The 62928-nt window shown below is 54.1% G+C and overlaps 1 protein-coding gene and 1 long non-coding RNA gene across 2 annotated transcripts; both read right to left on the reverse strand.

Annotated features, from left to right (window-relative positions):
• Positions 1-12510: 12510 nt before the first annotated feature.
• Positions 12511-21244, reverse strand: LOC120386956. Its single transcript, XR_005589986.1, has 9 exons — positions 21192-21244; positions 17467-17627; positions 16292-16773; positions 15782-15885; positions 15301-15423; positions 14621-14983; positions 14079-14174; positions 13345-13449; positions 12511-12909 (listed from the first exon to the last, which is right to left on the reverse strand). It is a non-coding gene; the product is annotated as an uncharacterized LOC120386956 (long non-coding RNA).
• Positions 21245-33377: 12133 nt separating this feature from the next.
• On the reverse strand, positions 33378-57658 carry SAPCD2 (suppressor APC domain containing 2). Its single transcript, XM_039505961.1, has 6 exons — positions 57059-57658; positions 46555-46688; positions 39314-39460; positions 38043-38144; positions 36819-36932; positions 33378-36206 (listed from the first exon to the last, which is right to left on the reverse strand). Exons 1-6 carry the CDS (start codon positions 57549-57551, stop codon positions 36078-36080), a joined length of 1119 nt encoding a protein of 372 aa, XP_039361895.1. The 5' UTR covers positions 57552-57658; the 3' UTR covers positions 33378-36077.
• Positions 57659-62928: the final 5270 nt, after the last annotated feature.

Raw genomic sequence — 62928 nt, forward strand, 5'->3', positions numbered from 1 at the left:
TGGGTTAAGACTTCGCTGGTCGCACCATAGTGCAAAGCGTTTCCACTTCGCGAGGTAGGTAGATCGCGTCGAGGGCTTCCTGCTTTCCAGCAGAACTTGCTGCACCGCCGCCGAACATCCTCTCTCTGCGTCGGTCAACCACTCAGGAACCAAGCTGTAAGATGCAGCGACTGCAGGTTCGGGTGACAAAGCCTGCCGAGGTCCTGAGTGATGAGGTCCGGCCATAGCGGGAGGGGAATGGGTTCCCGAACCGACAGTTCGAGCAGCATGGTATACCAATGCTGTCTCGGCCAGGCCGGAGCGACGAGAATTACGCGGGCCCTGTCCCTCCGAAGCTTGAGTAACACTCGGTGGACGAGCGGAAACGGGGGGAACGCGTAGAGGGGGGACTCCGTCCATGGCAGGAGAAACGCATCTGAGAGGGAGCCTGGAATTTGGCCCTGGAAGGAGCAAAACCTGTGGCACTTCCTGTTGGCCCGGGAGGCGAAGAGGTCTATCTGGGGAAACCCCCACCTCTGGAAGATTGTGTAAGCCACATCTGGGCGAAGGGACCACTCGTGGGAGGCAAAGGACCTGCTCAGACGGTCGGCCAACGTGTTCTGCACTCCTGGTAGAAAAAACGCTTCGAGGCGAATCGAGTGGGTTACGCAAAGATCCCAGAGGAGCATCGCCTCCTTGCAAAGCGGGGAGGAACGAGCTCCGCCCTGCTTGTTGACATAGAACATGGCTGTGGTGTTGTCCGTGTACACCACTACACAGCGGTCCTGAAGGTGGTTCCGAAAGGCGAGACACGCCAGACGGATCGCTCTCAGCTCCCAGACGTTGATATGGAGGGAGAGTTCCTGGGCTGACCAAAGACCTTGGGTGTGCAGGTCTCCTCTGTGAGCCCCCCAACCCAGTGCCGACGCGTCTGTGGTCAGGGTGATCGACGGGCGAGGAGGGCGGAACGGAACCCCTGCACAGACTGTCTCCGGATCCAGCCACCATGTGAGCGACTGGAGAGCGGGACTCGGCACCACCACCACCATATCCAGTGGGTCGCGCTGAGGGCGGTACACCGATGCCAGCCACATTTGGAACGGGCGAAGCCGCAGCCTTGCGTGCGCGGTCACAAACGTACACGCTGCCATGTGACCTAGGAGACGTAGGCAGCACCGCACTGTTGTCGTTGGAAAGGCCTGCAGTGTCCGTATCAGGGAGGCCAACGTCTCGTGCCGAGCTCGAGGGAGGCAGGCTCTGGCCAGATTGGAGTCGAGGACGGCTCCTATGAATTCCACTCTTTGTGTCGGAACTAAGTGGGACTTGTCGGCGTTGACAAGGAGGCCGAGAGACCGGAACAGATGCAGTATCTCGGACACCTGAGCCGCTACCAGCTCTTGGGTACGGCCACGAATCAGCCAGTCGTCGAGGTATGGATACACGTGAATTCGACGACGACGGAGGGCCGCGGCCACGACCGCCATGCATTTGGTGAATACCCGCGGTGCGGTGGAGAGGCCGAAGGGTAACACCGCAAACTGGTAGTGGGCCTCGTTGACCATGAAGCGCAGGTAGCGTCTGTGGGGGGGGGGGTAAATTGCCACATGAAAGTAAGCATCCTTCATGTCGAGGGCGGCAAACCAGTCTCCCGGATCCAAGGAAGGGATGATGGTCCCCAAGGTTACCATCCGAAACTTGAGCTTGCAGAGGTACTTGTTCAGCTCCTGGAGGTCTAAGATGGGACAAAGACCTCCTTTCGCCTTGGGTATGAGAAAGTATCTGGAGTAGAATCCCCTGCCCCGCCTGCAGGGAGGCACCTCCTCGATGGCACCCACGCTCAACAGAGACCGGACCTCCTGTAAGAGGACTTGCTCGTGAGAGGGGTCCCTGAAGAGGGACGGGGAAGGTGGGTGGGAGGGAGGGGGCGAAATAAACTGTAGGCAGTAGCCGTGCTGGATGGTGTTGAGCACCCAGCTGTCCGATGTTACAGAACACCACGCCTGGAGGAAGCGGGAAAGGCGGTTTGAAAACAAAGGGAATGGATCCTGGGGGGAGAGTGGTGCGCCGTCCCCGGGCGTCCCATCAAAAGGTCGACTTGGGACCTTGAGGAGCCTTGGACGAGCCTTGGGACTGGTTACGCCGCCCGCCCGATGGTCTGCGGCGGAATGGGGCCCTGCGATTATTAAATGGCCGAGACCTGGCCTGCGGCTGATAGGGCTGTTGCCGGAACGGGCGCCTCTGAGTGGCCGGTGTATGCATTCCCAAAGTGCGGATTGCCACTCGTCCGTCCTTCAGGGTCTGAATTCTCGTGTCAGTTTTCTCCGAGAACAGGCCCTGCATTTCAAAGGGGAGGTCCTGGAGGGTGTATTGGACCTCCGGCGGCAAAGTGGACGACTGCAGCCACGCAATGCGTCGCATGGTTACACCAGACGCCACAGTTCTGGCCCCCGAGTCCGCTGAGTCGACCGCTGCTTTAATTAAGGTCCTGGAGGCCAGCTTGCCCTCTTCTAGGAGCGCCGAGAATTCTCGGCGGGAGTCCTGCGGGGTCAGCTCCGCGAATTTTCCCAGGCATCCCAAGATGTTAAATGTATACCGGGATAGCAGGGCCATTTGATTTGCGATGCGGAGTTGGAGGCCGCCCGCCGAGTAAATCTTGCGCCCCAACAAGTCCATGCGCCTGGACTCCTTCGACTTCGGCGCAGCGGCAGGCTGTCCGTTACGCTCCCGGTCGTTCACGGACTGGACTACCAAAGAGTCCGGAGTCGGGTGCACATAAAGGTATTCGTACCCTTTAGGTGGTACAGAATATTTCCTCTCCACGCCACGTGCCGTGGGAGGGACGGAGGAGGGCGACTGCCAGATGGTGGCATTGTTCCGCTGGATTGTGCGGATGAATGGCAGCGCTACTCTCACGGGGGCGTCTGCTCCCACGACATCCGTGATGGGGTCATCGACCTCTTGGACCTCTTTGATGGGCAGGTTGATGGCTTTTGCTACCCGCCGGAGAAGGTCCTGGTGCGCTTTGAGATCTATAGGCGGGGGCTCTGATGTTGACGCCCCTGCCACCGCCTTGTCGGGAGAGGAGGACGAGGAGTGACCTGGCAGCACCTCTTCAGGAGCCGGCTCCGTGTCTGGGCGGTCCGGTGCCAGTGTCTCATGCCCCAACGGTGCACCGTGAGCAGCGGCCTGTGGCGTTGGAGACGGGAGTGGCCTGCTGACAGTGGCTTCTGGCACCGAACGCGCCGAGCCTGGCTGCCTCGGTGGAAGGGGAGGCCCCTGCTCATGTTGGGCCCAGGGCACCCAAAACCCCCAGTGCTGAGGTCCATGGTCCTGCGGGATAGACCCCGCTCGGAAGTCTACCGCACTGCCCTCAGGAGAAGCAACTGAGGGTTCCCTCGAAGGCCAGGGAGGGGCCGTGGCGGTTCCCGGGCAGACGTCCGGTGCCGGAGTAAACTGCCTGTCCGGTGCTGACGGACGGTGCCGATCGTCTGGCGGTCTGAGAGGCGAACGGGACCTGCGCGAAGCGCGGCGCCGGGAGCTCGACCGGCGGCGCCGGGAGTCGGACCTCGAGCGGCGGCGCCTTGAGCGGCTGCGTGAGTCCCAATATCGGCCGCGATGCCTTGAGCCGGACCTGGTGCGGTGCCGGCGACTCGGCGACCGGGACCTGGAGCGCCGCCGGGAGTGCGACCGGTACCGCGATTGCGAGCGGTACCGGGACTGCGACCGGCGACGAGACGGGGAGCGGCGTCTCGACGCTGACCGTCGTGCGGATCGGGCCCGGCGCGTTGGCGACCGTCGTCTTGAGGGAGAACGGGAGCGAGAGCGGATCATGGTGCTCCGATCACCTCGGCCGCCAGGAGAGGGAGGGCGCATCATCAGTGGCTTCCCAATAGATTTGACTGTCCGCACCGGCGGTGCCGGTAGCTGATGGCCCGTCTCAGCGGTGAGGTCAATCAGCTCCCTCGCCGTCGCGAACGCCTCCGGCGTGGACGGGAGCCTCAGCTCTTCCTCGGTCGGCACCGGGGAGCTGGGCGGTGCCGGACTCGACGGCCCTTGCGGCGCCGGAGTCGACGGCCCGGTGCACTTCTTGTGCACTGCCTCAGCCTGTACCGTTTTAGTCGGTGGTGGCTGGGCTAACGGCTTCTGCTGCTGTTTCGCAGTGGCCGTCTTCGGCACCTTTGGCTTCTTTCCCGGAGAGAGGGAGCGGTGCCGGGTCTTCGGTGCCGGGTGCCGGGGCGCGTCGGCACCGGAGCGGCTCGGTGCTGCCGGTGCGCTGCTCACGGAGGCTGGCTTCGGCGCCGACAGAGCTGGTGCCGGAGGTTGGAGAGCCGACTCCATAAGGAGTTGTTTTAAACGAGAGTCCCGCTCCTTCCTCGTACGAGGCTTGAAAGCCACACAAATGGGGCACTTATCTGACCTGTGCGACTCTCCGAGGCAGCGGAGGCAAGAGTCGTGCGGGTCACTCACCGGCATGGGCCGCTGGCAAGCCACGCAGGGCTTGAATCCCGGTGCTCCGGGCATAAGCCCGCACCGGGGCGGAAGAAGAGGGCTAACCCCTCTAATTCCCTAACTACTATATATACACAACTAACTATACAACTTTAACAAGAAACTGAACAAACTATTAACAACTATATACACTAAAACTATTGAGAACGCTAGGGCTGTGGAGGTAAGGGAGCACTCCACTGTTCCTACTAGCCGTCACGGGCGGAAAGAAGGAACTGAGGAGCGGACGGGCCGGCTGGGGTATATATCCAGCGCCATAGCGGCGCCACTCCAGGGGGCGCCCAGCCGGCCCGCCGGAGTTGCTAGGGTAAAAATGTTCCGAAGAACCGTGCACGCGCGGCGCGCACACCTAAATGGAATGCATAGGAGCAATCACTCGAAGAAGAACGTCTGTTAGTCTATAAGGTGCCACAGAATTCTTTGCTGCTTCTACAGAACCAGACTAACACGGCTACCCCTCTGATAGTAAAGGAAATGTGTCTGTTAGGGGTATAGACTTGCCTATGGAGGGAGTTACCCCAATCTCCAAGCTGTTGTCTGTGAACAGCCCTGTGTGCTGGGACAAGGGAAATAAGATCCCAAGCTATTAAAGGGGAATGTTTCTCCAGCTCTTCTTTGTCTGTGAAGCAGACAGAAAGTGCTTCCCAGTTTATGCTACTTGACAATTTATCAGTTGTCCCAGAATTGGTTCTGGATACAGCTAAAGCCCAGAAAGGGAATGATCCTAAGTTTGTGTCTGCTAGGGAGAATGGCACTGTAACAAGGTTGCATCCACTTAGTGTCCTAGCAAATTCTGGTGCTTGTATTTTGCCTGTGCTAATGTGTCGCTGGGAAAGGGTGTAGCAACTCTGTCTGTCTGATGAGTGTGATACCTTAGGTCGGGGCACGAGAAGAGCACAAAGGTGATTTGATTGTGTTACCTACTGACAGTTTGAAAACTTGTAGCAAGAAGGAAAAGATTCCTGAACTTGTGTGTGGCAAAGGGAAGGAGACTGAAATATAGCAGTTTGCCTGAAAGGGGATTGTGTAGGAATCCACTGGATGGGCCAAAGGTGATTCTGGATGTAAGTGAAACTCAGGAGCAATGCTTCTGTGGAGCAAGGTAAAGGTGAATTGGTGCTTAGAAAGATTCCTGAAGAGAGAAATTTTCAGGGTAGTCTTTGCAAGCAGTTTGTTGCAACTGAAGGGTGTGGAAGTGATTTGATCAAGGAAAAGACGGTTACTCACCGTAGTAACTGTTGTTCTTCGAGATGTGTTGCTCCTATCCATTCCAGTTAGGTGTGCGCACCGCGCGTGCACGGCTCTTCGGAAGACTTTTACCCTAGCAACACTCGGTGGGTCGGCTGGGCGCCCCCTGGAGTGGCGCCACTATAGCGCAGGATATATACCCCTGCCGACCCATCCGCTCCTCAGTTCCTTCTTGCCGGCTACTCCGACAGTGGGGAAGGAGGGCGGGTCTGGAATGGATAGGAGCAACACATCTCGAAGAACAACAGTTACTACGGTGAGTAACCGTCTTTTCTTCTTCGAGTGATTGCTCCTATGCATTCCAGTTAGGTGATTCCCAAGCCTTATGTAGGCGGTGGGGTCGGAGCTAGATGCTGCAGAATGCAAACTTCTGTGCCAAAGGCTGCATCATCTCTGGACACTTGGGCCAATGAGGCAAAGGTGTGTACTAGCTGCACGACACATCCCCTGAAAGGGTATGTGGGCCAAGAAGGCAGCAGGGAAGCCTGAGCCCTGGTGGAATGTGCAGTAAGGTGGCTCCATGGAACATGGGCTAAACACAGGAGGCGCAGATGCACCAGTCATTGAAGATGAAATCCTCTAGGAGGAGACAGGTATGTCCCTCGTCCGGTATGCCAGTACGATGAAGATTCGGGGGCGTTACGCAAGGGCTTTGTCCGCTCGATATAGATTGCGGACGCCCTACGGACGTCTAGGGAGGGCAATTGTTGCTCTCCTTGCGATGAGTGTGGCTTCGGAAAGAAGACCGGAAGGAAGCTATCCTGGATGATATGAGAGGCCGACACCACCTTTAGGGAGGAAGGCCGGACACGGTCACAACTGCGCTTGTCCTTGAGAGACACAGTATACCGTGGGTCCATCGCGAGCGCCTGAAGCTCGGAGACTCGTCTGGCCGATGGAAAGGCTACAAAGAAGACTGTCGTTCAGGACAGGTATGCCAGCGAGCATGTCGTAAGTGTCCCGAATGGGCAATCATAAAACTGGCGAGAACCAGGTTGAAGACCCAGGTTGTGGCGGGGGCCAACCGGGGGGGGGTATAACGCTCCTAGTCCTTGAGGAATCTAGAAACCACAAGGCGTAAGAATACGGAGCGGCCACTCCCCGCTGGGTGGAAGGGAGAGATGGCTGCCAAGAGTGCCCTTAATGAGGGCCGCGCCATGTGCTGCTGTTTGAGACCAGAGGTAGTCCAAGACGGAATGGATCGGGACCTCGGCGGGAGAAACATTGTGCGTTTCGTAGCAGCAGGAGAAACGCTTCCACTCTGCCAGATACGTTAACCGAGTGGAAGATCTCCTATTACCCAGGAGAATCCTGTAGAGCTGAGACAGAACAATGTAATTCGGATCAGTTTAGCCACACAGCAGCCCTGCTGTGAGGTGCAGGGATTACCAGTCTGGGTGGTGAAGCTTGCTGCGATCCCGCGAAACGGGGTCTGGGCCAAGAGGTAGGGAAATAGGGTTGGCTACCGACAGGGGTAGCGACCTGGTGTACCAGTGCTGCCTGGGATACGCTGGAGCGATCATGATCAGGTGCGCTCTGCCCCTGCGGAGTTTTAGCAGGGCCCTGCAAGCCAGCGGGAACGGTGGAAATTGGACAGCCGATGGCTCATCCACGGCATCAGAAACCTCTCCAAGACTGAGCCCGGGGACAGGTCTTGGAATGAGGAGGACTTCTCTCTGTTTTCGCTCTCGCGGGAGCGAAGAGGGCTATGCGGGGAAAGACCCACTTCCGAAAAACGGAATGGATACCGTCCGGAGGGAACGACCACTTGTGAGACCGGAAGGATCTGCTAAGGCGATCCGCCAGCTGAAAAGCCTGGCATACAAGGCAGACTGCTCCCAGCTCTCGGACACTGATGCGTAAGGCCAGCTCTTGGGCCGACCAAAGGCCGTGAGTGCGAAGCTGACCCAGGTGAGCACGCAGCCGAGAGATGGGGTGTCCGTCATGAGGGACCCCGAGGGGTGAATGGAACAGCATCCCTGGATACACCAGGGAGGGCACTGACTCTCGGTCGAGGGAGCCTAGGATGCTCAGGGGGAACAAGACGACCAGGGTGGTATCTCTGCCCGGGTGGTACATCAAGGTGAGCCACGATTGGAGTGGACCGAGGCGAAGCCTGGCATGTTTGGAAACAAACGTGCAGACAGCCATGTGACTCAGGAAACCTAGGCCTAGGCGAGCCAAAGTTGTCGGGAAGGTCCGTAGACCTTGTACAATTGTTACCACCGCATGAAACCAAGGCTGAGGTAAGCAGGCTCTGGTGAGAGTGGAGTCAAGGGTGGCTCCAATGAATTCTATTCCCTGTGTGGGAACCAGAGTGGATTTTACCATTGATGATCAGGCTTAGACACCGGAATAGGTCCGTGTCGATGCCCACAGGACTGGGACTTGGGCTCGGAGGTCCCTCGAACGAGCCAATGTGGAAGAGAAATGGGGACATGAAAATACGCGCCCGTCATATCGAGGGCGGCATACAGTCTCCGGGATCCAAGGGTGGGATGACGGTCCCCCTGGGAACCATGCGGAACCTATCCGCAGCGTGAACTTGTTGAGGACCCGCAGGTCTAGGATATGTCTGAGACCTCCCTTCGCCTAGGGGATTAGGTTTCGTCCCTAGGCACCTCCTGTATAGCTCCGATGAAGAGGAGCGTCCGCACCTGTTGCAAGAGGAATCGCTCATGAGAGGGGTCCCTAAGAGGGACGAGGATGGTTAGAAGGACCTTAACCTTGAGGGCCTGATTGACGCCCACGACCGCATAAGTGACGCCTGCTGGCAAAGTCTTGTCTTTGTCTAGGCGCAGGGTAAGAGCGGTGAGGCTGGGGATGGAAAGGTCGGCCCTAAGCACCGGCGTGTGCATGCTAATAGAGAGCGGAAAGTGACCCTGCTGCCCTTCAGGCTTTGCAGCCTAGGGCCAGCTTTCTCAGAGAACAGGCCTTTGCCAGTGCAGGGCAAGTCCTGTATAGTGGACAGCAGCTGCGAGGGAAGGCTCGATAACCGGAGCCAGGAAATGCGCCTCGTGGCCACACCCGAGGCCAGGGTCGTGGCAGCGAAGTCAGCTGCATGCAACTAGGCCTGGAGGGAAGCTCTATCCAGCTTCTTCCTTCGATCCAGGAGGGCATCGAACTCTTGACGTGAGTTCTGAAGAACCGACTCTGTAAAGTTGCCCACCACCACCCGTAGTAGCGGCTAAGCAAGGCTTGCTAGTTTGCTACACAAAGTGGCAGGGCCCCCGCCGAGTACATCGTACGGCCCCGTAAGACCAGTCGCCTAGCCCCTTAGGATTTAGGAGCTGGTGCCTGCGGGCTATGGCGTTCCATCCCATTGAGGGACTGGACGACAAGGGAGCGGGGGGGGGGGGGCGGTTAGATGTACCTAGGTACTCGTACCCCCTGGATGATGCTATGCACTTGCATTCCGATCAAAGGAGGGCCCGAGGAGTATGTTCCTGCCCCCGCCTCGGCTGGGGAGGAGGAAGAAGAAAGGCCAGGGACAAGCAGGTCCTGTGTGGGCTCGCACTCCTGGACGACCTCCTGATCCGGTGGGATCTGGGAGCCCGGTGGCTGAACCGGGGCTTGCTCCGTACTGGTCGCAGGGGGACGGCTAATTGCCGCCTCTGGCACCCAGAGCTCCGACGGAGCGAGATGGGAGGACCGGTATGCCTCTGGCGTGGCAGTACGCCCATGGTGACTAGAAGGACCTCTGATAGGTCTCCTGGAAGACTCTGGAGGGCACATCGGAAAAGAGAGTACTGCGCATATGAAGTGTCCGCACGTGGCAACACTGATGCGTGACTGGGTGGCCCTGAAGGAGCTGAAGAGCCTTTGGTAGAGTCTCCTTCTCTAACTGACGTCGCTCGACTCGGCACCGGGGATCGGTACCGGGAGACATACCGGTACCGAGAGCGAGACCTGCCACCAGAGCTGTGCTGGGCGGTCGACCGAGAGTGTGAGGCTCGATGTTCAGGAGTGGGTACGGGAGTCTCGGTGCCTGGGGCGGTGCCAGGAGCGGGATCGGTGCCGAATGTACCGGGCCAGCGAACGTGACGCTGGCCGATGCCGCGAGTACTAAAGGTACCGCAATGGAGAACGGTGCCGAGACCACGAGCGGCGTCGGGACCTCGATCGGTGACGGGACCGAGAACGTCTGCGGGACCGCGATCGGGGACGGTGCCGCTCTGCGGTGCCGACGCAGGGTGGCGTGAGCAAGACAGGCTCGCCAAAAGACCATATAACCCGCACCGGCGATGTCGGGGGTTAAGCAGCGCAGGTTCTGCCCTTGCCATCAACTCCCTCGCTGTGGAAATGTTCCCAGCGTGGAGGGAATAGTGAGCTCGACCACAGCTCACGCCGGGGAGCATTCAGGTGTTGGACTCGACGGCTCTTGCGAGGCCGTAGTCTACGGTGCTGATACTGTCGGTGCCGTAGCAGTCACCGGTGCCGGGCAGCCCGACGTAGTAGAGCGCTCGGGCTGCGGAGCGGGCCGCTCGGACGCCGCTGAAAAGCGAGCTCGACCACGGTTCGTACCGGGGAGCTTTCCAGCACCGGACTCGACGGCTCTTGCCTGGCCGGAGTTAATGGTGCGGATATTGTCGGTGCCGCGGCAGACATCGGTGCCGGGCGATCCGACTGAGCATAGCGCTCGGCTGCGGAGCAGGCGGCTCGGACGCAGCTTCATAACGAGCTCGACCACGGTCCGTACCGGGGAGCTCTCCAGCACCGGACTCGACGGCTCTTGCCTGGCCGGAGTTAACGGCGCGGATATTGTCGGTGCCGCGGCAGACATCGGTGCCGGGCGATCCGACTGAGCATAGCGCTTGGCTGCGGAGCAAGCGGCTCGGATGCAGCAAGTATATTGTGCCTCTTCATCCTCCAGGAGAGGGAACCATGCCGAGTGGACGTCGGAGTCAGCGAGGGCCAGTGCTGGGAGGCCTTGGCGGCACCGGGGAACCGGTGCCGAGGGAGCGCTCCTTGAAGACTAACCAGCGCTCGGCGCCGAGAGCGGAGGAGCAAGAGCTGCCTCCCTCAGGAGCTGTTTGAGACGAAAGTCCCGCTCCCCTTGGTTCTAGGATCAAAGGCCCCGCGAATGCGGCACTTATCTGTCAGTTGAGAATCCTCGAGGCACTTAGGAGAGGATCTCTTGTCGGCAATGGCTTGTGGCCGGCCGAGCATTGTAAAACCCTGTGGACCGGGCATCGGACCCGGCACCGGGTGAGGGGAAGGGGATAAACCCCGAACCCCTGAAAATAAATCCTATACTACAAACAAACAAAGTTAACTACAACTATAAACTATACACTAAACAAGAGAAACTACGAGTAGTTAGGGAGGTGGAGGTCAGCTAAGCTGTGCTCCACTGTTCTAACGGCCGTCACGGGCGGAAAGAAGGAACTGAGGAGCGGATGGGTCGGCAGGGGTATATATCCTGCGCTATAGCGGCGCCACTCCAGGGGGCGCCCAGCCGACCCACCGAGTGTTTCTAGGGTAAGTCTTCCGAAGAGCCATGCACGCGCGGCGCGCACATCTAACTGGAATGCATAGGAGCAATCACTCGAAGAAGAAAGGAGAATTCACTTGTCTTTCGTCACACAGCCAGTCAGTGGCAGAGTTGGGAACAGGACCCAAGAGCCCTGACTTTCAAACTAACCATCGGATCTTGAATTTCATACATTGAATGACCTGAAGAAAGTGCTCTCAAATGAGTTCCAGACCAGCAACAGTTCATAGCAATTATTCAGTGAGTATTTTAGGAGAACTGGAATGGTAGAGAGAATCCTGAACTGCTCAGAGACAATTAATGCAGAGAAGCAGCAAAATTTGTCAAACATATGACTAGTTATGACTTATTTACTTGGTCTTAAAAGAGAACAAGAGGGACCCGATTCTCCTCCCTGTCAATAACCCCTTGCTCAGCCAATCAGAGTAGAGACCAAGGGGCGGGAGGCTGAGGGTTCTCACCAGAGAGCCCAAAGGATGGCCCAGGTCAAAGGTGGGGATCACTGTCCGAGCACTATTTCAGCACCACATTTTTGGGTGGACCTCCTACAATGGGAGCTGCAGAGCACCCCCCACGACACACACACACACACACACACCCTTCATGGTGGTGGGAGTGGAACGGGGAAAGGACAAAAGTAGTAAGAGATTAAGAGAAAGGAGGGAAGGAGGGAGGGATGGAGGAAAAGGTAAAACAAAAAAGGACAAACCCTAATGTCCCCAGTAATTCTAAGGGACAAAATCCCAGGTGGGGAATAAAATTTAGCCACCTTAAGCTAGTGTTTTCTATGCCTAGAATTCAGCTGGCGCCAGTTGGATCAAACTGAACAGGTTCCAAACCTCTCGGAGGCTCTTACCTGCTAAACGGGGATGTCTGTTTTCTAGTAAAATCAGGAAAAAGAAAGGAGAAAACTCGAAAGAGGTTCCTCCTCACGCTCACGTACGTGAACCCTAATACTCTCTCAGTCCTCCAAGAGATACCTCGAGAAGGAGACTTGCTGAAGCAAAGCCACAGGGGTCCAAAAACCTAAAACCAACAGGACATGAGGCATTAGCAGATTGCCCAGAACCAAGCTCCACGTCCTGAGCTTAGAACGGTGTCTCCGTCTAGTGGCCCCAGGATGCAGTCACTGCAGGGGACCCAGCCACCCCCACGCCCTGAACTGTTTCATGCCCTGGCGAAGCGTCCTTACCTCCCCCACCCTGGCTGTGTTTCTGTAGCCCAGGAGCCTGCTGTCCTGGTGCCAGTCCCAGACCCACAGGTCTTCGGCTTCATGGATGGTCAGGGCTGTGAAAGAAACACACACACACACACATTTGTCATTCTGGTTGCAGTGCTTGTGTCCTTCCAATCCCATTGGTGGATGCACAGTGGGCAGAGTCCTCGCTGCGTGCCTGGCCCAACACAATGGCAGGGGGTGGTGTAGAACACAGAAAGAGATAAAGAGAGAATCGTCCTCCAGCCAGGCTTGGTCTGAGAGAAATTGGCTGGGGTCCCAGTCTCACTCTTCCAGCGGGTGCCATTTCCCAGCTGGGTTCCTTACCCCTCTGGTGCAGCAGCAGCTGGTACAGCCAGGAAACCCCCTCCCTGGCCTGCCGGCTGATGTCCTTGGCTGGGTCACTGATGGACAGAGCCAGCTGTGCCACGTGGTAACCCATCCCGGGGAATTCCGCTCAGTTCTAATGGATGGGAGAGGGAGAGAGGACTTCATCAGCATTTTCCTGTCAGCTCCCAGTACCCCCGGGCCAGGACTCTCCTTCCCCTCAGCCCCTCTGCAGGAGATGATAGAGGATGGGAGCTAGAGCCAGACTCTTAATTTCCACTGAACCCAAGGGAGCCTGGAGCACAGGGATGTGGGCAGGGCCCTCCATGAGGACTTGCTTCCTGAGCTGCTCCAGGATGACAGAAAGGCATGGTCCCCTTAAAAGCCCAGAGTCACCACTTAACTAGGACAAGAAGAACTTGACTCAAGCCATGCTCATTCTCTGCTCTCACTCTGCCACCCCAAGAGGAAAACTCCTAATGCACATCCCCTGCAGCAGCAGATCCTACAGCCCGTCAGAGCAAGCCCACCTGCATCTGGAGTCAGGAAGCTGGGGTCAGAGATCACTTACATCAAACTCAGGGAGGGTGATGGTGGATCTGAGCAGGGCTGTGCTGCTCCTAACAGCCCTGGCTCTCTCTTGCGACACCCTGGACACAATCCGGTAGTTAATGTGCTGTGGGGAAAGGAGGAAGATCAGGATCAATGGGCAGGTGCACCTATTGTGGAAATGAGACCCCCTCCCCCATACCCAGGGGAGAGACATTGTGCATTTGGTGGAATATCTGATTCATTGATCGCAGAGCTTTAGAAGGGGATTGTTCCCTACAGGATGATTCTTGAATCCTGCAGGTCACAACTTGTCATTGTCTCTCTAGATTGGAACAATGTTCAGTGTTGAGGCTGGTCCCATCCTCCCTGCACTCCTGATACCTGAACAATCCTCTCAGAAATCTCAGGGCCCTTCAGAGAGAAGGGCTGATTCTCTGGGGTCCTCCTGTTTCTCTAGGAAGGAGACTGTGACTCATCTCTGAAGACCATGTTCTGGATCTCACAGGAGGGGTTCAGACTCTCACTCTACAAGCCAGCCAGAGCCCTGTGGTTAGTGCTCAACAGAACCAGGCAGAGCTCTGGCTTGAAGTCCCAGCTCCTTCCTCTGTCCTTCAAGGAGGAAGGGCCTGACACTGCATTGCACTGACTGCCCTGACCAAAGACGGCCCACTGGGGGCCCGGCTGGGAGGACAGACTGCAAAATGGATCTAAGAGTGAAGGTAAAATTGCCCCCACCCCTCTCATCGGGCTCACCTCCAAGATGTAGTGGAGCCGGCCGGTGTCTGGAGACCCTGCCAGCAGGTTCCCCAGCATGGCGTCCAGGAGGTCTGGCAAGACCCTATGCAGATCCTGCAAAGCAAGGGAGAGCCATGGGTCAGAGTTAGGGAAACTGGGGCTACACGGCCACAGGATGGGAAGAGGGGTCTCTGGGAAGCACTGGTGAGGCCCCCCAAACACATATCCTGGCCTCTCTCATTCACATCCCACTGCAGGCAATTAACAAGTGTTACCCCAAATCTCTGTGTAGAATAATAAAGAGGTGACATATACAACAGCATCTATCAACCGGGAGAATAGGAAATCTGTGTGCCTCCCACCCGTTTGGCATTGAAATAAAGGATAGAAAGAATATAACCTTAAACAGAAAGGGATAGATTCAACTGGGGGAAGATTCACTACAAATACAACTACCCACGAACAGATTCCAGTAAGGGGGGGCATAAAGGCCAGGCCCTTAAACTCTCCCTTGGCTAAAGTAATAAACGCCCCAAAATAACGACTGTCTCTCTTCTCACTGCAGATGGAGGACACCGGCGACGGATGGTTCGTCTTAGGATCCCTGGAACATCAGAGGGTCTGGCTCTCTTATTGCCGAAGCAGGAGATCACAGATCTGAGCTGACGGCAAAGCCTTCACTGGCTCCTTTGGTGGATTACAGGAGTCAGGTAAGTATCAGAGTCCTTGACAGATGTTAGTAGCCACAGTCTTGATCCGATGCCGCGCAAAGACGCTGGGCGTGGCTGCCTCGATGGGGGATAGCCCCTGCGTCACCGCTGACCGTCCCGTCTCCGCTCTCTGTGGTGCGCCTTTCTGAGGCGCCCGCTGACAGGCCCTGCCCGCAACCGGTTCCAGCCAGTTCTCAGCCCCTCAAGTTCTGCCTGGAAACAGAGTTTTGGCGGGAAAATGCCATGAGCCAGGGCGCCAAGATGGAGTTCAAACTCTCCCTAACATATGCGCATATAATCACACAGCCAGCAGGATCCCCCACCTGCCTCCCGCTCCTCCGATCCCTGCCCACTAGTGACCAATCTCTGAATTTCTCCCGTCTCTTCTCCCCAAGTCTTCAGCCCTGGCAATCCTTGCTCTCAGCTGCCTCTCCAGCACCAGCCAAGCCGCACCCATCGGCCCGGAGAGACCCCCCGCCCCTCCCATGACTCTGTCCTCCCTCCAGCTTCTGGGGCCGTGTCTCACTCACCACAATCCTCTCCACCTCAGCCATCTTGCAGCAGTGCGGCTCCAGTGTGTCCTGCCCTCTCTGCTGTACAGCGAGACACGCAGGGTGCATGGCGTGCAGGAACACGAGCTGCTGGGCCTCATCCTGCACCCACCAGAAGTGGGGTTAGGGGAGAGAAAGCCAGTTAGCCAGGGACCACCCGCCCCACCCACACCAGCTGCAGGGATCAGGCCTGAATGGGGATAGTGGGGACCCACCCATTGTCCAAATCACCCACCACTCCGACACAAGCAGGGTCAGGAACTGGGACAGTGCCGGTGCGGGGAGAAGACCCCAGCTGGTGTGTGACAAACACCCCCACCTCCGGGGTCCCAGATCATGGAGGAGAAAGGTCCCCATTAGGGCTGGTGCATCATCAGGGACAAGACCCTCTGCAGGGGGTCAAGGTTCTGGGACAGGGCGGGACAATCTCGGTTCCAGCACAGCTGGGGAACGTTTGTACCTTTTCTCAGCCCTGGAGCTGCTCTCGGAGGTTATTGGGAGCAGCCTCCTCTGTGGCTACATCCACCCATTCCTCCTCCTCGTCCTCCGAGTCCCTGGGGGTCCCTGCACCAGGGAGAGAAGGGGACAGGGTGACGCCTGCTGACACTCAGGGAAAGGACAGGGACATGATGGGGCAATGTGCCCAGTTCCCACCGCCGGGACCAGTGCAGGTCGGGCCCCACGCTCCCCCCTCTCAGTGATGCCTTCAGCCACCAACTCCTTCAGGAGTCCATAGCAAAGAGACACCCCCACATTGTCCTGGACTTCCTGGGAGGAGCCTCACCCCCTGCCTCGCCCAAACTGGAGCACCAAGGACCAAAGTGGCAGCATCTAGTGTCAGTGGGGTTCACGTGGCTCAGGCCAGACCCCTGGGCTCAGGACCCGCTCCCATAGCGCTGGTCGAGTGCCTGTGCCCAGGGCGTTCACAGCCCCCTCGTCACCCCTCCCTGAGCCCAGCCTGACTCCTCACCTAGGACAAACCAGCCGTGCCCATCGGCCTCGCTGCTGCCCAAGTCCCAGGCGCTGCTGCTGTCCCACGGGGAGCGGGCCAAGCTGTTGGTGCTGGGACAGGGATCCTCCACCTCCTGCCCTGGGGAGGCTGGAAGGTCCTCACTGACCGGGCAGGGCGATGCCTCCTGCTCGGAATCAGGGCTGGGGCCAGTGCTTCCCACACAACAAGCCCCAGAGCCACTCTGCCCAGCTCCCCTCCTGCGCTGGGTCCTGCCTGCCCAGCCGCATCCTGAGGAAGCTCCATTTCGCCCTGGCCTCTCCCACCTCAGCATCTGCACCAGGAGCAGGTTTTCTCCACCAGAAGGCTGGGCACTTCCACCTCCTGACCTGGCCGGGAAGGAGGGGCCGCTCCGCTACCGGGGAAGATGGCAGCTGCTTCCCTCAGGCTCTGGGTTCACCTGCAGAGCCTTCTTCCTGAACATCCTCAGGAGCCCGGCCATCCTGGAACCGAGCGGGGAGCAGGCGTGAGTCTGGGGTCAAGGCAGCCTCTCACTAACTAGCCTGTTTGGTCCCTCCCCATCCCTACCCCAGCCAGAGCAGCTCCTCCTCCCCCCACAGGTGTGCAGGGGGTGCAGGCTACACACACTTGCCGGAGTTCATTGCATGATCTGCTCCCCCTCAATATTCCCCCTCATCATCCCTGGGGCTGCAATGCCCGGGGAGTCTCCTCCTTTTTCAGCACCGGGCTCAGTCACTAAGATCATCAGTCACTTTGGACAAGCAGCTCCCTCCTGCCATCCCAGGCCACACTCCCGCCGAGGCTAGAGAAGGAACAGAACCCAGGAGTCAGGACTTCTCCTGGGAAACCATTCCCACGTCAAAGTCCCTAGGCATAGCAAGCCCAGGGGCTTTCCCATTGATTTCCATGCTCAGCAGCTCATAGGTCTGGCCCAGCTCAGGGACTCCCAGCCTGGGGAACAGCCTCTCACAAGGGAAGGGCTGGGAGTCCCATTGCTGGGATCTTGCCAAACACACTGGAGACAGCTCTGGAGAAGCCCCTCCCCAGTCTGAGAGCGAGGGGCTCCTGGGGGCGGTTTGCAAATCCAATCTCCTTTGGCAGAGATTCTCTCCCCCTCTTTCTGCCCCTCCCCAGACAGACAAGGGACGCCATAGAGGAATCCTAGTGCCACTCACTTGCTCTAGGTGATGGAGCGATGGATGGAGGATGTTCAGTGTCGTCTCTCGCCCTCCTCCTCACTCCCCAAGCCCAAGGCAGGCAGGACATGGGGGTGGTGACCTGAGGAGTTATCCTGCCCAGCCAGCAGGCAGGGTGATGACACTAGGCGATCGACTGGCTGTGAAAACAAGAGTCTGTCTTATTGCCAAGGGACGGAGAAACTCAGCCTGCAGCAGGGGGTGCAGAACACTGCCCTAGTGCGGCGGGTGACAGCACCTCCCAGCTCCTCACATCCCGGCACTTTACACACCTTCCTGAAGCCTCCCAACCCCCTGGGCTGTAGGGGCTGCGACCCCAACCCTACTGGTGAGAAACAGGCCTGGGGAGGGGAAGCTACTGGCTCGGGGTCACACCAAATGTCAGAAGTATGGATGGGACCCAGCAGTCCTTATTTCTAGGACCCTTCACTAACCCCTGCTGCACACTCCCTCCCACGGCTGGCAGTTACAACCAGGTCCTCATGTCTGGTCCCCCTGCCTTTGAGAGGGAGTGTGCTCTGCTGTAGTGACTGCACCAAGATATTGGGAGTCAGGACTCCCGGGTTCCATTGCTGGTTTTCCTATTGACCAGTGGGACTTTGGGCAAGTTGCTCCCCCCTCTAGGGCTCTGTCCCCAGCAATCAAATGGGGGTTTCATACTTTCCCGCTTTTGGAAAGTGCTGGGAGAATCCCCCAGCAAAAACTGCTCTGACAGCGCTAAGCAGCAGCTGACCATGAAAGATCAGAGTGCACTGCCCAGGAGGAGGAGTGTTGGGCTCTGGGGTTTCACTTCAGCCCAGTCTCTGGAGAGGGACCCAGCCATGGAGTTTGGCTCAAGAAGACCAAGCCTCCAATTTGTTTAGGGCATTTTGAATTCCAGTCCTGTGCTCCAAAGTGCTTGGGGTCATCTGCAAATTTTAGAAGCCCTCTCCACTCCATTTTCCAAATCCTTAATGAAAATATTGAATAGTACCGGACCCCGGACTGATCCCTGCCGGACCCACGAGGTACACCCTCTCAGTTGGGCAGCCAGACATGGAGAAGGACTCTTGGAATCTGGGCTTTCAACCAGCTCTGCACACACATTCTACTAATTGCATCTAGACCACATCTCCCTAGTTGGCTTGTGAGAATGTCCTATGGGACTGTGTCAAAAGCCTTATTAACACCAAGATACATCACATCTACTGTTTACCCAACTTCACTAGGCCCGTAACCCTGCCAAAGAAGGAGCTAGGATTGGTTTGGAATGATTTCTTCTTGACAAATCCATGCTCATTAGTCCTAAGAACTAAATTATCCTGTAGGTGCTGACAAACTGATTGTTTAATAATGTGTTCCAGTATCTTTCCAGGTATGGAAGGGAGGGTGGCTAGTCTGTAAGTCCCAGTTCTCTTTGTTCCCCCTTTAAAGATAGGTCCTGTCTTCTTAATGGATGGGAAGATGTTCTTTTTCGGGGATCTCACACGAGAACTGGGGCACAGCACCTGGTTTGTTAAGGCCACAAAAATAGAGGCAGCAACCTCTTCTCCCCCCCCAGGTATCTAAAAGAGTGGGGCTCACATCCCTGAATGGGCTTTTAAAAAGACAATGGTTAAAATTTGGCCCTGACCATTTCTGATTTTCGCAGACTAAATATTTTAGCAAAGTTTAGATTCCTTGGTGCTCAACACCGTGAAAATCCCCTTTCTCCTTCACAAAGGGCTTTAATGCCCCTTATCTCACCCAGGCTCACAATTGCCCAGAGTTTGAGAATTGTCCCTGTTCCCATTGCACAGATGGGGAGCCTGAGAAGAGAAGTGACCTACCCAAGGGCCTACACAGCAAGGAGGTGGCAGAGCCAGAAAGAGAAGCCACCAGTCCTGACTCCTGTTCTAACAGACAGCAACACCCCCCCAGAGGCAGAGATAGAGCCCAGGAATCGAGATGGTGAGGAAATTTCATTGAAAAACATTTGTGTCAGAAAATCCCACCGAGACTAAACCAGTTTGTTTCTTGAAATCATAACAAGTGGGATGAAATTCTTTGCAAAAATATGTTGTTGCAAAACAAAAGCATCTCCTGTTTGTCACAGTGTGTTAAATTGTCTCGTGGCACACACAGAGGAGACACTTAGATCTCGAAAATTAGATAAGATGCTTCAGTCTGAGCTAAGTAGTTGCTGCTCTTAACAATTGCAAAATAATACAATACAAATAAAATAGACTATTTCAGCTTTTCTGTTATGTCATAATCTGATCTGAGTAAACGTGATAGGACACCTCATCTTATGCACTGCTCCTAGTGACACTCTCCAGTAGATCCTGTGATGAAGTGGGGGGTTTTCTTGGTTTTTCTGTGTTTTCCAGTGGGTTGCATGCAGAGGGAGGGGGACTCAGTGTCCCCGGGTGTTACTGGTTTACCGAGTAGAGGGGAGAGGGAGTTTGTTGTTACAGAGGACCGGAGAGGGAACTTGGGACCCCAGCCAATGGTCTGGAGGATGGAGACCCCGTCCCCAGCGACTGGTGACCCGGAGACCCAGCTCAGGAGTCACGGCTGGTTTTGGCCAGTGGAAGAACAATGGGCTGTGAAGAGAAGACCCCGGTGACCTGACCAGCTGGTTCCAGCCAGAGGGGCCAGAGGAGGGCTGAGAGGAGAGGGGACCCAGGCCTTCCTGTTTACGACCCTGTTTACCTGGAGAGAAGACAATGGACAGAGGCGGGGCTTGGGATATCAGATGCCCAGCCGAGAAGCTGGGGGGCTCTGGGCTGGAGAGGGGGAGCAGGCAGAGCCCACCGGGATGCAGGGGAACTGGGATGTGCTGGGCTGAGGGAGGCCAGGCCTGAGGCCCGGAGAGTTCCCTGCGCTGGGTTCAACTCTCACTAAACCCTCCTGTTTTACGCTGGCTGAGAGTCGCTCCGGGCTAGAGAACAGGGTTGCATCAACCCCTTCGGGGGCGAGGAGGCCTGAGGGGTCCAGAGCGCATGGACTCCCTGAGGGGGCCCACAGCGAGAAACAGGTGTGCTAAGGCTCAGAGAGGTGCGGCTCCGGGAGGTGGAGGGGCTGACCCTGAGAGGGAGTGGACCCCTGAGAAGGGCTGTCTCACTGAAAGGGGCACCCCCCACAGATCGCACGGGGCCACGAATGGGCACGATCTGTGAGTCCGTGACAGATCCCCATCCTCCACCCAGAGAAGCAGCAAAATGTGTTGACCATATGACTGGTTATGATTTATTTACTTGGTTTTAAAAGAGAACAACTGGGACCTGAGTCTCCTCCCTGTCAATAACCCCCTGCTCAGCCAATCAGGATAGAGACCGAGGGGCGGGAGGCTGAGGGTTCTCACCGGAGAGCCCAAAAGATGGCCCAGGTCACCGGTGGGGATCACTTCCCAAGCACTATTTCAGCACCACATTTCTGGGTGGACCTCCTACAATGGGAGCTGCAGAGCACCCCCTCCACACACACACACCCCTCCTGGTGGTGGGAGTGGAACAGGAGAAAGGACAAAAGAAGAAGAGAAGAAGAGAAAGGAGGGAGTGAGAGATGGAGGAAAAGGTGAAACAAAAAGGACAAACCCTAATGTCCCCCGTGATTCTAAGGGACAAAATCCTAGGTGCGGAATAAAATTCTGCCTCCTTAAGCTCGTGTTTTCCATGCCTAGGATTCAACTGTCACCAGATGGATCAGACTGAACAGGTTTCAAACCTTGAGGAGGCTCTTACCTTCTAAACAGGGACGTCTGTTTTCTAGTAAAATCACTAAAAGGGAAGGAGAAAGCTCGAAAGAGGTTCCTCCTGGCGCTCACATCAGTGAACCCGAATACTCTCTCAGTCCTCAAAGAGAGACTTCGAGACAGAGACTTGCTGAAGCAAAGCCACAGGGGTCTCTGAGGTGTCCCTGGCCCCTCGCCCCTGTCCTGCGTGGCTGAGGTCAGCATCTCTCTTGTGAGGTCACCACCTCCCCACCATCTTTGACCAATATGCCGAGGTCCTGAAAAAGGCCTTTGTGATGTCAGTGTCACACCCCTCCCTTGCTGTGCTAATGTCCTGCCCCTGGGGCCAGGCACTTTGGAGGTTTGAGCTACTCCCTGTGGATCACCCCACTCAAGGAGCATTCATTCTAGGAAGCAAGCTGGCTAGATAGTAAAACATCAGACACTGCTCCCAATACTACACTCAGTTTTTCAGAAATTAGTAGACTTTATGGCCAGGAGAGACTGTTAGAGCATCTAATCGGACCCCCTGCATATCACAGGCCTCATGTATGACACAATAGCTACTTTTGCGGCAAACACATTCCAGAAAGGCATCTAGTCGTCATTAAACTACATCAAGCTATTCCGCTGGGTAGGAAATATAGAAAATGTGGCAAAAGACCACGTTGGCTTAACCACGAGATCTTGCATGATCTAAAAAATAAAAAGGAGTCATATAAAAAATGGAAACTAGGACAGATTACAAAGGATGAATATAGGCAAACAACACAGGAATGTAGGGGCAAGATTAGGAAGCCAAAGGCACAAAATGAGCTCAAACTAGCTATGGGAATAAAAGGAAACAAGAAGACTTTTTATCAATACATTAGAAGCAAGAGGAAGACCAAGGACAGGGCAGGCCCACTGCTCAGTGAGGAGGGAGAAACAGTAACAGGAAACTTGGAAATGGCAGAGATGCTTAATGACTCCTTTGTTTCGGTCTTCACCGAGAAATGGGAAGGAATGCCTAACATAGTGAATGCTAATGGTAAGAGGGTATGTTTAGAAGATAAAATAAAAAAAGAACAAATTAAAAATCACTTAGAAAAGTTAGATGCCTGCAAGTCACCGGGGCCTGATGACATAGCTCCTTGAGTATTCTAGGATGCAACAGAGGAGATATCTGAGCCTCTAGCTATTATCTTTGGAAAATCATGGGAGACGGGAGAGATTCCAGAAGACTGGACAGGGCAAATATAGTGCCCATCTATAAAAAAAGGGAAATAAAAACAACCCAGGAAACTACAGACCAGGTAGTTTAACTTCTGTGCCAGGGAAGATAATGGAGCAAGTAATTAAGGAAGTCATCTGCAAACACTTGGAAGGTGGTAAGGTGATAGGGAATAGCCAGCATGGATTTGTAAAGAACAAATTGTGTCAAACCAATCTGATAGCTTTCTTTGATAGGATAATGAGTCTTGTGGATAAGGGAGAAGCGGTGGATGTGGTATACCTAGACTTTAGTAAGGCATTTGATACGGTCTCGCATGACATTCTTATCGATAAACTAAGCAAATACAATTTAGATGGGGTTACTATAAGGTGGGTGCATAACTGGCTGGATAACCGTACTCAGAGAGTAGTCATTAATGGTTCCCAATCCTGCTGGAAACGTATAACAAGTGGGGTTCCACGGGGGTCTGTTTTGGGACCAGCTCTGTTCAATATCTTCATCAACGACTTAGATATTGGCATAGAAAGTACGCTGTTTGCAGATGATACCAAACTGGGAGGGATTTCAACTGCTTTGGAGGACAGGGTCATAATTCAAAATGATCTGGACAAATTGGCGAAATGGTCTGAGGTAAACAGGATGAAGTTTAACAAAGACAAATGCAAAGTGCTCCACTTAGGAAGGAAAAATCAGTTTCACACATACAGAATGGGAAGAGACTGTCTAGGAAGGAGTACAGCAGAAAGGGATCTAGGGATTATAGTGGACCACAAGCTAAATATGAGTCAACAGTGTGATGCTGTTGCAAAAAAAGCAAACGTGATTCTGGGATGCATTAACAGGTGTGTTGTGAGCAAGACACGAGAAGTCATTCTTCCGCTCTACTCTGTGCTGGTTAGGCCTCAACTGGAGTATGGTGTCCAGTTCTGGGCACCGCATTTCAAGAAAGATGTGGAGAAACTGGAGAGGGTCCAGAGAAGAGCAACAAGAATGACTAAAGGTCTTGAGAACATGACCTATGAAGGAAGGCTGAAAGAATTGGGTTTGTTTAGTTTGGAAAAGAGAAGACTGAGAGGGGACATGATCGCAGTTTTCAGGTATCTAAAAGAGTGTCATAAGGAGGAGGGAGAAAACTTGTTCACCTTAGCCTCAAAGGATAGAACAAGAAGCAACGGGCTTAAACTGCAGCAAGGGAGGTTTAGGTTGGACATTAGGAAAAAGTTCCTAACTGTCAGGGTGGTTAAACATTGGAATAAATTGCCTAGGGAGGTTGTGGAATCTCCATCTCTGGAGATATTTAAGAGTAGGTTAGATAAATGTCTATCAGAGATGGTCTAGACAGTATTTGGTCCTGCCATGCAGGCAGGGGACTGGACTTGATGACCTCTCAAGGTCCCTTCCAGTCCTAGAATCTAGGAATCCACCACTTTCCTTGGTAGCTTGTTCCTGTGGTGAATCATCCTCGCTGTCGAATATCTGTGCCTTATTTGTAATATGAATTTGTCTCTTTTTGCCTTCCAGCCATTGGGTCTTGTTATGCCTTTCTCTGCTAGATTACAGAGCCCTTTAATACCCAGTATTTTCTCTCCATTAAGGCACTTCAACACTTCAATGAAGTCACCTTTCCATCTTCTTTTGATAAGCTAAACAGGTTGAACTCTTTCAATAGCTCACTAGAAGGCAGTTTTCTCCAGCTCTCAGAACATTTGGTGGCTCTTTGCTGCCCCAGCATCTTTTTCAAAGGAGGACACCAACACTGGAGGCAGTATTCCAGTAGCAGTCTCACTGCTGCTGTGTCACCTCCCTCTCCTACTCACAGCTCTGCCCATACATCTCAGGATGGCTTTAGCCCTGTTCACCACAGCATCACACTGGGAGCTCATGTTGAGTGGCTTCTCCACTATGGCCCCTAAATCCTTTTTCAGAGTCACTGCATTCCTGGATACACTTCCCATTCTGGAGGTGTGGCCGGCGTGCCTTGTTGCTACGTGTAAGCGGGGGAATGGTCCTGTTATTGTGGGGAACTTTCCTGGCTTCTGCACTACCCCGGTGAAGTGGGCTAGCGAAAGGATCTGAGTCCTCACTCCCACTTCCTTTACCCAGAGGCCTCCTTGCCCTTGAGGACTCCCCTTCCACTCTCCTGTCTGGCAAAGTCCTCATAACCCCAACAAGGCTGGGCCCAGGATTCCTGGGGGGCTCAACCCCCAACCCTGCTGTGGTCACCCAGGACAGGGGTTAGGGTGTCCCCACTCCGGGGTACTCTCTTTGCACTGCGCACCTCCCTGACCCACTGATCACATCATACAATTTAAAGCAAATACAAGTTATTTAATTAACAATTAATTTTAAAAAGGAATAAGGAAAAATGGGACAGGTTAAAGGAAAACACATCACCCTGCTCTGTGGCAGGGAACATCACAAACAGTGTCTCTGGAATGTCAGGGCAGTTCACAGTCTGTTCCTTGTAGGTCCCAGGCCGCCTTCTCTGGCCCTGGCTGTGCTGCAGGGACGCTGCGGGTTGGACACTTGCTCTGGCGGTGGCCACACACTCTCAGGCTCTGGGTGGCAGGACCCTTCTCCCCAGCGTCACCCCCACCCTGTCAGGGTTATGATCCCCCTCCAAGTCTGGCCTGCAAAGCCTATTGGCTGGGGGCATCTCCCTACCCTGGGCCCACTGCCCAGGGTCCCCCTCGCTCTCCCCAGCTGCTCACCATACCCGGCTCCGGACTGCTCCAGCTCCAGCTCCACTCTGCCTCAGCACGGCGGCTGCTGCTGCTCTGCCTTCAGTTCCCTGGGCTGCTTGTCTGGCCTCTCTGGCTCCAATTGCTACAGCTCTGCTCCCAGGGCCGGTCCGCTCTGCAGGCTGCTTCTGTGACTCTGCTCCCAGCTCTCTCCTGCTCCCTGGGCTGCTTGTCTGGCCTCTCTGGCTCCAATTGCTACAGCTCTGCTCCCAGGTCCGGTCCGCTCTGCAGGCTGCTTCTGTGACTCTGCTCCCAGCTCTCACCTGCTTCCTGGGCTGCTTGTCTGGCCTCTCTGGCTCTGGTTGCTGCAGCTCTGCTCCCAGGGCAGGTCTGCTCTCTCTGGGCTGTGCTCTGGCTTTTTGGGCTGCAGCTCTGCTCCCAGCAGCTTAGCTTGGGCCCCTGCTCTCTCCTTAGCTCAACCCCACTCCATCTGACTGAGACATTTCCAGCTCATATAGAGGACGGGACCCCCCTGGCCTCCTGACTCCTTGATTAGCCTGCCCGCCCTGTCAATCAGGCTGACCTCGAGCATTGGCCTCTCCCCATTGTTCCTGGGGATTGTCAGTCTTAGGCTCCTGATTTCCCATCGACCCCTCCCTTTTTAGTGCTGGGAGCTAGCAACCAAACACCCCCACTGAATGTTAGTAAGGGGGCAACAGTCCCCTTACATACATATAGGATCTTGCATTTGGCTCTGCTCAAACTTGTTTTCTTTGAATGGGTCCAGCTTCCCGAATGAGCCAGATCGCTCCGTATCACTGCCCTCTCCTCATCAGGAACTACCACTCTGCCAGTCTTTTGTCACCCCCCAATCTTACCCGCAGTGATTGTATGTTTTCTCCCAATTCATTGATAACAATTATTTTAAAAAATTAGTCCTTGAGAGCTTCTTCAGACCCTTAGTACCCAGGACCTGCTCCTCACAGCACAGTGAGAAGGGACATCCAGCCCTGCTGGTACATAGGAGATAAGCACAGGACAAACGCACCATTAGGAGCTGTGTTGTCCATAGGCACTGAACAACATGTGGGGGTCAGCAGCTTACAAATGCACTACAGACCTGTAGTGTAGACAGGTCCCAACTGCGTCTCAGTTTCCCACCCTGTAAAATGGGGAGAACAAACACAACCTTGATTAGCTCTATTTGATAGTTGGGGAAACTGAGGCACCCAGCGGTGAAGAGACTCGCTCATGGTCCCAAAGCCAGGAATAGAAAATGGCAGGTCTTCTGATAGCCAGGCCTGGGACCTAGCCCCGGTTATCCTGGCCTTGCTGCTCTAACTTTAGTCACAACCTCCAGGTCTTTTCCTCCATGACCCTTAACCCCAAGTCACTGCAGAAGAAAGATTTTCTGGTAGCCAGCTGGCTCTAATGCATGTGGATGTCGTTCCAAAAGACATGCTCTGGCTCAGTCACATGTTATGGTTGTCTGAAGGAACCACTTGGTGACATTCTAGGGCCTGAGTTATATAGGAGGTGTGGCTAGATGCACATAATGGTCCTTTCTGCAGTCCCAGTTTGTTGAGATCCCTTTGTCACACTTTGCAGTCAAATCAAGTCTCTGGAGTACATCTGCCGCTTTGCTCACTGCTTCAGCTTGTTGCAAGGTTCCTCCAGAGGCAAGAAGCAGGACTGAAGTCAAAATAGAGGAGTTTTCAGGGCCTTTTATACTCTCTGCCCTGTGGAAGGACACTTCTTTGTTCTTACTGTGGAAAATCACAGCAGCAAGATGGAGTCTACAGTCACATGGGCAAGACACATGTCCATGCATGACTCAGTTTGCCTTTTACATGTTAGTTTGAACATTCCCAGGAAAGCTTAGATGTGGATTGGTGTCTTCCAAAGTTCATTGTCAGTTAAGTGTTTCTTGATTGGGCATTTACTGAGAACAGTCCTTTCTCAAGAAGCTGATCAAATGCTTCACTGAGGCTACTTAGAATCAAAACACTTTGAGATACAAGTACAGAGCCAATATTCATAACTTCAACTACAAAAATGACATACAGACAGCATAATCATAACCAGCAAATCCTAACCCTTTTTATAGACACCTCACACAACAACCTTTGTACAATATTTGCTGCAAATATATAACAGTGGTTGCAACAATGATCTATATGGTCACAGTTTATGTCAATAATGTCACAAGAGCCCACATTTTAAAAAGGATGTAGAAAACTTAGAGAGCCACAAAAATGATCCAAGAGCTAAAGAAAATGCCTTACGGTGAGAGACTTAAACAGCTCAATCTGTTTATCCTATCGAGAGGATGTTTCAGAGGTAACGTGATTATGGTGTCTAAGCACCATCCCAAGGAGAAACCAAAGGGTTCTTTGACCAAGTGAAGAATGGCAGAGCAAGAAATGGCTGGAAGCGGAAGCGAGACCAGTTCAAAGGAGAAATAAGGCACAGATGTTTAGGAGTGAGGGTGATTAGCTATCAAACAAACTCCCAAGGGGAATGGTTCCAAACTGGATGCCATTCAAGAAAACATGCTTTAGTCAGCACAAGCGACTGAGCCCAAGACAGGGTAACTGCATGATACGTAAGGGCCTGTGCTACACAGGAGGTCAGAGTGGATGATGTAATGCTTTCTTTTGGCTTTAAACTCTGTGACTCTCTGCATTGGAGCTGCAGGCTGCACTGCCTGCAACTTACAGCTGAGGATGTGGCTGGGGGCTTAGGGGAACTGTTATGTTTTTAGCTCTCATGGTTGGGAAGAAAAGCGTGAAAATGTGACATGAGTGCAACTGGTTCAGCAACCTCTGCCTGAGTCTGCAAGGAATAATAGCTCAAAGGGGGAACTGCCCCACACATTTCAAGGGCCTGTCAATTCTGAAACCTGCTGCCCTACGGGTCCTGCCTTCACCGCCCCAGCAGGGCATTCTGTGGAGGGGGGGGAACTTTTCGCTGCTTCCACCCCATCATGGCAGTGCTGGGCCCTCGCACTCAGGCTACAGCTGCACTCTGAGCTAGGGGTGTGATCTCCCTGCTCTCACACATACACTCACGCTAGTCTCACCAAGCTAGCGTGCGTGTAAGTAGTAGTGGAGCCATGGTAGCACAGGTAGCAGCAGTGGCGGCAAGAACAAACCCAGCCTGAGAGCAGTAGGTGCATACTTGGCCTCGCTAAGCCACGCTGCCCCTGCTACCATGGCTACGCTGCTCGCTATATTTGCACTCGATGAGCGCGAGCGAGCAGCTGTGTGCGAGCAGGGCAATCACAGCCTAGCTCACACTGGAGAGGTAGCCACAGGGTCCCCGGCTCAGGTGGGTGGAGGCTGAATCTCCTCTGGGATGGACCCCAGCCTGCATGAAGGCAGGATGCAGCAGTGAGAAGAGGCCCAGAAGATGGCTCATGTGAATGACCCCTGCGACCTTAGTGGGGGTGGCACAGTTGGGGGGAGGGCCCTAACCCCAGGACCCCTTTAATCCAGCCCTGCTGGCACACATGGGCAGAGTGTGTTTGTTTCACATGCACATAAGCCCCCAAAGGCCTGAGCCAATTCTACTCTAAGGGGCTGTCAGAGCTAACTCGGGCTCTTACTGGGTGTTCCCCTACCCCACTCCCGTCCACACACAAAACCCCCTCACCTCAGAGAGGTGGTGCCTTCAACCCAGGCTAGCTGGTCCGGGGGGGTGGGTGTAGAGCCCGGGTTCAGCTTTCACTCGGGCTGGAGACCCACCACTGTGCAGTGAGGACACTGGCTAAACCCCCTGCAGTGCTGACAGCCCTCCAGTGCCTTCCCACAAGTCCCCCGTGGGCCCAGGGGGAGACCATTTCTCCCACAATGCACTGGGGAAGAATGTCGGAATGGCTCAGCTCAGTGCAGCACAAAGACCCGTGAGCCGTACCCCCAAGCAGCAGCCCCAGCGCCGGGAGCGCAGCACCAGGAGCTCGGGCAGAGCTCTGCGCTCTGGCTGCTCACAACTGCCCCAGCTCCAGCCAGGCTGGGTGCTCCGACCCCGCTGACACTTACTGGAGTTAACGCTGCAGTGAAATGTACCGTGACTGTAAGACAATCAGGCTTGGGCTTGCCACCAAACCAGGCCACTGTCCTCCCTAAAGGGCCCAGGGCGAGGCAGGGGAGCCGCCTCTCCTCCAGCAATCGGGGGAGGGATTTACTGCAAACTTAGCCACACCCATTCTGGAAGTACCCAGGGCTGTGCAGAACTCACGAGGCACACCTGAGGGGAGCCAGGAAAAGTAATAACGTGCAGGAAATGAAGAGTCAGCACAGGAGGTGCGGGGGAGGACGGAGAGAAAGAACAAATAGATCAGGAGCCGTGTCTGTCCTCCCAGCAGCCCTTCTAGTTCAGCACCTTAGATACAGCACGGCATGTGCAAGGACAGAGGTCACGTGAACGTCCGTGGAGCAGCTTTGAGGGGCCAGATGTGATGTCCCTTCCCATGGGGTGTAGGAGAGGCAGGGGCAGGTTGAAGCCAGCTGGCTTGTTGCTGCAGAGTCCTCCCTTTTTTAACACTATCCCGGGTTCTTTAAGCTCATGCAAGCTCATGACTGCTCTGGGTGGCCCAGCTCTGTGGGCAGGCGGTGCTGTGTGGCTCAGATCACTAGGGGACTATGACAAATACACCAATACTCGCCATTAACCCATCCTGCCACCTTGATTTAATGCATCCAGCTTTGCTGGAGGCCTGTGTAGGTCCAACAAACTCCCACAAGTCCATCCTAGCAGGTGTTAGGTTTCTTCTAAAACCAGGGATGGATTCTTGGGAGCCACCTCCTCTTCACTAGCTCCAAAGTCCTGGGCAGGACATTGCAAACATCTCCGTTACGGCGCTGAAAGGCAAAGGGCTGAGCAGGACAGCCAGCTGCTCACTTCAGCGACCATGGAGCTGCTATCCTGGTCAGGGGCATCCAAGTTGCACCATTCTTACTGTGAATTCCTTCTTGGACTTCAAGCAGCACTGAGACCAGGGACCCATTGTGCTAGGTCTGCACGAACACAGAGTGAGAGAGTGTCCCTCAGGCTGGACAGAAGGGAAGTGACTTGCCCAAGGTCGCACAACCAATCAGTGGCAGAGCTAGGAATTGAGTCCAGGTCTCTCCTGAGTCCTAGCCCAGTGCCTTACCCCCTGAACCACACTGTCTCCTAGAATGCAATGAGCACAACTAAAGCTATTGCTCAGGACATGGCCCCAGGGTTTAGCAGCAACCCAAAGCAAGGATGCAGGTAAAGACTAAGGGTCGGTCTACACTGAGAACTTACACCGGCGATTCACACCCCTGAGAGATGTTGCGATGCCAACCACGGTGCAGACAGCGCTGCATCAATGGACTAATTCCTCCATTGACCTAGCTACTGCCTCTCAGGGAGGTGGATTCACTACAGCGATGGGAGACCAACTCCCAGCGACGCAGGTCGTGTCTACACGGATGCACTACAGTGGCACAGCAGCCCTGCTGTAGCGGTTTCAGTGCAGACATACCCTATGGTTCATTGGCGAAGCTGGGCAGGGCCTCAGGAATGGAACTCAGGGTGCTGCAGGCCAGGAACGAGAGGCATTGGTAGAACTGAGTGAGAGACCTTCGCACAACCCCTGCGTCAGTCTGTAGCAGCCTCCCCCCATGAGAGCGTTACGATTTACCAGCTTTGCACTCAAGACATCTAGGCAGCAGCGGGACAGAGGCGCAGTGCGGGCCCAGCCCCTTGCTCTCTGGCATACAGGGCTGTCCCCACCGCAAGGAGCAGCCCCACAGAACCAGGGCAGTGGCTGAGGTGCCTGTGGCTCTTAGCACAGAGGTATTGATAGGGGACAATGATTGTCTCTTTTGCTTAGGAGACCTCAGAGATGTCCCATCTGAGGACAGGCACGAACCAGCTGGGAACTGAGAGCAATTACTACCCACTTAGCAGGGTCAGGGCTTTTGATGCTGGTGTTGATGCCATCACACTTCATTTTCCAGGCTATCTAGGGGCCATGAACCCAGACACAGAGGCCTCTGTTCAGAGGGAGGATGCAGCTCCATGGGCTTCAATGGAGTGCCAGCGTTATTCCTTTGTCCGTAGAACCCAGACAGCAAAGGCGAACCTACTAGGGCAAGTTTTCTGTGTCAAATAATCGATGACACTTACCTGGCCCTGGATTTGTATTATCCCCAGTCATGCACCCGGGTCCCATTGTGCTAGGTGCTGTACAGACAGAGCTGAGCCCTTCACCATCGTTGCTGTATTTATCCTCACAACATACCTGTGACGTGTCCCTTTTCCAGATGGGAAACAGGGTGACTTGCCCAACGTCACGCAGAAAGTCTGTAGCACAGCAGAGAAGGGAACCCTGGTCTCTTGAGCTCCAAGCAAGTCCCGGGGCCAGCCTTGCTCTCTAGTTCACTGCCAGGATACATGGCCGACCCCTCAACCTTCGTGGCTGGTTGCAGATTTGTTGTGTGAGGTAATAGCCCAGTGGTTACAGCACAGAGCTGGGAGGCAGGAGAGTTGGAGTTTATTCCCAGCTCTGCCACCGACTTGTTGTGGGACCTTTGTCAAGTCACCTCTGTGCCTCAGTTTCCCCATTTAAAATGGAGATAATAGTTCACCTCACAGAGGGACTGGGCTCTATCCTTTAATACAGGAGAGACTGAGCTCCTAGGGCTCTGGGCCACTTCAAAGGCATGGGAGCAGTTCATTCAAAGTGTTTGCAATTAAGGCCTGAGGGACAGGCTGACTTTGGGGGGAGGGGGTTTGTTAAGAGCCTTTTTATTTCTAGGCCACCTGTCCATGCTCAGAGCAGTTTCATAGCAGTGATCAAACCGGTCTCCTGTTGGCTCTGCACAGACCTGGCTGAAGGGACTGTCTCCAGCTCATTCCTCATGGACCCCATCACCAAAGGCACCAACTGGGAGTCCAGCAGAGGCCAAGGACCGCAGGAGTCCCGGTTCCCAGAGGGGCAGAGCAGGATCTTTCCTCCTCCCTGCAGCCGATCTCGGAGCAAGTGGCAGTGCATGAGAAGTGCACTGAGAGTAGCTGGCGCGTTCCTGCCTTCGCCGCTGTTGGGGCCAAGGGAAGAAAATTCTCAGGAGCAGGTGGTGGAGTCTGAGTCCACTACTGAGCCCAATGCATTGTAAGGCGCATCGCTGTACTGCAGCTGTGGCTGGGCATAGGGCTGAGTGTGGGGCAGCTGCAGCGAGCGTATGGGGCACAGGGGATCCTCATTAACAGCCTGGGCCAAGTGGGGAGTTGACTGAGGTGCTGGTGCAAGTGACACTTCAGTTAAGGGGAGCACGTTGCACACCAAGGGGGTGGGTGTGAGGACAAGCACTTAACAGGAGGGTGGGGGTCATTTCCACGCCTACTCTTTGCTATTCCTGCTTCCCTTCCCCTCCCTCACCATGCCCAGAAATTCCAGCCAGACCAGAGCCCAGCCCCTGGGCTGGAAGCTTCCCCTTCACCCTCTGCGGCAGTCAGACCCTGAGCCCCAGCTGCGGGCTCTTAACAAGACCAAGGGCTTGTCTACACTGGAAATGCGAGAGCGGCACAGCTGTAGCCACTGCCTACGGGGACTGGACGGGTTCTCCCATTGGCACGGGAAATGCACTTCCCCGGGAGGCAGGAGTTAGGTCAGTGGAAGAATTCTTACATCGACCTAGCACTGTCTACACCAGGCAAGGGCGCCAGAGCCTTCCCAAAAGTGTGTGTGTGGGGAGGGGGCTGCATCCAAACTCCCTCCCAGACCCTGCCCCCCTCCTCCATTTATATAGTAGAAATGTGCAGCCCGTGATGACTTACCAAAATTCGTCGAGTGGCCCCCCTGCAAAAATCATCACCCACCCCTGGTGTAACCAGTGTCGCCCCATCAGCCAGGATCCCCGCAGGCTGGCACAAGCAATGCAACCCCTGCCCCCCTGCTTGCACCTCAGCAGTCCCAGGCCAGCCCATACAGCCCTTAGGTCCTGCAGCACTAGAGGCAACAAAGCCTAGTACCAGCTCTGGTTCCACCCCCTGCCCTCCACTCCCCCCACAGCGACAGAGACCCCATTTCCAACCTCAGCCTGGGTCAGGCAGCTTTGAACCCAGCCAAAAGCCCCACCCTGCCTAGCATGCAGCATGAGCTGCCTGGTGCCAGGCTCCCTCAGCTGGCAGCAGCTGGAGGCGTTTGCGGGAAGGGGTGCTGTCCCCCAAAGCAGTAGCTGCACCCACTAGATGGGGTGAGCTCACCAAGGCGCCTGCAGCCACCGCTGTCACCGCGCTTCGGGCGCAGAGAACACAGGCCCCTGGCGTTATTTTTGGTTTTTATTTGAAAAAAGCCTGTGGACTATCACAGTGTCGTTAGACAATATAAAACCTCACCAAGGAGCTCAGCTACTGCTACAGACGCAGCTGGCAGCTGCCTCGAGGCCAAGCTGTAAACATTCACGAGGGGATTCATAATGCCCGTAGCAGCAGGGGGAGGTAGGGCAGCCCTCTAACCCCCTCCTAGGAACAGAAACAAGCGCCTGCAGGCAGCAGGGCCAGGCGCACACATCTCATGGGAGGGAAACAGCCCCAGGGCAAAGGTCCAAGGGAAGCTGGTACGTGAACAGACACACACCAGGCGCCATGTGCTTAAGCACAGAACGGGAAGGTGAGCTCAGCCTGAAACCCCAGGCTTTGTTCAGCTCCTCCTGTGGCAGCTCCAGGAACAGCATATTCAGCTCAGCTCCCCGGGGCAGAGGGTGCAAAGCCTAGTGAAAGGGCAGGAAAGCAAACTCAGGCCCAGAGAGCTCTGCAACTGGGCCTCCTGCCAGTGCAGCTCTTCCCAGGAACCTGGTGGAGACTGGCCTTAGCGGGGGCAGAGCCATTTCCTTGGTGCCTGGCCAGAGACCCCCCGTTCCGATAGCTGCAGGGTGGGCGATATCATTACAGCAACTCTGTCTGCCACTCAGCACTGGGACCCCACTGCGCTGAAGGTCACCTCCTTTCCCAGCATTGTTCAGTCGATGTGGGAGTTGGGTTTAGAGCCTGTGGGCAGCCAGGCAGATCAGAGGAAGGTTTGTCAAACTGCTGTCTCCGTGCTGTGCTTTGGGGGAATTAAAGGTCCATTCACTTTGTACAGTCACCTAGGCAGAGATTTAGGGTGGGTGGAGGGAGCAGGCAGCTCCGTTAATGCCTGAGCCCGAGAGAACTCTGTTCTGGCACCGCTCTGTGGCGCTGGGGAGTCACGGGAGACAAAGGGAGCAGCTACAAGAGGCTTTTCTGGCAGCCACGTGTCTGCCCAGTTTGACGGTGGCGGGGTGGAGGATGAATGCCGGGTGAGGAACGAAGCCCCCTTCCCTGCTTAGCATGGAGACTGGACACAATCCCCACTGACAGCCCCAGCCACATACAGCAGCATGGGACTGTGTTTGCCTTCCCTGTCCCCTCCCCCTTGAAGCTATAAAGAGCCAGGCGGGCTGGGGCAGGAAGCCAGGCTGTTGGGCCCAGGCTGGCCAGAGATCTCACATGCTGCAAACGGGCCAAGGCTCAAGGGTGGTGCTTGGATGGAGGCTGGGCTCTGGAAAGGGGGCAGCTGGGAACAGGAAAGCCCATTAAGGGGAGAGGGAAACAGCAGCTAAACTACATTGGTGTCAGCGATGTCCTTCAGTGTCACAATATGATCCCAGGGCCCTGCCTGGTCAAGGCAGCTCTGCGCTGATGAGGAGTGTGAAGAGAAACATGGGGGGTGGGGAGACAGGTGCTGCTCAGCGTGTCTCATGCTTCCAGAAAACCCATCCACCTCTGTAAACAGGTCATGCCCTGGGAAGGTGACTACAGCATTCAGCCCAGCAAAGCTGCAATTTCTTCACCGCTCAGCAGGCAGGCCGAAGTGGGGAGGGAAGGGAACAGTCCATCTACATCCTGCCCTCCAGCTGAGGTTGTTCGGTAGGGATTCTTAGTCCCGAAACCTCCTGGGTTCCAGGGGAAGGAGTGGGCTGGCTCCAGGAGCCTGCTAGCTGCTCCCTTGTGCATTTCAAGCAAACAAACCAACCAACCAAAACTTGTTACCCCTGGTGGGGTCACAAGGAAAATCTTTTCTATACTAACTGAGTGTAACTGATGCAGGGATGTGTGCCTGAGTCTGCAGGCAGCCTGGAACAGTACCTCAGAGCTGGGAACTGTCCCATGCATCTGACTGGGGTGTTAACCCCAAAACTTAATTATGTCAGTTGAAGTGTAAACATTGACTATTTCATCGCTACTTCGAACACGAGAGAGGGGGGCTATCGTGCTATGAGGATCTGCACAGCTCCTGCAAATAGGGTCTTGGTGTCATGAGTGGTTGAAGCTTGGGACAGTACCATCACGGACATTGAAGCTAGCCCAGTGCTGGAGTGAAGGGTTAGGCACATGAGGGAATAGCCTCTGAGTGGTCCCTGTGCCCCTTAGATGCCAACAGGAGTGTTAAACAGCAATACACAGTCCTCTTCAGAAAGCAGCCAGCATTCAGCCGTGTCATGCAATGGGCTGAATACTGTACAGCTGCAGCGACAGCACTTGGAGAGAGGAGAAAACCTTGGAGTACGGTGCTCCCCCAGCCACGAGTGAAATGAATCGAGAAGACTTGCATGGTGCCCCGCTCGGTTTCCAAGGCAGAAGGGCAGCAGCATACCCAAGACAGAGATGTTGTCCAGTCACAACACAGGGCACAGATGTGGGGCGATGCCAGAGCTCTGCAAGAGAGGCCTGGGACAGGCTCTGGTATCAGACACGGATCAGTTCAGGTGCTTTGCTAGCACCTCCGGACCTATCACAAATGAGGCACAGCATCTCCAAGGAGCAAGGGACCCAATGAGACCTAGGCAGAGGTCACGGCCCCCTAGGAACCCACAATAAGCCTAGGCCCCATGGAGGCTCAGACCTGGTGTCTGAACTAGGCTGGCTGGGGCTGCTTTTGCAGTGGTGTCCCTGCCCAGCCCCTCCCCAGAGCCCTGGCCTGGGGTGTGGGAGGTCAGCTGGGGGGCTAGATGAAGGTGGAGTCCAGCTGGCTTGTTTCATGGTTATTTCGGGCCCGTGCCTCAAACAGCTGCTTGATCAGGGCAGATTTCTCCTGCTCCAGCTGGGTGATTCGCTCGCTCTTCTCAGTCACTTCCTGCACAGGACGGAGGCAGAGCCCTGGTGAGTGGGGAACACTCCCTGTGGGCAGCAAGCCCTTCCCAGGGTCCTGCCCCTCCCCAGACAACCGGCTGGATCTCCTCAACTCCAGGCAGTTTCAGTTGGCCAGAGCAAACTCCAAAGCTCTGACTGCAGCCCCTGGTCGCCTGTCTACAAGGCAGGTCACACGATGGGTACACCTGCCCCCTCCCTCCCGGCCCATTTCACAGAGGCCAGAGCTGTCAGCTGGCACCCGGCGTCCCCCCTCCACCAGCCTCAGTGAGACGGATTCCAGTGGCTTCCAGCTGAAGTGCTCAATTCCCTGAGCCGTCCAGGCCCCTTGTGGTGAGATGGCAGAACCAGAAGAGGACACCCCTCAGCAGCCTCATTTAATTGGGGGGCTCCGAGTATGTTTGCTGTGCAGGGTTCCCCTCTCATCTCTGCGCTTCTCTAAGGCCTGGGTCCCACTCCCACAGCCATCCTCTCTCCCCCACCCCGCTAACCTCCTCCCCGAAGATCCCACCCCTCTGGCTCCGCCTGCCACAGGGGCTGGCTCCCGGCTCCCCTGCCCTTCCTTTGGCCCCAGTTCCAAGCTCCCCCACCCCCTCACCTTGGTGAGAAGCCGGTTTTGCTCCTTCAGCATAGTGATGGCTTGCTGGGGCCCTGCCAGGGCAGGAGCAGCAGGGACCTGTCTGCTCAGCGCCGACGAGGAGGAGTTCAGAGGCTGGGAAGAAGAGGGAGTTAATCGTTCTGCAGCCTGTCCCCACTAGCTTTCTGCTTCCCCAGCCTCAGGCCAGCGCTGGGCTCTCCATATAGATCACCCGTCACAGCCCTCCTCACGCCTGCCTCCCGCCTCGCTGACCTGTCTCCGCTAGGTGCATGTCGGCCTGGCGTGTCAATACACACGCTCAGCCTGCAGAGGGCACTGCGAGCTCACTGCTTAACCCACGGCGAGTTGGGGGGAAGCAGGTGCCAATGGACTCAGTTCACCAGCCGAGGCAGCCAGGGAGCTCATCCCTCAGCACCAATCCTCTGCACCAGGGTTTCGTCAAGCTGTGCAGCCCTCCCCCTCCTCGCCCCCACCCCAGAACCAGGGGGCTACTGGCCTGAGAGCAGTGGAAAGAGTCACGTTCGGCAGCAAAGAGGGAGGAGAGGAAAAGAAACTGGCCATGACGTGACAGGTGCAGCGGCTGGGTTACATCCTCACCCCTTCTCCCAGGGGCACAGGGCTTCCCATTCCTGAGACGTCTGCAGCCCCCCCCCCTCCCCCCACAGCACTGATCTCACTGGGTCCCTTTGCAACCTGGGTCTGTCCTTCCCCAGCATGGAGACTTTGTTTTAAAGTCTCTAGAGCCCTGCCACGGGCTAGAACATGCCAGAGAGTCACTGCTCATTCCCTGGGACCAGAGGAATTACCCGACTGTATCAGGCCAGGGGTCCATCTAGCCCAGTGGCCTGTCTCTGACAGCAGCCAGACCCAGCGGAAGGGGCTGGAGCTCTGAAGGAGGCAGGGTTATAGTTCTGCAGGATTCAGGAAGGGGTTAGCCGGTACGTAGATAATTAGAACATGCAGAAGTGCTTCACCCCTGTGACCACCTACAAGCGTCCCATGACCAGGTGGGCTCTAAACACTTGCTAGGTTAGAGCCAAGAGTCTCCAGGCACCTGCTCTTGTCTCTCAGCTGAGGGACCAGGCATTCCTACAGGGCCGTAATAACTCTGTTTCTGGTCTGGTGTCCCTCTTTATACACTGCTCCCATTGACCTAACGAAGAGCAATACAAACGGCCAGCCCTGGGAGCAGGGGCACTGGTGCTACCAGGACAGCGCTCTCACCTTCCCCGAGGCGGACAGGAGCTCTCCGAGGCAGCGGTTCACTTCCTGCAGCTTGGGTAGAAGGCGACCCAGGTGGCTTTGGTTCCCCTCCAGGAAGAAGTCCTGGAAGAAGCAAGAGTGGGAAGGTGGAATGAGGAGCCAGTTCTCCAGTACTTCATGCTGCTGCGATGGGCAAGCAGAGACAACCCAAGAGCTCGCTGGCCTTCATCGTAACTCCACGGGACTCCTCTTTCAGGACCCAGCCTGGCTGGCAGACTGGGCAGGTGGAAGGGAATATTCCAGCCAATGCTGACTTTAGACTGGGATGGGACGTGCATTTCTCCAGAGAGCCCAGGAGGGTGCATGCCAAGGAGGCTGCTGGGGCTCATCTCCATTTACAAAACCATCCTGGCCCAGCCACATCTCTCTCCTGCTCTGAAACGTTGGACCAATGCCGCATGCGTCAGAGGAGGGTGATGGGATAAGCACATGACCTAGCCAGCTGGGCAAGGAGGCATAGGTATGTGTATGCACACAGGGAGTGAGGAATCCTTCCTGGATGCCACAGAATTGATCCCCTTCATTATCTCCCATCTGCAGAGCTACCAGGGTGATTAACGATCATTAAGGCCCAGATCCTCAGAGGTATTTAGGCTCCTAACTCCCACTGAAATGAATGAAGTTACAGGCCTAAATCCCTTTGCAGATCTGGGCCTAAGAGATTCGGACCCTTCTCCAAAAAGAAAACAATCCACTGAGCATCCCACTGCCTTTTTGGGTACTGTTTTGCCAGGGTGGAAGCAGGAGTGATGCCACTGAGGCCAGAAGAGTGACTCCTGCTGGCACAAGGGGTGAGCTGAGCCTGCGATTACGTCCCACAGGGCAGCTCCACGCTGGACAAAGCGGCGTTCTCTGTAACAGGCCAGGCAGCTTCTCGGCTCATTTGTGGGACAAGGTAAGAAAGAGGGGGAAGAGAAGTGACCTGTCATATGTCTCTTCCCCTTCACAGGTTAAGTGATCCCAGCTACCCTGACCCCTCCACACGTGTCAGTCCCACATGTACCCACTCCCCCCATCCCCTTCATAGCCCACCTCCGCTGACTGCAGTGGGAGCAGAGTGTCAGTGCCGAGTGCTTCTGCAGATCTCACCCCATGTCTCCATTAGATCGTTAAGGGGAAGTGATATTAGAACTTGAGGTCTTTCCCGTCTCTGGTTTTAACCAGTCCTTTGTCCAGTCCCCCCAGGCAGGGCACTCAAAGGCGAGACGGTCCCTGGAGAGCCCCACACTCACGTTTGTGGTTTTGTTTTTCCCCAGGTGTTTCTGGCGCTCCTGCACTGTCTGGATCTGCTGGTGGTACCATTCCCGGGCGTGCTCCACCATCTCCAGCCCCTGGAGCAGGAAGTCCTTCTCCTGCTCCAGCTCCTTCATTTGCTTCAGCTGCAAGACACAAAACCCAGGAACTTTAATACTCTCTCCATCCAACCCTATGGGAAACCAATCACAGCTCCTGCCCTCCTGAGAATGGGTCCTGAACCCAGGGCTGGGAGTCCCCAGAAAGCTGCCGCATGCTGGCCTCTACCCAATGGCTACTGAACCCACCTGGACTGAGAAGCTGCTAGGGCGATAGCCCCAGCCAGGGCACCACCCACAGGAGCTCTGATTGGAGGATCACCTGGCTCCACTGATTGGTCCAACTACACTATTTAAGCCAAGAGGAGGAACAGGAAGTTTGTCTGAGCAACAAGGTGGATTCCTGTTGTGGCTGCATTGGACCCTGCTTGTGCCTGACTGCTGCACCCACCCCTGCTCCTGCCTTTCTGCTGTCTTCACTCCTGTTCCCACCGTGCTTGCGCCTTGTCTCTCTCCTCCTGCCTTATGCCTCACCTCCAGGCCTGGCTCTGACCCCGGCCTCTGCCTTCCGACCTTGACTCCTGCATCTGACCTCAGCTTCGGACTCTGGCTTGGCCCCTGAGCCTTGGCTTCATTTCCCAACCTGTACGCCTGCTCTGCCTTTAGACCTGACCACCTACAGCCTGGTCCATAACACCATCCATCCATCCATCCCTGGAGCGAACCGAGGCCACGTGTTCAGAGAAACTGTCCTGCCAGTCTCGGTTCTGGAGCCAGCCAGGAGTGACCTAATCCAAAGCTCAAGTCACTTTGCTTTGGGTCCAGTTCATGACCACATCAAGCACAGAGGAGACGCTCAACCTCTAGCCATGGCACATGCAGGAATTCAGTTACCAGCTGCAGACCCTGGCAAGGACCAGACAGGTGAAAGGTGGCTCATCCCCTTGTGGCAGCTTTAGAGAAGCAGGAGCAAAGAGTTTGGTTTCCTTTAGGGAGAGAGCTGCCAGATCTGGGCATCCTGACATCAGCTGATGAGCTAAGGGATGGAAAGCTTGTCTCTGCCCCCTCCCCCCTTCTCATGACCCTGGCATCCCGTCAACCTGCACATTCAGCTATAACCAGCCTTCAAGAAGATGTAGAATTAGAACAGACATGGAGACCCGTAGCCTAACTGGAGCATGGGGCTTCTTTACGGTGGCTCCAATTAGATGCTCTGGGGTGGGGATCACTCATGGGAGCCTCCTTTCTCAGCAAGTCTAGGTGTCCCTTTACCGCTGCACCATACTGGCATCCAAGAGACTAGCTAGATCAGAATTGCATGGACATGGTTATCTGGTCAGACACACAAAACGCCCCTTTACTCAGCTTATAGACCTGTAGGACAGGAAGGGATCTTGAGAGGTCACCTAGTCCAGTCCCCTGCACTCATGGCAGGACTAAGTATTATCTTTCATGTATTATGTTTCAATGTCCTTTGAGTTTTTCCTAATGGGAGGTGGAGACCATGACACAGAGGAAGACAGACAACCAGAGAGCAGATCCATACTCAGATCGCTACTACTCAGAAGGTTCTTGCTCCATGGGAAGCAGGTTTCTCAGCTAGGTTGAATCAAGTGCAGGTCATGGTAGAGTCTCCCCTCCGAACACCCTTCCTTCCTTCTTCCCCCCAGGCTGCAGCTCCCACCCTGCCCCACATTAGATCAGTCCTGTTGCTCTGTTATAAATAGTGGCTTAATGGGTTAGGTCAATAGGATATTTCCTCCTCTGAGCTGCAATTAAGCATTTCCCTGATCACTCTGCAGGAACCTGCAGTTTAGCCTCCAGTCCTTGATGCTGGATCTCAGATACTCCAGAGCTCTACACTGCAGTGTTCAGAGGTGTTTAAGGGAGTTAGGTGCCAAATTCCACAGGCTCCTTTGAAAACCCCTGGTCATTTAACCCAACATCTTCTAGCTTTGGTGCCTAAAGCAGCCACCTTACATAAGTTTAAGGCTGCAAGCTCACACTGTGTGGAACGTTTATTATTGGCAAAGAACAGCAGAGTGAAACACACATACTAGAAACCTAGGAAATGCAGGGTTAAGTTCTCCTCTATCCAATCAGGCACTGACTCACACACTGATAACTGCCATAACCTTAACCCTGCCCCAACCAAACAATATTCTCAGAACAGAGCAGAAAGCATTGCACATTGTTCTACTTTGTTTGGGCTTAACGAGGTCTATTAATTATCTGCTATCAGGAGGCAGGTGGTGCAATGTGGGCTTAGTTTAGGGGGGGCAGGAGACATCTTGCCCCCCAAACTGCAAGTCTCAGGTAGGCATGGAATTTGCTCCCTCCCTGCCCGCCCCGCATGCAGAGTCCCATTGGCCTGGCTTGAGCTGCCCCACCACATCCAGAAGTCCAACTATGCCATCAGGACACCAGTAGAAGGCTAACGGCATATTGAGCCGCATTAGTAGGAGGAGCGTTGCCAGCAGATCGAGGGATGTGATTATTTACCTCTATTTGGCACTGGTGAGGCCACACTTGGAGCATTGAGTCTAGTTTTGGGCCCCCCACTACAGAAATTATGTGGACAAATTGGAGAGAGTCCAGTGGAGGGCAACGAAAATGATCAGGGGGCTGGAGCTCATGACATATGAGGAGAGGCTGAGGGAACTGGGATTGTTTAGTCTGCAGAAGAGAAGAGTGAGGGGGGATTTGATAGCAGCTTTCAACTACCTGAAGGGGGGTTCCAAAGAGGATGGAGCTCAGCTGTTCTCAGTGGCGGCAGATCACAGAACAAGAAGTAATGGTCTCACATTGCAGTGGGGAAGGTCTAGGTTGGATATTAGGACAAACTTTTTCACTAGGAGGGTGGTGAAGCACTGGAATGGGTTACCTAGGGAGGTGGTGGAATCTCCATCCTTAGAGGATTTTAAGGCCCGGCTTGGCAAAGCCCTGACTGGGGTGATTTAGTTGGGGCTGGTTCTGGTTTGAGAAGGGGGTTAGACTAGATTCCTGAGATTAGGGTTGGAAGAAACCTATGATTCTCTGACTAAAGCTCAGAGCTATACATCTTCCTGTCAAATCAAGTTTAGGTTCTTTCATTTCTGGAGCACCCACTAACTGGAGACAATGCAAGGCTTCAGCAATGTGGGCTAGACACCTATGTGCTAACCTGGGACCTGATTTGTGACCCTGGGAAACACTTCGCCTCCCTGTGCCTGCTTCCCCATCTGTAAAATGAGAAGAATGATACTTCTCTCCCTGTTGAAAGATATTTGAGATTCACTGATGAAAAGTACTACTGTTATTATCTATTTAGACTGATACCTAACACAATCAGAGGGGTAGCCGTGTTAGTCTGAAGTCCCTTGCATCCGACGAAGTGGGTATTCACCCAACGAAAGTGCATGCTCCAAAACGTCTGTTAGTCTATAAGGTGCCACAGGACTCTTTGCTGCTTTTACCTAACACAATGGGGTCCTGAGACAAGTGAGGGCCTACAAGTGCTCCCCTAACACAAATAAATAAAAAGCACTTTGAGATGCTTGGAAAAAAGCTTCTATAGCTGTATACAGCAGCCCTAATACAAACAAGAGACACAAGCAACTGCATGTTTAAAACCACTGCAGGAAGTGATTGAGTCCACATCTAAGGAGCAACAGCAAGAAGTGTTAAAAAGCCATTACAGAAAAATCCTTTTCAAACGGCCACATCATGATGAAGCTAAACACACAAAATCCCCTCTTCTCCAGGCTGCACCCTGCCTGCAACACAACCCAGAGCCCACACTTTCTCTGGGCTTAGCTTTTTCAAACCCAAGATGAGTTTGCAATTCAAACGTTGACCTGCCAAGCCTGTGAACCAAGCACAGCAGAGCAGGAGACGACTGCCAGTATCCAGGGATTTCAATATTACTGAGGGGAAAAAGCAAGTTTAGACACCACTGAGCGCTGCTCACGCTTCTCACATAGCGGGTGTATAGCCGGCTCGCGTAATAAGAGGGACTCAGCTCATAATCCTAGAGGCCACTCGCATGCATTTCACTTCTTTAAAAGAGGGACAGACTGGAGGTCTATCAGCCTTCCTAATGCTTCATGCAGCCTGCCAGGCACCCGCAGCCACAGCAATCCCTTGCAAGCCATGCTAGTCACAACCTCAGCCCGCCAAAGCTGATCTCTTCCCTTCCCCTTTCAGGTGACAGATTGCCCGGGACATACCCACAGGAAGAACTGCAGAGCCTTCGAGCTGCACAGGCTGCTGCTCAGAGGAACGAAGAGGGTGCTGTATGTCGTGAGGACGCCCATCCAGCTGTGTCCGCAGCCTGGCACCGAATGCCCTGCCCTGCCCTGGGCCCGGCCAGTTACCACGGTGACCGGAGGAAAGGACAACATGCCACTCGCGGGTGGGACAATAGCATCTCTGCTCGGCGAGCGGATGGAAGGCATCTAGTCAGCTGGCAAGGGAGGAGGGTGGGTTACAGATGCTGGTGGAGGCAGCTTCCAGGATGGGAGGAAGACGCCGGGGGTTCCTTTCACTCGAGTAGGGATGGCCTGGACGGGGGGAGCACTTCAGCCCGGGATGCTCACGAATGAACGAGCTTAACCTCTCGTAAAAAGCCTCGCCCCAGCTGCAGAGAAGCCACAGGGGAAATAGGCCGATCAATGGGCTCAGTGAAAGACAAGCCAGCCGGATACACGCTGTCCTGGGGCCACTGCACAACCACTCCCAGCACACACAAGCGAGAGGGGTCAACTCCACTCCATTTGCCCACTGCTGGGGCAGAAGCGGGCTGCAGCATGGTGCTTGGGAGTCAGAGAGGGCTCTGGTGTCCCAAGGAATCAGTATTCTGAGACGGGACTGATCAGGAATAACCACCCTCTGCCCAAGACTCCCAAAGCACTTTACGGCCTCAAGAGAGAGAGGAGAGGAAGGCTGGTCCAGGGGTTAGAGCATGAGTCTGGGCCATGGGAGATCTGCATTCAATTCCTGCTCTACCACAAGCATCCTGTGTCATGCTGGGTAAGCCACTTAGTTTGTCTGGCTCAGTTCCCCACCTGTCAAATGGGCATAATAGCCCTGCCCTGCCTCCCAGGATCAAGAGAGTAAAACCGGTGAGGAGCTCAGACTACGGCCCTGGCGGCCAGAGAAGTACCTCACACAGACTGAACACCCCATGCTCCAGATGGGGAAAGTGAGCCCAGACCGGTGAAGGGACTCGCCCGCGATCCTACAGACAGGAATCGAACCCGATCTGCAGAGTCCCCGGCCAGCTCCTGACCCACAAGCCCAGCCCACCTCGCTTCTCCAGCTGCGCCTATTAACAAATGTTAAGGCGTAGCGTTGAAGTCAGTGATTGCCATCCACAGTGCTGACCGCTGCGGAGAGCTGGGGGTACGGGAGTTCCCCTTAGCTGACTCTTATCCGAGTAAGGGCCCCTCCCCATCTCAAAAGCAGCAACCCAGAGCATCCAGTCTGGCCGAATGGAGGTAGAACACCGCTTTCCTGAGGCACCTATTATTCCCCTGCAAGCGCAGGCCCTGCTCCAGATCCCACAGTGAGCCAAGGGGATTAATTCTCAGCACTGCTGCAGCTTGCTTTAGCAAATGAGCTCCTAATTCGTGTGTGCGCAAAGCCCCCACTAACCCCTGGGGAGGACCAGGCCAGGAATCAGAGCGTGTTATGTGGCCGGAAGCCGCTGTGCCGACAATCAATGCTGCACAAAGGCAGCCCACGTGCCCTGTCAGCTCCGTTCAAATCGAGGGCGGGGCTGGGGGGGGGGGGGGAGAAGAGAGAGATATTGGCATTTGAGAAAGGAAAGGAAAGGAAAGGAAAAGAACCAGTGCAGCTGGGCAGTGCGCGTAGGATAAAATAATGCAAATTACATTGCACGCAAGATACAGGAAAGGCAGGAGCTTCCATTAACGTTACTAATTCAAACTGCCCATAGGCAGGATTTTGGATCCTGAGCCGCGTGGATGAGCGGATAATATCATGAGTACTTTGCTCTCTCTCTATGCAGGGTACTGCTATTGCACACCATGGCTCTCCAGGGGCCGATTCTCCTGCTCTGGGGCCAGGCTCCCTGGCCTCCGTGCATATTAGCAACTAACTTACCACCGACAAAAGGTCTCTTGGGGATCTTATGCCAGCTGAGGATCAGGCATAATGGACCTCTGCTCCACTGTGCTCCACCCCTTCCCCACCACCCCAGCAGTGGCTGAGACAGTAGATGGAGAATTTCTCCGCTGCGGAAGACTCTCTACCACCAGCCATCTACAGAGGTTTTAGTGCAAAGCGAACTTAATACATTACATCGGGGTAGGCAACCTATGGCATGTGTGCCGAAGGCGGCACGCGAGCTGATTTTCAGTGGCACTCACACTGCCCGGGGCTGGGGGGCTCTGCATTTTAATTTAATTTTAAATGAAGCTTCTTAAACATTTTAACAACCTTATTTACTTTACATACAACAATAGTTTAGTTATACATTATAGACTTATAGAAAGAGACCTTCTAAAAACGTTAAACGTGTATGACTGGCACGCGAAACCTTAGAGTGAATAAAGGTTGCTGACCCCTGCATTACATGATCCAGCCCCTAGAGTTTGCCCTGATCCTCAAGTGACATGGGCCCTGACAGATCCTCCTGCACCAGCAGAGTACAACTGAGCCTGTACCAGGCAACATATGTCTTTGCATTTAATTTCTCTGGTATGTTTGCAAAGAAAAAGACTAAAACATTAATCTCTGCTCTGAAGTCCCCATGCTCTGCCACAGCATTTAGAAGTCAAAGGAGCATTTAACTCTGCAGAGACGCAGCAGTACAAACCCACCTGTTTGATTATCACACTAGAGCATGAGGCGTTTACAGGCTACCTAGCATCCTTGACTGTTCCTTTTGCATATGTTGCAGGATCGAGGGTGATTTGTAAGAGACTGTGCAGTGATGCAATACAAGAAATATCAGACTCTCTCACTAATACCCCACAAGCCCCAAGTTCATGCTGCCCCATAGGACAAGTGTAACCACAAAACACCAGGGTGGACCAAGAGAGAGACTGGACAGCTCTCCTTCCAGTACACCCACCAGGCAGCAAACAGCACGTAGGACAGCAGAGCTCCTAGTGGTTGCAGCTACTCCTGGCAGGAATGACAGTGGCTGGGAAACCAGGACAGAGCTGCTCCCCTACCATGCCATAGTCCACCCCGTTGGTGATGGTGTGTCTCCGGTGCTCACCGCGACCTCTCTCATGCCGCCGATCGTCCGCCACTCCTGTGCAACTGCCCTCGCCATGGGACTGTCCTGTGGGCTTCCCATCGGCACCTGCAACGGAGGAAGGACGTGCACATTTTGAAGAAGGCACCATGCAGGGACATACACCCAACACAAGAGGATCGGAGGATTTCTCCATATATTCTAGATGCTTTAAAAAAAAAAATACAATTTAAAAACACCCTTTTAACCCATTAAAGTCCTGGCTGAGCACCAAGATGAGTCTCAGGTTGGGATTTCAGCCTTGCTCTGGCAGCCACTCATCTCGCCATGCCTGGGTATTGCAGAGACCTCAGATGAGCACATGACCTTTTCCCCCCGCATGTGCTGCAACACATACACAGCTTACACCCCAGTTACTCCCACGGGGCAGGACCTCACGAGTGCACGTCAGGGAAAGCGGAGGGCCAGGCCCACCAGCGAGCGGCCAATGCTCACATCTGTAATAAGAGCCAATGCTGGAGGAGAACTTAACACTCTCACCTCTACTTTCTCTAATTCTCCACTCAGCCCCACCTCCCCGGCTTAATCACAGCTCCCATTAACTGCAGCAATAACAGGTGTAGCAACTTAAGAAGTCAGCCCCACATTGCAGAGGGTGGGGAATAGGGTGACCAGATGTCCTGATTTTATACAAAGAGTCCCAATATTTGGGACTTTGTCTTATAAAAGCTCCCACCCCCCAATCCCGATTTTTCACACTTGCTATCTGGTCACCCTAGTGGGGAATGAAGGAAGAGTACATCGGCCAGCTCACTGCAGGGGAAAGGAGCCCTCACCTCACCATCTGTGCCTGGCCCTTCCACCAGCACTCATGCAAATCCAACCTCGAGCTCTTCCAGGCACCAAGAACAAACATATTTGACCCTGGTACGGAACCACCTTAGGGGAGATCAGATGCCGGACACCACCTCCTCCCAGAACCCAAACCCTCAGCTACCCACACGGCAAAGGACAATCCTTGTCGCATCAGCAGAGTGAGCAGCCCATGTTGCCAGTCGGATGGGCAAACAAGACCCACCAAGGTTCTCCTGGAAAAGTCCGTTAAGAAGCAGAGCTTGGCAGCTAACTATCAGCATTCACATCCCTGGGTGCCCGAACACAGACCCCTGGCCTGCTTAGGGGCCTTGTCACATTTAGTCTGCCAGTGACTCTGAAAACTCCACCAGAGAGGTCCTTTGGGGCCATCTGCCTGTCCCAAGACAGGGTAAAGGAGGAGGGTTGGGCATGGGGCTAGCAACTCCACCCCATAAAAAATCAACTTGCTACAAAAACGCCAACAATAGAGATAACAGAGACTTTTAGCCTGGAAAAAGAAGGGTCTTCAACTTGAAGACGCATGACGCTGGGTGGTGAAAGCCACGAGGAAGCCACTAAGCCGATTACCCTTCTTGCAACCAGGAGGATTACCATCGGCACATGGAACGTGAGGACCATGTACGAGTCAGGAAAGACGGCGCAGGTTGCAGCAGAGATGAGGAGCAACATACACTACGCAAGCAGCCAACTAACATCACTAGACAGGCACTGCGGTGGAACCCCCAAGGCAAGCGGAAAAGAGGCCGTCCAAGAAACACCTGGCGACGCGACCTTCAGGCTGATAGCAAAAAAATGGGCTATACCTGGAACCAGCTAGAGCGAATAGCCCAGGATAGAGGACTCTGGAGATCTGTGGTTGGCGGCCCATACCCCGATTGGGGTGACGGGCATGAGTGAGTGAGTGACTCTGAAGCAGGTCGACCCTTCCCCATTTTGCCACATGGCCTCCTGCGCTCGTACCCTGTAGCGGACAGCCAAGAGTCACCCCATTAAATTATACTGGCACCTTTGGTGAAGGGTGCCCGTTGTTCGTTATGCAAAGGTGCTGCTTCGGGGCGCAGGGAGGAGGGGAATCCACTCTGGATTCCACAAGTGACCTGCTGGGCACACTGGATCAGAGCTTGAGACTTCCCTTTGGTGGAGCCACACCAGGCACGGGGAGACAGGAAGGTTGAGTTTCTTTCTGGTCGACACTTGGGTCAGGTGCATTCAGTACGAAAAGCTACATTTACGTGTGCTCCTGCCTCACAGCAGGATTCCTGCAACCCCTCTTGGTCGGTCACCATGGCCAAAGCGATCCCAAGACCTGGGCTGCCCTGCCCACTGGCCTCAACGGCTGGAAACAACCAATCCACCAGCACACGCTAGGGAGAGTGGGCAGGGCGGGGCCTTCAGAAAAAGTTGTGTAGGGTAGATTAGAGCAAGGACGTGCCACTGGCTCCACCTGATCCGAGAGGTGGGTCAATCCAGGGGTGTGTGGGTCAGCTGTACACATGGGACTCAAGGGGCTTATAAAGCAGGGCCCCCATTTGATTTCACGAGGGCCAGGACAGACTTTGGTGCCCATCTCCTGTAAAGGGCAGGCTGCTTCCAGCCCAACACTGCATTTGTCACCACCTGGCCAGTTAGACCCTGAATGACTCCCGCTGCCTAGTGCTCTCCTGGTTTGTGCTGCCAGCCCTTCTACTCTCCATGCAAAGTCGCTGGCAACAACACAACTGCTGTGCTCCGGGCTGCTATGCATTTGTTCAACACCAGAAGTTTGCCTCTTCCCTACCTTGGCTCCTGAGGTCCGTGATCCCCTCCCCAGCCAGCCCAGGGAGCACTCCAGGCCACCCCCAAGCTCTCACGTCATCTTCCAGAGCAGCAGCAGCCGCCGCCGCGGCCTATCTGCCACTGGACAGAGCCACTGCCACAGAGACCAGCTCCTGAATGTATGGAGACAGAGCTTTCAATGGGCTTCCCTCTCAGGGGAGCCACTTTGCACAGCGCTGGAGTCAGCTGTAAAGTTCATCCATATGATTTAATAGCAAACATACACACACACACACACACACACACCCCTGACCCCAATGTGTGATCAGTGCCAAAGGAGCGAGATTAGCCCCAAGAGCACAAAGGAGTTTGCTTGTGCCCAGCATCCTGCAGTGAGGTGCTGAAGCCAGTGCCCATCTATCCAGGGCCCACCTGCTTCCTCACTCCTGCTTCCCCCCATCCCAATTTCCTCTGCTACCCACAGCAGACCCTCATCCCCCTCACCTTTGCACCTCCCGCCCACTTCATCGCTGCAGCTTGCCCTGCCTCTTGGCACACAGACCTGGAAACCAAGATTGCTCTTTCCTGGCCTGGCCTTCTGAGAGAAGGCAGCCGTGGGACAGGAACGAACAGCAGGGGGGGAGCTACTCACATTAGGAGCCCCCACTGGGGAAGCAGGCTGGGAGTAAGATCAGAAGAAATTCCACCCTAGAATCCGGACCATGCTCTGTCTCTCAGTGGCCAGAGCCCACCCTCACATCCTCCTCCCCAGAACCCCCAGCAGAAGGTAGCCAGTTCCTTGGTGCCACCCACCTGAGGATTAGCTCCTCCTCCCATACGCAGATGTCAGAGCTCAATGTCCAGGTTCCCTAACCAGGAGAGGGGCTCTGTACTAAGCGAGGCCTTGTAACCCACCCTCCAGCTTTGAATTGGACTCTCCTCCACCACGAGTTGTCTGAAACGCTGCCCCACAGTCACCATATGGAGAGGAAGCCAGGCCAAGCCAGTGCAGAGTTGTGACAGTCACCTGCTGAGCCTGGTCCAGGATTTATGATCAACTGAACAATGAGGCAGATGCAGTGATGGACTCCTGAGTTTACCTAGTGTGTGAGGCTATTTCCCACTGCCGCTTCCACTCTATGAGAGCAGAGTGCAGCTCTCTGGCAGAGGCAGATTAGCAACTCCCCTGTGAAGCACGTGCTGTTTAGTGCTCACGGCAGTGAAGGGCTGACAGCACCAGACCGAAAGGGGTAGAGCGGAGGCATGATCTGTGCAGAGGGCCTGCAGCTGCTTTGCCAATGCAATCCTGATCCAGAATACCAGCTGCTGCTCATTAATCCCCCCATCAGAGTGTGCTGAGCACACAGAATGGGGCTGTGGGACTTTTCGAACTGTGAACACATCAGGTAGAGACTGAGCCACGACCACCAAACTCATGACTCGTGAGGCTGAATGGCTAGTGAATCATCAACAACTGCGCCAATCAGAGTTAACAAGGCACAGCTGGGAGGGGTCTTTGAAAAACCTTAAGCCGTTCTGCCAACAGCCTTTGGCTCCCTATGATACTGAAGGGGAATGTGCCAAACAATCTGAGAGGAACAAATCCATCTCTAACGCTGTACGACGCACCTGCCACGCACACCAGGGCATCTCCTCCTTGCCAAGCAGGGGGAGTGTCCCCGACTGAAGGCATTAAACAAAGCCCCAAAGCATATATGGGAGCCCTCTTGGATGAAGAGCATCACAGAGGCAATGACCAACTACAGAGGCTTATGCTGCTTTTACAGGCTTGTGTCTACTGCAGATTTGGACACTGTGCTGAGAGCGAAGACTCTGGATTTTAATCCCATCTGATCCTCTGACTCAGTGGGTAGCCCCAGGCAAGTCGACTGACCTCTGTGCGCCTGAGCTAAGCCCGATGAAAGACAGAAGATAAAGGACGAATCATGCTAACAACCAGATGCTGCATGTGAGCGGCGTTCCCTGGGGGAGAGGAATTAACTCATCAGCAGATGGAAGGGACCTGTTAGGCCATCCAGGCACCTGCTCTGCCAGTGCAGCACTGCTCTCTGCAGAACATTTACAGGTGCCTTGTCCAATCCAGGTTCAAACAGGAACATGAGAACAGCAGCCCGGTAGTGGTAGTTTTACACTTTCCCCTACCAGGCAATTATGCCATAAGCTGCCCAAGGGGGAAGTTTCTTCTTTACCCTTTGATGGTTAGCGTTCGGCTTGTGCAATAAAAGTTATAACAAAACACCTACCCACATAATTGCCCTGTTTCCATTTTCCTGCCTGTGCTCCCCTTCCCCCACCCTGAGCACTCAAGAGGGGCCCACTACAACTGACAGGAGCTTCAGCATGGCAAGGGCAAATCCCAGGTGAGTCATGAGCTGGGGAGGGATGAAGGATGGGCCAGTAGTTCAGGCACCTGCCTGAGATTCAGCAGCTTTGGGTTCAATCCCCTGCCCTGTCACAGACACATAAGAACGGCCCCACTGGGTCAGACCAAAGGTCCTTCTAACCCAGCATCCTGTCTTCTGACAGTGGCCAATGCCAGGTGCCCCAGAGGGAATGAACAGAACAGGGAATCATCAAGTGATCCATCCCCTGTCACCCATTCCCAGCTTCTGGCAAACAGAGGCTAGGGACACCATCCCTGCCCATCCTGGCTAATAGCCATTGATAGACCTGTTCACCATGAACTTGTCTAGTTCTTTTTTGAACCCTGTTATAGTCCTTGTCTTCACAACATCCTCAAGCAATGAGTTCCACAGGTTGACTGTGCATTGTATGAAAAAACAACAACACTTTTTTGTTTTAAACCTGCTACCTATTAATTTCATTTGGTGACCCCTAGTTTGTGAGTTATGGGAAGGAGTAAATAACACTTCCTTATTTACTCTTCACACCAGTCATGATTTTACAGACCTCTATTATATTCTCCCTTAGTCGTCTCTTTTCCAAGCTGAAAAGTCCCAGTCTTATTAATCGCTCCTCATATGGAAGCTGTTTCATACCCCTTATCATTTTTGTTGCCCTCTTCTGAACCTTTTCCAATTCCAATAGATCTTTTTTTGAGATGGGGCGACCACATCTGCACACAGTATTCAAGATGTGGGCATACCATGGATTTATATAAAAGCATTATGATATCCTCTGTCTTATCTATCCCTTTCTTATGTAAATATTTTTCATTAGTAGATCTCACCTCTTTTGCTAAGCGCTTTAAGTATCATTATCTCAATTTTACATATAGGAAAACTGAGGCACAGATCCCCTGTTCAGTGACTGTCAGCACAAGTTCTCATGTTCACTGGTGAGGGCTCAAAATTGGCTCGAAAGGCCAATAAATTGAGACTCAATCCTCTTGCCACATTTCATTTCTGCGGCAAGTTCTGAGTCGCACCTTTTCCACAGCTTACTGGAATTCAGAGCAGAACTCAGTTCCACTAGGACAAACATTCTCAGCTTGAGCTCCCAGGCTGTATCGATCTCTCTCCAATGAATTGTTGGATGATTTGAGCCTCAGTTTCCTCTTTTTTATTATAGAAGAAACTTCCCCTCTGGTTAGTTATCCCATAACTGCCTACAAACACCAGGGTCTCTTACACCTTCCTCTGGAGCACCTGGTATGGGCCCCTGTAGGAGTAGGATGCTGGGCTAGATGGTCCCACCCAGTATAGCAATTTCTGCGTTCCTAGAAACAGTAATAATAAAAATGGTTGGCTTGTAAACAATAACAGGGCACTTCTTAAACCAGGGGGTCTCAAACTGGGGGTCAGGACCCCTCAGGAGGTCATGAGGCTATTACACAGAGGAGTTGTAGGGTGACCAGATCACAAGAGTGAAATATCAGGACACACTGGGCGAGCGGGGGGGGGAGGGGGGGGGGAGAGCCACAGGTGCACGGCCCCGACCGGAGCCATGAGAGGGGGCGCACAGCCCTAGGAAGCTGCAAGAGGGGTGTATGGCCCCTGCTGCAGCCCGCACCACAAACCATGGGGCCAGGGGCACAGGGCTCCAGCTCCAGCCCGCACCACAAGCTATGGGGCCAGGGGCGCAGGGCTCCGGCTCCAGCCCGCACCACAAACCATGGGGCCAGGGGCACAGGGCTCCAGCTCCAGCCCGCACCACAAGCTATGGGGCCAGGGGCGCAGGGCTCCGGCTCCAGCCCGCACCACAAGCTACGGGGTCAGGGGCACAGGGCTCCGGCTCCAGCCCGCAGCAGAAGCCCCGGGGCCAGGGGTGCTGGATCCTGGTTGCAAAGTCAGACCCAATTGCAGGGCAGGGGAGCGAAAGGTCGCAGTGCTAGCCCTGGCTCCAGCCCCAGCCGCAGTCACAGAGGGGAGGCCCACAGTCCTGCCTTCAGTGGCTGAAGCTGGGGCTGAAGGAACCCAAGTCACAGAGGTCTGGAATCAGGGAGTGTCACAGCCCCCCCCCCCCCAACTAGTTATAGACTTAGCTGTAATCCATATTTAAACATACAGATTTATTTGTACAATAAACAGACAGGGGTAAAGGGCTGGGATTTTTATTCAGTCAATAAATCAACTTCCCATTTTGCAAACCTCTCAGACATGCCAGAAGTCTAGTACTTCTTGGATGAAGAAGTATCGGGGGTAGCCGTGTTAGTCTGTATCTACAAAAACCAACAAGGAATCTGGTGGCACCTTAAAGACTAACAGATTTATTTGGGCATAAGCTTTCGTGGGTAAAAAAAACCTCACTTATCCAGATGCATGGAGCGAAAGTTACAGCTGCAGGCATTATATACACTGACACATGAAGAGAAGGGAGTTATTTCGCAAGTGGAGAACCGTCTAGTGCAGCATGCAGAGACCCCCCTCGCTGCCTCTGTGCCTAGGGGGTGCACTGCCGGCTCCTGCCAGCAAGCAGGCGGCGGCTGCGGCCCCAGGAAGCGCCGCCAGCCCCGGGACTTCAGGTGCATGCCATGAGCGATCCCCAATATTGGAACCAAGGGCAACCCAACCAACGTGTGGTCAGGACACGGAACAAATCTCTTAAAATCGGGACTGTCCCAATAATATCGGGACATCTGGTCACCCTAAGAGGTCGCGAGCTGCCAACCTACACTCCAAACCCCGCTTTGCCTCCAGCATTTATAATGGTGTGAAATATATTTTCAAAAGTGTTTTTCCCTTTATGGCGCAGGAGGTCACACTCAGAGGTTTGCTATGTGAAAGGGGGCACCAGTACAAAAATTTGAGAGCCACTGTCTTAAACTGTGATCCATGCACTACAGGAGGTATGCGGAGCACTTGCTGGTTCAGCAGTTCAATCGCACTAGAAGACAAGTACACATGGAATCTTTCCTAATGTTACTTTCCATTTAAGCAATTGCTGTAATAGCAACAGGGATGTTATGTGATCACAAACAGAAGGGCAGGTGGCCTCAGCAGGCATGAATGGGGCTTGATCCACAAGATAAATCATTCTGTGAAGATGAGGTTCCCACTATATAAAAGAAGTTGGAGAGTCTATGTTACCACCACACTTGTTATCAAACTTGACTCTGCAATTCGTTCAGTCACATTTGCTCAGCTAGCAGGGGGCCCTTTCACTGACACACAAGACATGGCGACCAGTCAGTAAACCTGAACTAACATCTGAACGGCTGCATTTCTAGCCACCAGGCTGATGTCACCAACATCACTTTAGGCAACAGAACAACTATGGGCATGTTAATGTTAAGCCCCTGATATTTCTGGTTCATCACTATAACAAGTCACCACATGATGAGGAATACAAGTTAAAGGTGCACCAGTGATTGCCTGGGAGCTGGAAACTGGAGTCAAGTATATACTGTGTAAGTAACGCAGTGCAGGGCCTGATCTGAAGCCCATAAAAAGAATTCCGTTGGCTTCATGGGCTTGCATCAGGCCCAGAAGAAGTGAATTTTTTGTTGTCTTACATCGGAGGGAGAAACAGGTTTACACTGCTTGAAACCAGAGCGGCAGGTGTTGACCCAGACACACCCTGGCCTTCTGCCATCACAACCGGAGCAATCCAGCAGCAGTGGCCCTTTTCATGATTTGAAATTATGAAACTGCTGAATTTCCACAGGTACCACAGCAGCAAACTTCCCCACCCCAGAGGAAGCATTTTCTTGATCTAAAAACCATCCAAAGGGTCAGATATTTCAGAGCCAATGACCAGATCAGCGCCCAGCAGAAAGTAACCTGAACCAAAATCTTCAGGAAAAGCAGATGAGGCTGCAAGAGAGTGATGGCACGTATCCAGTAATCTGCACTCCATGTGAATACTGCAGTTACTCCTCCACATGATTCTGGGGAGCCAGGCTAGAGTCCATTGTACCCCTCAGCACCTCACTTTACCCACTCCCCCAGCCAATGTTCCCAGATTCATTCACACCCCTCAAAGGACCAGAACAGCCACGCAGGGGGAAAAAGTTATATATTGAAGACCGTGGTGGATTTTAAAACCCACAACATTCAATCACAATAAAATCTGGTGCATTTTTATTTTATTTTGGTTTTGTCAGAATGCAAGTTCTCAGAGACAGATGTCAGCTTGGCGGGGGGGGGGGGCAGGGGCAGGAGAGGAGCCAGGAAAAGAAGAAATAATAATCATTTAAAAAAAATCATACAACTCCACAAGCACAACGCAGACAATTGGTATCCACTCAGCCGCACACTACTGTCCTTACTCTGGGGGAGCAGCACCTTTGGGCTAGAGTCGACTGTGATATTCTTGCTCACATAGAATCGTCACTGACATTCTGAGTAAGCCATTATTCAAGGTGCCAAGTAGTTTTCAATGACCCTTTTGAAAAGCCGACAAACTGGCCCTTCCTCTGCATGCAGTGTTGTGGGAGCCATGTCGGTCCCAGGATATTAGCGAGATAAGGCGGGTGAGGTCAGATCTTTGATGGGGCCAACTTCTCTTGTGAGAGAGACAAGCATCAGCGTTTAACCACAGCTCTTCTTCAGGTCTCAGTGAAGTCAATGGAGCTGGATGCTACTCAACATGAGCAGGGGTGGCAGAGCGTGGCCCGAGAGCAGGGGCCCCAAATCCTGCCACCTGCTTCTGTGTTTGTTGCCAATGTAGAGAGACACCCCTCCCCAAATTACTCCTTTTAATAAAAAAAAGTCTCTCAACTACGAGCTGTGCAGGCACAGGAGGAGAGAGCAGCCAGGCTGTGAGTTTCAGACCAGGGTGCTGCGAGGGCATTGATCGAGACACGGGGTGGGGGCTGCCCCCCCCCATCTTCACCTAGCCTGGCCTCCAACCAGCCACCCCCAGGGCGACCCTTTCCCAGCCCAGACCTGCTGGGACCGGGGGCGGGGCGCCTATCTTGCAGCCCCAGCCCTCAGAGCTGCAGCCCCCACCCCCAACGCCCAGGTGCTGCTGCAGGGAAAGAGAGCTGGGGAAATCCTCTCTCTCCCTGCCATAGCCCCTACACACCCTCCTGCACCCCCAACCCCACTCCCGGGCCCATACCCCCAGCCAGAGCCTCACCCCCCCCACACACACACACCCCAACCCTCTGCCCCAGTCACACGTCACCTCCATATTGGTGCACACAACAAAATTCATTCCGCACTGGGCTGGGAAAAGTTGGGGGGAGCAGTGGGCCTGGGGGGAGCAGTGGGCCGGGTGCGAGCCGAAGGCTGGGAGAGGCAGGCAGCCTGCACAGAAGCTGCCGAGAGCGGGCTCCAGCCCCAGGAGCGGAGCCGGGCCGTGTGGGGAGGGGAAGCGGGTCTGGCTCAATCCAGCCAGCCCCAGGGGCCCGGCGAGGCGCAGACACCCCCCAGCCCGGCGCTGCGGATCTGCAGCCCACGGACCGTCCCTCCCTCACTCACCTCTGCTCCTGCCCCGGCTCTCCCCCTCGGCCCGGGGCGCGGGGGCTCCCGGCGGGCTGGGGATCTTCTCCATGCTGCGGGACGCGCTGCCGGCGAGCCCGCTCGAGCACCTGCCCTTCTCGGCCAGCGGCCTGGGCTCCCCTTGACCTCGGCCCGGCCCGCCCTTGCCGTGGGGGTCGCATCCTCCCGGGGCCGGCCGGGCCGCTTTCCCCCCGTTCGCGGGGCTCAGCAGCGAGGCCCGGAGCCCCAGCACGAACCTCTCGAAGGTGAGGTAGCCGCTGGCCGGGGCCGCCTGCCGCAGCCCCTCCAGCACGCCGGGGGGGAGCTCGCGGGCCTCGGCCCCCCGCCAGCGGGACTCGATCTCCCGCAGGTGCACGTAGCCCCGCCGCCGGTCATCCAGGATGTCGAAGAGGGTCCGCAGGCTTTGCAGGAAGGCTCTGGGCAGCCCCTCCGTGCCGCAGGGCAGCGAGCGAGCCCCGCGCTCCGGAGCCATCGGGGCCCGGGGCAGCGGCGGGCTCGACGCGCTGGAAATTGTTACACCGAGTTCCGCGGGCAACGCCGCCCGGCTCCGGGATTTTGTTTCTTTTTTTTTTCTGAATGGGGGCACCCCTCTCGGTGACGTCACTTAATTAGCATTCTCCTTTCCCATTGGCTGGCGATGGGCAGCCCCGCAGGCTGATTGGCTGAGGAGGAAGCTGGCCGGTTTGATTTTCCAGCGCGGCAGGCCGGCCCCGCATCTCGGTGGCATTTAAAACCTAACCCAGACCAGAGAGCCCCCTACAATACAATGGGGCGCGGAGCCCCCCTCCAGCCGCCCTCTCCATCCCTCCCTTCATGCTGGGTTTCCCTCCTCCATGGGGGAAAGGCCGGGGGGAGGGGATATTTTCTACTCAATCAATGCACTCAAATCCCCAACTTTGAGTGTGTTCAGACAACAGGGAGCTCAGGTGCCGCCTTTGTGAACAGTCCGGATAGGACCCCTATATCCCCTATCGTCACTTACACACTAGTCCTCCCTATGGCTGTGACACTCGCAGCACCCATCGCTGAACTTCACCCACCACCAGGAGTCCTAGATTTGAGAAGGATGCCCCGAGGTGGGGTGGGGTGGGGGTGGCCCCCTTACCCGGAGCCAGGGGCAGCCTTGTTGTCCCTATGGTGAGACAAGGTCCTGCAACTTTCTCTTCCTCCTGCGATTAAGGGTTGTGTCTGTGGGTTTCAGTGAGTCATTTAAAACCTCACCTACACATTCCCCCCCCCCCCTCGTTTTAAATCCATCAAATCACTCAGATTGACACAGACCTTGAGACAGCCATGTTTATCTGGGAATAAAACAGCCTAGAAAATTCTGCTGCAACCCTACCAAAACAAAAGCCAGACTGTTTGGCATCTCTGCTCCTAGCAAAGGACACTACTTGCATGAATGCCATTCTTTCCCCTGCTCATCCTGTGTACCCTGCGCTTATAAACAAGAAGGAAAGTCTTATGTGGATCTATTCCTCTGAAGTACCTGTACTACTAGCAGATACATAATGTGTAAACTCATATGTCCACAGTTCTTAACAAAGCTGGTAGGTCTTATTTTAGGTGGACCAGACTTGAGCTTCTCCCAGCAACTGTCAAGTCATTTCTTACATTTTAGTTTCACCTTTGTGGAGACTTGAGAGTGCCATAAATTATCTACAGCTTTTTCTTTTTTCCTGTATTAAATATGAGTCTTCCCCGCATTTTGAATGAGAGGCAGAAATGAACATGCTGGTTTTCCTTTGACTTTCATAAAGTCTTAATGGCCCCAGATATCTTTGTGCAACGGTATAATCATGGATGTTGGCTGAGCTTTGGGAAAAGTGTAGTCAATTCTCTGCTGCTGCAGTCACTCAACAGGGAAGGCACATGCATGTTTCCATAGGTCCTATAAGATTAGTGTCTATTCTCAGTGATGGACTGTAAGATTTGTGTAGTGTGTTATGCGTGTGTGACCTATTTATTTAAAAGCCCTATCTTATTTCAGGCTAATAATAAGATCACACATTGAGAGAGGTCATGAAAATGTGAAACTGTTCATAATGCTTCTAGCCCAGCATCGAAGTGATTTAAGTACTTTGAACCTCTAATCGTTTTTCAGTGACCTATATTAAGTGATAGGGGCCTCAGGCTAGTTCCCGGTGGGCAGGTATCCTCATAAAAACAAACAAACCAACCCAGCACCAGCTTGAGCCAAACCACCGTTGCTGCATTGTAACTGGAGCAAATCCTCTTTTCCTATAGCAGAGGATTCATCTTACTGGTTCCATGACTGTAAATCTGTTTATATGGTACACAGTTAAATCATCCAACCGTCTCATTTTAAAGATCTCATTTCAGCCAAGACACAGTGTAACTTCAAGTCCTCTGTTACTTGAGTTCACTTTGAAAGGCAAATTCTCCTCCCTCAGGGACAACTGACTTTTTGGTACCAAACAAGATGATCATATCAGCCTGATATTTTCTCTGTACCTCTCTGCAAATCCTCCTCCCTGCTGTTTGAACCAGTGAACAGTGGATCAGAGGAAGCACCCTTTATTTTATGTGTTCTTTCTTTTTCCTAGAAAATTTCCTAACTTTAAATACTTCTTCAACCCTAAGCACAGACCCTGCAAGAATGTAAAGTGCAACTTTGCTCTAAAAATTGGATAATGAGACCCAATGTTTCCCATCTCTCAGTAGCTCCAGAGAAAATCTGCTCAGTGACCAAGGACAAATGTGTCAGGATGAAGCTCCAGGAGAAGCATTGTGCACAGCTTTGAAAGGGTTAAGATAGCTCCCTCCCCAGGTTTTGCTCTTGGTGTGCTTCTGGAACAATTTGTATAGGGGGTGCAGAGAGCTATTGAACCAAACTGTAAACTCTGCATATGATGAAACCACTTCAAGACCAGGGGGGCGGCAGTTTCAACTGTCAGTCTCCAGTTACAGTTTTCCTTTCCAGTCTCAGGCCTGCAAAAGGCCCTGTGTGTGGATACAACTGCTGGGAATTCTCCTTTATCAAAGAACTGGGAAACCCTGAGCATAACCTCAGATTAGCTGGTAGATGCAGTCAGCAAGATCACAGTCAGTTCTCCTTGGAACAGTTTCCTTTGAAAAATGTCCTTCCTCCATCCCCATCTTTGTGATCGCTGGAAGCATTGAATCTGTTTGACTGTCAATGCAGTAGACACTTGGATATATAGTGCTTGGGATGTAATACACTAATGTATTGCGATTATGAACTGAGGCACCATTTTTCCCCTTTAGTTTTCTAACTTTTGACATCGAAGCAGCATGGAGGTTAATATTTCTTTGTGGTGTCTTTTTTATTTATTCTTATTTTATTAAATCTTGAGACCTGATGCTACATAGAAAAGATCATAAAGCAACATTTTGATGTGAACTCACAGGAAACATAGGATTAGGACAGAAATTAATTCCCCCTGTGGTGATCAGGAGGTGCAATCAATATGGCCGTTTGTCAGGGGCTTTGCACTTGCTTACAGACATCTCACAAGACTAAAACTCCAGTGGCGATATGTCCAGTTGCACCAACTTCTTCCTGGAATCCCCCACAACTGTGTGTGTGCTGGAATACGTCAGCACAATAGGGTGAGTTAAGAAAGACATTTCAACCTCCCACCTGAATTTCCTGTCTGTTGTAAGCAGGGCCGCCCAGAGGGGGGGCAAGAGGGGCAATTTGCCCCAGGCCCCGAGCCCCACAGGGGCCCCCACCAGAGTTTTTCGGGGGCCCTGGAGCGGGGTCCCTCACTCGCTCCGGGGGGCCCGGAAAACTCTTGTGGGGCCGGGCGCAGGAGCTTCTTCGCTCCCGGTCTTCGCCGGCGGGGGTCCTTCCTCCGGGCGGAAGGACCCCCGCTGGCAAATTACCGAAGACGGAGCGGGACCCGCCGCCCGTTCAGCTCGGTCTTCGGCGGTAATTCAGCGGCGGGGGGCCCTTCCGTTCCGGGACCCGCCGCTGAAGTGCCCCGAAGACCCGCGGCAGGACCCCCCCCCGCCGCCGAATTACCGCCGAAGACCAAGCTGAACTTCGGCGGTGGGTCCCGCTTCGGCAGCGGCGGGGGGTCCCGCCGCGGGTCTTCGGGGCACTTCGGCGACGGGTCCCGGAACGGAAGGGCCCCCCGCCGCCAAAGACCCCGGGCCCCCGGAATCCTCTGGGCGGCCCTGCTTGTAAGTTGAGGTCACACCAGGAAAGGGCTTAAATATTTCTGCTCTTTTGCATGGAAATGTTAGTTCAGATTTGCCCACAGTGAACTGGGACGTAACTGCCCATTGCAATTCAAGTCAATGCTTTGCCATATTTTCCATACAAATATATCCTGTAGAGTCTGTCATAAATCAGACAACACACGTGGTGCTCTTTTAAACTCCTTCCATGAGCAATAATGCAGTTAAAGTGAATGAGAGAGACTCGTGTGGTTTAGGTAATACTACCTAGCCCTTAAACACTGCTTTTCATCAGTAGCTTTCAAAGCACTTCACAATCTTTAATGTATTTATCTTCACAACATCTGTGTGAGAGAACTCTGCTTTTACAGTTTACAATCCAGTAGGAGTCACCCTCCTGGCTTAAAAAAAAAAAGGATAACTTCAGTTCTTTAAATATAACTGATGCAAGTTGCCTATTTTGAAATCCGTTGAGGTTATTTGGACTGACAGAAGTCTCTTTATTTTTTTAATACCGAACAACTTAGCAGTTGTTAATTCTCCCTGCCCACAGTTTATTCTAAAGCACTATAAGCCAGTTAAACAGACCACTGTATTCACCACTTTCCCTCTCCAAAGAGGCATCAGCCTTGAGGTAATACTTTTGACTGTCACTGCTGACAAGTGCTATCAATGCTTTACAAAAATGAGGAAGCATTATTATCCCCATTCTGTGGGTGGGAAAGATGAGGCACAGAAGATGGCTGCTGTCACACAGTAAGCCACTCTTCTTAGCATGCGCCTCAGGTGGTACGTGGCCAGGATTCACCACCGAATTTGGATTATTAGCTTCCCTGGCCAGGCCAGGGCACTGACGGGGAGTACGGCATGAATGCTGATCCATGCCACCCTGGTTAGCCAATGGTAGACTGAGAATAGAGCCGAAATCTCCTGATTTACATTCCCAGTGCCCTGTTCACTAGACTACACTGCCTCCCCTTGTAGGACTGATCCCAAGTTCTCACTAAATTTCAGCTTGAACCCAGAACTCATCATAACAGGGGGTGATGGAGGTTGGGTGATGATAGTGCCTCACATGGGGAAAATATGCTGAATGCCTTTGGACACAATCTGGTATATAAAACCCCAGAGAGGTGATACGGGAGAGGGAGTTCGGAGCACTCACAGTGATTCCCTGCAGGGGAACCAGTTACAGGGTAGTATGGAGCCAGAAAAGGATCAACACACAGGAAATGGGTGGCAAGGGGATGCAGGGAAGCCAGGGGGAAGGAGCCCAGGAGGATTCTCAGTGGGGCGTGGAGGTTCTGTTTGCACTGCCAAAGGCCGAGTGCTCCTGTGATGTTTTCTCACTTATGGCTGCCTTGTGGGGCCTCTCCAGGACTCACTGTTTGCTTTGGAGGAGGGCTTGTGCTTTCCACAAAGCGAGTCTTCTTCCCCTCAGGCTCTTCCCCCATCCCCCAAAACTGGCTGCTCACAGACCAGCCCATGGAGCTGGCTGGCTTTCCTGGTGACTGAGAGGAGGAGAAACAAATGCTGAAATACACTTTTTTTTTTTAAACACACAATCTGCTGCAGGGTTGGGTCAGCAAAGCAGGGACTTGTATTTCCAGTGAAGGCTGCCCAGGCCCTGATCATGCCTGGGGAACCGGGGGCTCCCATTCCTGTGTCGGGACCATTCTCCA

Source organism: Mauremys reevesii, linkage group 19, assembly GCF_016161935.1.
Source record: "Mauremys reevesii isolate NIE-2019 linkage group 19, ASM1616193v1, whole genome shotgun sequence".
NCBI classification, from domain to species: domain Eukaryota; kingdom Metazoa; phylum Chordata; order Testudines; family Geoemydidae; genus Mauremys; species Mauremys reevesii.

Excerpts from the sequence above, each read along its gene's own strand:
- SAPCD2 (XM_039505961.1), bottom strand. The coding sequence starts at position 57,551 with ATGGCTCCGGAGCGCGGGGCTCGCTCGCTGCCCTGCGGCACGGAGGGG. Across the intron at positions 38,145-39,313 it reads GGAAAAACAAAACCACAAAC|GACTTCTTCCTGGAGGGGAA; the intron begins GTGAGTGTGGGG and ends TGCTTCTTCCAG. Across the intron at positions 36,207-36,818 it reads AAAACCGGCTTCTCACCAAG|GAAGTGACTGAGAAGAGCGA; the intron begins GTGAGGGGGTGG and ends CGTCCTGTGCAG.